The sequence below is a fragment of the Silene latifolia genome, chromosome 3, assembly GCF_048544455.1.
Source record: "Silene latifolia isolate original U9 population chromosome 3, ASM4854445v1, whole genome shotgun sequence".
Lineage (NCBI taxonomy): Eukaryota > Viridiplantae > Streptophyta > Magnoliopsida > Caryophyllales > Caryophyllaceae > Silene > Silene latifolia.
Window position 1 is genome coordinate 31,678,493 of NC_133528.1, and position 71,608 is coordinate 31,750,100.

General features: G+C 38.0%; 5 protein-coding genes and 1 non-coding gene across 6 annotated transcripts in view; 3 read left to right on the forward strand and 3 right to left on the reverse strand.

Moving 5' to 3' along the window:
• LOC141647505 (cytochrome P450 CYP72A219-like) overlaps positions 1 to 2,086 on the forward strand; it is a 2,483-nt gene extending 397 nt beyond the window's left edge. Inside the window, exons 2-5 of the mRNA XM_074455718.1 lie at positions 75 to 292; positions 460 to 704; positions 845 to 1,232; positions 1,337 to 2,086. Coding sequence (XP_074311819.1) covers positions 75 to 292; positions 460 to 704; positions 845 to 1,232; positions 1,337 to 1,762 — 1,277 coding nt within the window. The 3' untranslated portion in view covers positions 1,763 to 2,086. The remainder of the gene's footprint in view (positions 1 to 74; positions 293 to 459; positions 705 to 844; positions 1,233 to 1,336) is intronic.
• A 406-nt stretch (positions 2,087 to 2,492) lies between these two features.
• On the reverse strand, positions 2,493 to 7,758 carry LOC141647504 (peptidyl-prolyl cis-trans isomerase CYP18-2). The gene is made up of 6 exons (XM_074455717.1): positions 7,527 to 7,758; positions 7,203 to 7,298; positions 7,054 to 7,115; positions 5,207 to 5,340; positions 4,528 to 4,612; positions 2,493 to 2,844 (listed from the first exon to the last, which is right to left on the reverse strand). Exons 1-6 carry the CDS (start codon positions 7,596 to 7,598, stop codon positions 2,799 to 2,801), a joined length of 495 nt encoding a protein of 164 aa, XP_074311818.1. The 5' UTR covers positions 7,599 to 7,758; the 3' UTR covers positions 2,493 to 2,798.
• A 3,930-nt stretch (positions 7,759 to 11,688) lies between these two features.
• On the forward strand, positions 11,689 to 13,908 carry LOC141648907 (uncharacterized). Its single transcript, XM_074457615.1, has 3 exons — positions 11,689 to 12,623; positions 12,972 to 13,213; positions 13,655 to 13,908. The coding sequence occupies exons 1-3, from the start codon at positions 11,689 to 11,691 to the stop codon at positions 13,906 to 13,908; spliced, it is 1,431 nt and encodes a 476-aa protein (XP_074313716.1).
• LOC141650098 (small nucleolar RNA R71) lies at positions 11,722 to 11,828 on the reverse strand. The gene has a single exon (XR_012546158.1). It is a non-coding gene; the product is annotated as a small nucleolar RNA R71 (small nucleolar RNA).
• Positions 13,909 to 26,046: 12,138 nt separating the features above from the next.
• On the forward strand, positions 26,047 to 32,506 carry LOC141647507 (mRNA-decapping enzyme-like protein). Its single transcript, XM_074455720.1, has 8 exons — positions 26,047 to 26,490; positions 26,581 to 26,621; positions 26,837 to 26,886; positions 29,177 to 29,321; positions 29,625 to 29,678; positions 30,169 to 30,292; positions 30,603 to 31,070; positions 32,001 to 32,506. Exons 1-8 carry the CDS (start codon positions 26,332 to 26,334, stop codon positions 32,046 to 32,048), a joined length of 1,089 nt encoding a protein of 362 aa, XP_074311821.1. The 5' UTR covers positions 26,047 to 26,331; the 3' UTR covers positions 32,049 to 32,506.
• Positions 32,507 to 32,557: 51 nt separating this feature from the next.
• LOC141647506 (protein trichome birefringence-like 8) lies at positions 32,558 to 35,212 on the reverse strand. Its single transcript, XM_074455719.1, has 4 exons — positions 34,715 to 35,212; positions 33,546 to 33,935; positions 33,271 to 33,429; positions 32,558 to 33,172 (listed from the first exon to the last, which is right to left on the reverse strand). The coding sequence occupies exons 1-4, from the start codon at positions 35,086 to 35,088 to the stop codon at positions 32,845 to 32,847; spliced, it is 1,251 nt and encodes a 416-aa protein (XP_074311820.1). The 5' UTR covers positions 35,089 to 35,212; the 3' UTR covers positions 32,558 to 32,844.
• Positions 35,213 to 71,608: the final 36,396 nt, after the last annotated feature.

The following is a 71,608-nucleotide window of genomic DNA, read 5'->3' on the forward strand; positions in this document are numbered from 1 at the left end:
TTCTTTATAATCACCTATAGTCCAAATTTTGTGAACCGCCACTGTTTAATTTTGTACTTTCATATGGAATGCAGGTAAGGCGTCTTTTGTGTGGTTTGGGCCGGTACCGTGCATCAATATCATGGATCCTCAAATGATTAAGGAAGTACTAATGAAGTATGAAGAGTTTCAGAAGCCCCATACAAATCCTCTGACCAAAATACTTGTGAGAGGGCTTGTTGCATATGAGGGTGAGAAATGGGCTAAACATAGAAAGATCATCAACCCTGCTTTTCATATGGAGAAGCTCAAGGTAACAACAAAACTAACTCTTCATTCTATGTATTTACTTAACTCTACTGTAGACTGTACATAATGGCAAATCTCAGAAGTTACAAAGTAGTACGAAAGCAAAGGAACTAGAGAAAACGCATAAGAGATATACTTAACCTTACGCAAGTATTTTTCAACTGAATTCAGGGTCTCCTGGGGGAATTCCAAGTGAGCTGTAATGAGATGATTAACAAATGGGAGGAAATGATGTCACCTGACGGAACCTGTGAGCTAGATGTGTGGCCGCACCTTGATAGCTTATCTGGCGATATCATCTCAAGGGGAGCTTTTGGTAGCAACTATGAAGAAGGTAAGAAGATATTCAAGCTCCAAAGAGAGCAAAGCGCTATGACCATAAAGTTGCTTCAGCAAGTCTACATTCCCGGAATGAGGTAATCTTCCGCCTAATGTGATTTCTATTTACACTATACTGTCTTGTTTGACTTTACACCTAACAAAACGGTAGAAAGAAAAGGGGAAGGCTTATGGATCTGGGAGTGTCTACAAGAAGATTAATTATACACTTGTGCAGGTTTTGGCCAACCAAGACAAACAAGAGGATGAAGGAAATCTACAGAGAAATGAGAGTTTTGATGGATAGCCTCATCACGAAAAGAGAGAATCAAATGGCAATGGGAGAAGACAGTAAAGACGATCTATTGGGGATTTTGTTGGAGTCGAGTTTGAGGGAAATTCAAGAAAACGGGAACAAGAAGAATGCAGGACTGACAATTGAGGAGGTAGTCGAGGAATGCAAACTGTTCTATCTGGCTGGGAGAGATACAAGTGCTGTTTTGCTTCTGTGGTTCATGGTTCTCTTGGGCAAACATTTGGATTGGCAAGCTCGCGCCAGGGAGGAGGTTTTAAGCATTTTTGGCCAGGACAAGCCGGATTACAGCGGTTTGAACAACTTGAAAGTTGTAAGTTGTCTTTCTACCCAAAATGATCTGAACATAATGATAGAAATATTAATGGAATGATAACAATTGAAAGATATGAACTGAATGAATTTACCTAACTACAGATGCCCATGATAATCAACGAGGTCCTGAGATTATACCCACCAGTTATTCTCATGTATAGGATGGTACACAAACCCATCAAAGTTGGGAACATTGTTCTTCCAGCAGGAGTACAAATATCAATACCAACCATGATGGTTCAACATGACACAGAAATATGGGGTGAAGATGCCAATGAGTTCAACCCTCAAAGGTTCGCAGCAGGCATAGCCGCGGCGACAAAGGGACAAGTCTGTTACACTCCATTTGGATGGGGTCCAAGAATATGTGTAGGCCAGAATTTTGCCATGCTTGAAGTCAAGATGGCACTCTCGATGATCCTACAACGCTACTCCTTTGAGATTTCTCCCTCTTACTCTCACGCCCCGTTCCTCGCTCCCAGCCTACAACCCCAACATGGTGCCCCTATCATCTTGCGTAAACTATAGATATACATCACCACATGGATAAAGTCTTCTCCATAATATGATTTAATAATATGTGTGCCCTCCTCATAAGTTGATAATAAATGCTTAGAAAGTCCTGAACAAGACGGTTTCACAAATAAGGCCAAACAGAATCCTTATATTCCTCGCTCGGTTATAGGGTAGGGTTGGTCTCACATGTATAGCAGTCTCATGACAGGAGTAATATTTTGTGATAAATGTGTAACATATCTTGTGTGGTTGTGTGATTAATTAATGCAGAGGTTTGTAATCTTTTCGCAAATTGTGTTGTCAAATTATATCAATTAATCATCTCAGGTCCACCAATCTCTTTTTATGTTTAAGAGAAACGTTTTAAAGTTTTTTATTGTTTTATCGTTAATACTCCACACTCCTTCACATGGTTTATCCCAAAGCTCATGGTATGACCATAGTTATAGTCACATTCTATTGTACAACTACATGTTTATATAGAAAATAATACTCCGTAATATGTATCACCTAGTTAACTTTTAAAAGCCTGCAACGGTACTACCAACAAAAATATATTGTAGCTTAGCTTGGCTACAAGAATTTGTGACACCGTCTTACCCGACCTTTTTTTGGCGGTTTTCAATTGTCTTGGACTCTTTAGTAGAACAGTAGATTTTACATGGGGAATATAGTAATGGTAGTCTTATTTTTCCTAGAGGAAGTTGCTTTCTTGGAGAAAAACAAAGAGGGAGAACTTAAATAAACAGAAACTAAATCCAACTTCTTCAAAGAAAACAGGCAAGTGCATACCAGTATAAAGTACTTTCACCGTCACCAAGCAGTTTACACATTCATGATAGATACACATAGCTAAATCGGAGCATAGGGAGAGGGACAGAGCAAAGAGGTTTTATGTAGATATCAATACAATGTTGCATAGCCAGGACGATCAGGACATAACAGTAATCCAGAGTCGGGTTCAGTAATGATCATAAGCTAAAAGACTAAAGAACCTTCTGAGTTCTGACCTCAATGTGCAATGATAAGCCTCGGAGTTATTCCTCTATCAATCCTTGACTGTTGCCCGGAGTATCTTGACGTCGTGAATAGGTCTATCAAGAAGAAAGAGCAAAGTGATCCGTCAACATATTATAGAACAAATAGATTCTCATCAATAATGCAACTAATAGGGAGTATTTCTCTATGCCAGACAAAACAGAATAATGTGATAGAAGCAAAAATGATGATTAGTTACAACTATGCAGTACACATCAAAAACATAGTATCCAGGATGAAATGTCTGAAGAGTCGCGGAGTTTAAGAAATGGAGTGTAACAGACTTGTCCCTTTGTGATAGAACTAATAGGGAGTATTTCTCTATGCCAGACAAAACAGAATAATGTGATAGAACCAAAAAGTGGCTAATGAGATTTTTAGTTCTTTTCTTTTTGGTGGCACAGGGTAACAAAAACCACTACTAACTAGAGAGTCGCGGAGTTTAAGAAATCATACAACAGCTAATTCCCTCAGACCAAAATGATATCAACATATGTTCAACAGCTATATTATCCCTAGTTAAATAACATAACAGCTAACTTCTTATATTATCCCTAGCCAAATAACATAATAGCTAGAGTAAAGGGGTAAACAATGATATTTTATCACAAATCTTATGTATGATCTATGGTCAAATGGGGACAATATAAATGTGAGAGTCTAATAAAAAAAATGTGATTAAGCCTCTTGTAAAACAGTTCTATAATAATCTAGTGTAACATCGTATCAAAATTAAGGCTAAAAGGGTCACATATATGGTTAAACGATCACAAATAATATACAAGTATTGCTAACAGATACGAATAAGTGAATAACTATCAATGGTAAAAGGGTCACTAATAATAGAGGGAAAAGATCACTAGCTAAGATGGTCATTGGCGATTTGGTGGTACTTAAAGGGTTACCAGAAATATAGAAGGGCCACTTTATTTATTTTTAAGGTAAAGTGGTTTTAAAACAAAGTTAATGTAGAACAGCCTTACCACTTTGTGAATAAATCAGATGGATAATGTACACTGATACAACCTACTGTCCTTTCCTTATTCCTTTTTTTGGAGTTTCATTTGTTATTCCTACATTTCGTATTCGTTATTTACCCTCAGACGTGGGTGGAGTGGGTTAGGCTGGGCTGGGGAGGATAGATGATGGTATGGCCTATGGGGTTATTGTGGAAGGGTCGGAGGTAAGTCGAGGTAGCTGGAGTTCTTACATTGGTACTGGGCAGAGAGGTCTAGGGTGGTGCAGAGGAGTGTGGGTAGGCTAGTTTGGAACAAAAACAGTAGCAGTGACTGTAAAGAAGAGGGAAGTTGTGAACGCAAATAATCTGGATTGAGAGGTCGTGTGGCTAAAGTATGTTGGGAATTTTGTGAATAGCTTGAGGGTAGAAAGAAATGTGTTTTAATATTACTCATTTCTCGATATTTGTAGCCAAAAGATATGGAAATTGTGGAACAAAAAGAAATGTGTTTTAATATTTACTCATTTCTCGATATTTGCGTCCAAAAGATATGGAAATTGTGGAACAAAAAGAAATGTGTTTTAATATTTACTCATTTCTCGATATTTGCGTCCAAAAGATATGGAAATTGTGGAACAAAGGGGCATTACTTAAGACTGCTAAGCACTGCATGCATCATGGAATGCATGAAATGACGAAAGCCTTAATTATCTATCACTATTAGTAGAGCTTAAATGGCATAAGGTACAAAAAAAAATTCAAACGCTAAGAGAAGGCAAACCTGTCAGTGTTGTCAGTCTGGACACTACCAAGCCTCTTGACAATTTCCATTCCCCTGCAGACCCTTCCAAATATTGTATGCTTTCCTGAAAAAATCAAAATAAGTCGTCTTAAGGGTCTAGTTGTCGTTTGTTTATTTGACATGAAGTCCAGAATGTACAAAAAATACTGATTCCACACTGTGATATGTCCTAAACCACATAAAGATTGTCTTTCACTTTTACTTTTGCATTTGTGTGTGTCGAACCGGAATTAGCTCAATCACATTGATGCCACATACATGCAAAATTATGCAATGAAGAACTTTTTAGAACGAATTTCAAAGTTATTTTCTGACAAAAAGGAAAACCTTTATTATTGTTGAAATATGACAAATGAACCCATGACCATCCTACATACGAGAGTATCCTTGCTGAACTTAACAAGAGCATCGTATGGAAACTAGGGAAAAAGGTTATGTGCATAGAAAATCATAGTTTACAACTGTTTAATAACCCTTGCAAAATTCATTCAATTACTAAGAAACCAAGATCAATATGATGCAGAAAAAATTCCTCTCCATTAAATTCAAGCCCTTTGAATGAAATTAACTAAGCTGACCTCAATTATACAAAAGGGATATCATCATAGGCCTCTACCAGAACAAATTAATTTGAGAATGAATCAGGCAATGTAATTACCGTCAAGGGATGGAGCGGGAGATAGAGTAATAAAAAACTGGCTTCCATTGGTATTAGGACCTGCATTTGCCATAGATAAAATTCCCGCACCAGTGTGCTTCAGCTTTGGATCTATCTCATCGTCAAATCGCTTGCTGTAGAACAAAAGAAGAAACTAGATAATGAGATCTTATGATGAGATGATAGTTGTTACAGACTTGCAATAAGCCAACACAGTGATTAACAGAATACAACTAATTTGAAAAATAGAAATCAGAGTCAAACTCAAACCCATCATGTACTGTCCTTCTCTGGGACAATCTTCAAACATTTAAGGCACAAAAAAGAGAATTTGTGACATAAATCAACCAATAGCTGATTTCCATCAAGAAATTAATGATTGCTCAACAGTCAACACAAACGTTTTCCAACTCGCACATTATTGGTTCTAGCTTCTCATCAATCCTTCTAATTCTGAGTTTGTGGATTTCTAGACACAAAGTACCACATATAGGCCATGTTGGGTATGATTATGAATCTACATTGCTACATTACAAACAAGATAATAACAGGACTCCCAATAACATACTCCAATAGTCTAGTGGTTACTAAGAATTTCTAGACACCCACAGCTTTCGAAGCACACCCATTACAGAAAGGCAACTAGGCAGAAATAGTGCAATAGTCAACAACAACAACAACATTACCCAATGCCTCAAGGCTACCACAACAACTCGAATGTTTGTAGTCTTATCCTCTTGAAGAAGGGCGGTCAGTTTGGTGATCAATTTCGCTTTAATGTTTAGTCCATCATAATCTAAAACTAAAGTTTAAGACTCTTTAGTTCCATTGGATAGCCATGTCGAAAAAAAAGAATCCAAAAATGTATTCACGGACAAATGAGCAGAAAAAGCACAACCAGAACTTAGAAAGCACCAGTTAATTGTGGTCTTGTACTCTTGCCAACACCGGGAATCCAGATTATGTTCCCAAACTTTAAGCAACTCAAACCATTCTGCATGAATTTGACTTCCATGCATAACCACATTCAATGAGCTTATATAGATAGCTAATGAATTATTTTGACCCATCCCAATGAGTTTTGAGTGGTCCACAACTACACGAGTGTTAAAGAGGTTCGACAACCTTGCAGTTGCAACTGGCTAGAATATGATTGATAAAAAACAACATCTATGTTCCTGTCTCGAAATAAAGAGCCACACTGGCTTCTTTATCTCACTCCTTATAAAAAACAAATCGAATTTCTTCAGTCACTGAATAAATTACCAACCAAAGGTTGCTTAACAATTGAGTTCTGACTTCTGAGTAACATGAAAACGTGAGTTTCGGGTCTATTTAGGAGGATTCTGACCCGAAACTAGTAGATAATAAACAACTTTGTTCTCAAAAATGAAGACTTGTAGTAAATCCTTGGTTGGCTTTGAGCCAACCTAGACGTTCATGTTAAAGAACAGCTGAAGTATTGAAAGCTTTTTTATTAAGCCTCATTCGAACATCAAAATCGCTTGCTTATACTATTAAAACCATTATGATATGATTTGAAGGTGTTAGTCTGTGTTTCAAAAGCTAGTAAATTTACAGGTATTGGTCGGATGTACTCAGTCTTAACTCTTTGTTAGTGCACAAAGAGACGGTTTGGAATGACCCAAGATGAAAATTAAACAAAAACTACTTAATCTAAATTTCTAAACAAATTTTCAAGCAATTAGGTCGTCATGAAAGCATGAAAAAAAGAATAAAAACACATTATTTATTCATAAAGACAATCCAGTAAAAACCTTAAACAGCATGAACCCATAAAACCCCAAATTCAAAACTGAAATCACAACTACAAAAAGAAGCATTACCCATAAATTGATTCGCCCCCTCTTCCGGACCCAGTTGGATCACCACCTTGAATTATAAAATCCTGCTCAAATAATAATCCCAGTTTTATTAACAATCATGCCACCAACAAACATATAACAATAAGACCAAGTAAAGACTGAAACTTTACTTTGATAATGCGATGGAATTTGACATTGTCATATTTCCCTCGTCGAGCAAGTTCCAGAAAATTGGTGCACGTTCTTGGCGCATGCTTGTAGTACAGCTAAATTAAAATAATAACAAAAGAAAAATCGCAAGTTTAGAAACAAATAAACAGCAACAACATTACCCGAATGCGTCGAGGAGTCAAGGGCTCCTGCAAATTGCTGGGTAAAGGGATGTACCCGGCCTTACCCCTTGTGCTAGCAACACAAAAAGGCTGTTTCCGAATTATCCAAAACGAATATTAACAAAAAAGAGTTAAAGTAACTGAAGAGGGAGAGAGGAAGACCTCAATGGTGATTGGACCCATGGAAGTTTCAAGGGTGACCTCAGGTGGTCCGCCATCTGCGCTTGCCCTCATTGCTCTTTTGCCCTCTTTACCTGCTGAACTGATGAAAGATTTGGGGGAGAGTGTAAATTTTGGTGCGTGGAATTTGATTTTGTTTAATGGGTTTTCCCAACAAGATTTGGGGCTAAACACCTTTGGGTGGGTCAATGGTCAATACTGTTCTTGTTAAGTTGTGGTGAGCCAATGTAGATCGTCCAGGTTTATGGGCGAATTAGAGGTGGCAATTCGGTCAGTCGGATTGGAGTTGGGTTGGGTTAACGTGGGATGGGTTATATTGCGAAACGTCGTCGACGTTTTATAACGAATCGACGCTTTTCATAAAAAAGATGTAACATACCCTTGTATCTTTCTCCCTCTCTCTTACTCTTTTTTTCACTCTTACCATTCAACCACCACCAACCCGGTTGGCACACCACCGCCACCCGCACCACCACTGCCCACCGCACAACCCTGAACCACCACCGCACCACCCTGCACCACCACCACCTCTCTTTCCCCTTTGCTCTCTTTCCTTGTTATCACAATTTCAAAAATCCCTTACCACCGCACCACTACCACCCTGCAATACCACCACCACCACACATCGTACCACGAACAGCCACCACTAGTCCGTGCCATAAATGCCCCTTAATTTTTTATTTTATTGCTTCTTGTTCGATTCCAATTGGTTATTTCGAATTATGCGAAAAGGTATGCTTTGTTTGTGACGATCTTACTGAGGTCGTTTGGGGGGTCAAACGATAATAAAAATCGGATTTCATAGATGTTTTGGAATCGTGAGACTGCAAATTTTGTGAATATGGGAAGATTTGGGGTCAAAGATGATCCTAAGTGGTGCTAAAATGGACGAGAAAGTTGCTGGTCAGAAACTCTGCTTTTTCGAAAACAGGGGTTGGTTTGGACTTTGAATGTTCAACGTCGACCTTGGCTTGAACGTTGGTATTAAATGTTTGTACATGGATGAAACGTTGTTGTTCAACGTCTACCATGGCTGGGAACGTTGATGTTCAACGTCGTTGTTGATGGTGGACGCTTTTTTTTTTTTTCAATTCTTGGGACGTTGATACTCAACGTTTGATGGCGGATGGAACGTTGATGTTCAACGTTTGATGGCGGGTAGGACGTTGAAGGTGGACGTTGGTGGTGGTTAGTGACGTTGAAGTTGGACGTTGATGGTGGTTAGTGACGTTGAAGTGTGACGTTGACGGTGGTTCGTGCAGTGGTGCGGTAATCTGCCAAACAATGCTCCTTCCTTATTTCTCTCTCAATTTTTGCTTTTTTTCTTAAAATACTTCTCACCATTTTTATATCACACAATGGCACAGCCATATATTATTCAACAAGATTCATACACTAATTATGACATTAAATCTCACTTAGTCATTGACACTTTCAACATCTACCAAAAGTCTCATAATTTTATTCATCTTGCATTCATCTTAATTGTATTTAACAACATTAATATTCATTCTCCTTTAATTGATTGGTACTTAATTTTTAGAGAAAGAGGAAAAGAGAGTAAGGGGAAAAGGTGCGGTGGTGATGCAGTGGTGCGGGTCATAGTGGTGGTGCGGTGGTGCTGAGGCGGAGAGGTGTTGGGTTGTGCGTGGTGCTGTTGGCAGCGGTGGTTGGGGTGGTGGTAGCTGTGGTGGGGGTAATTTTGAGCAATTGGGTAAAAAAGAAAGAGGAAGAGAGAAGAAGATAAGGGTAATGTTGTTTTTTTTTATGAAAAATGTCGATGATTTGTTATAAAACGTCAACGACATTTCGCAAACCCCTATTGGATTCGTGTCTTATCAGGTTAGGAGCGCGAGTTGGGTGGATGATGAGTCCCCATTTTGTATCTACTTCACCTTTCTTTTCTTTGCATATTTCTCGATCACATGCGGGTTTTGACCCTTTTTAGCCCCATTTTGTAGTTTTAGCCCGTACTATGAAATTTGTATGCCTCACTGCAGATTTTGCATAAGGAAGAGGGCTAAGGGAGCTAGATATTGAACTCTCAAGAGATGCTTAGAAGAGAAGAGTGAAGTGAAGAAGAGAAGAGTGAATCGAAGAGAGGAAGGACTCCCCGGTCAGTCGGGCAATGGATCCACCCGGTGAGAGTCTGCTAGGCTTCCATAGACAATCGAAGACCTGAAGAAGGAATTCAGCCGGCCAAAGCCGGAATGGCCAGTCGGCCGGTCAAGACACACCCGGAGCCGGTCAACAAATGGTGGCCGGTCCACCGCTTGCCATACCGATGATTTAATTGGAACTCAAAAGTTCCAGAGGGTTTTGTGCCGGTCAAATGACCGGCGGCCGATCCACCGGCTCAGACTCCCTTCTCCGCATTTTGAACTCTTTTGTAATTTTCGACCTAAACAATTGTAAGCTATAAATACCCCCTCCTTAATTCATTTTCGACACACAACCCTAGATCTGAAAACTTTCCTTATTAATTGTAATCCTCTCTTAATCAAGCACTAATCTTTCCTTAATCTTTCCTTAATATTTAGTAAAACTAGCAATTATTAGTTAGAATCAATAGTTTACTCTTGTTCTTTGAAGATTGTATTGGGGGATTTTGAAGGTTTTTCTTCATATTATTCAATCAAGCAATCTCCTTTACTTTTATTGGTATAATTTCCTCTCTTATTTACTTATTAATCATTTGTTTACAATTGTTTTGCCTTTCATAATTGCTATAATAATCATCATGTTTTCTCTTTATGTTATTTGTTCTTCTTCTCTTATTAGCATGATTATATTTAGTATGAGTGAGTAGACTTCCTTCTAGGGTTTAGGGGGAGTCTATATGGTTTTTATGGGCATGATTGTATGATTATTTGGGTCTTTGATGGATTGTTTATCTTTCTTGTTCATGCACACAAGGTGTTTGATTAATTGCACGAGTGAAAGTTTGTGCCTTTTTTTCATTATTGCTTAATTCCCCCATTGAATGAAAGTTTGTGGATGTCTTGTTGTATGTTTAAGAGAAGTGTGATGCTTAATGAGAGTTAGTTGTCACCCTTAGGTTACTCTCTTATCATTGACCCCTTGATTCATCATGTTTGCCCTTAAACCATTTAGATGACCCCGAAAGCCCTAGTTTTTAATTAATCATATTCATTTTCATCAACTTGTTTGTTCAATTGCTTTAGTGATTAAAACCAAAACCCCTACTTTTAGTATTGATTGAACTTGACTCTAAGTTGAACCTAGTAGCAACCCCCGCCGTCCTTGTGTTCGACCCCGACTTAATACTACGCTTTTTCGGGTTTTACAAATAGTTTTGATAGAGGGAAACCGCGACAAAATCTCTTAGCTATCAAATGGCGCCGTTGCCGGGGAGGGCGTTAGGTTATGCTTAGTTTTATTTAGAGTCTTTGCTTTAATCTTGTCTCAATTGCTAGTTTGCTTTAGTAGTTGATTGTTGTTTGTAGAGTGTGTGTGATTTTTGCCTTTCCCTAGTGTGTAAAAACACTAGGAGACTTACGATTTGTCAAGTGTATGCCTAGAAGGAATCACCAAGCTCTTCTATTCAACTCCGACCCCGAAAGGCTTTTTAGAACTTTGAGGACTAGGACTCTTGAAAGAGTAAGGAATAATTCCATACAAGCAAACATTGATCAACCAAACTCACACATCCCACAAAATTTTGATACAACAACTACGATTCAACCAAATACCACAATTGAGACTTTAGTAGAGAACCCCTTTTCATAACTTCCTTAATTATAATAGCCCACCTCAAACACCACCACATCAAGAACCAAACCCACCACCACAAATGGCTCTTAGAGATCATAACCGGCCTAACCATAATGATTCATGTAACCCTATCAATTTCGGCACCTTGGCCCCAAACAACTTTGAAATGCATCCCTCCCAAGTCGGGTTAATTGAGAAGGACTTGTTCGGGGGTCATATTGAAGAGGATGCCCATGCTCATCTCCGGAAGTTTAAGAGGAAAGTTTCACTAATGAAGAAGAATGGGGTGTCCGAAGACACCTTGAGAATGATGTTGTTCCCGTTTTCATTGACGGACAAAGCGGACCGATGGTTGAACATCCACCCACCGGATACTTTCACTACTTGGGACGACTTAGCCAAAGCATTTATGGCCAAGTACTACCCTTCCTCCAAGACCGCGATGCTCCGCAATGAGATCCATACGTTCCAACAAGAGGATGGGGAGTCCTTGGGTGAGGCTTGGGACCGATATCAAGACTTGATAGCAAGTTGCCCCCACCATGGAATACCGGAATGGTACATTACTCAAACATTCTTCCAAACTTTACTACCAAGAACTAAGGAGATGGTAAATGCCTCCGCGGGGGGAGGTTTTGACCACTTGAGTGATGAAGAGGGCACGGCATTGATCAAGAAAATGGTAGACTCGGAGGCAAACTATGGTTCTAGAGGGAACATGTTACGAAGGAATGGGAAATTTCCTAAGGAAAACACCTCCAACTCCGAGACAAATGCCAAGCTCGACTTGCTCACAAAACAATTTGAGAAGTTTTCAAAGAATCAAGTGAACCAAGCCGCAACCTCATATGGGCCGCCCATGGAAGAAGTGGCTCAAGTCTCAAGTTGTGAACTTTGTGGAGGAAGTGGTCATACTTATGACTTGTGTGGCAACAATTACAATGGTGCCTATGAAGAGAATGCTCAAGAGGTGAACGCTTTTCAAAGCTACAACAACAATCCTAGACCACCAAGGCCTCCTTACAACAACCCAAACACCTACAATCCAAATACCAATTTCTACCACCCCGGGTTAAAGAACCACCCCAACTTTAGTTACAAAAGCACCAATGTTCAAAACCCCCAACATCTCCAATCACAAACCCAAAACAATCCACCCGGTTTTGCTCAACCAAGGGGAATTCTCCCCAACCCAAGAAATAATTTCGGAAATCAAAACCAATGGTCAAGCAACAATCAACCCCAAAACTATGGCAACCAACAACAAGGGTACCAAGAGTTTGGTGGAAATCAAAGCAACCAAGGGAATCAAGTAAATCAAGCAAATCAAGGATTTGGGCAAGGGTATGTTCAAGGGTCTCAAGAACAAGGTCAAGGATCAAACTTCAACAACTATGGTCCTAGAGCTAACTTCCAAGGGGGGCAAAACAACAACCAAGGTCCCAATGCTAGATATGACTATGGGTTCCCTTTACCCATAGCCAACCAACCTCATCAAGAACCCCAAGGTGAGCTCTCTCAAGTTGAGCTATTGAAGATGATAAAAAACATGCAACTTCAACATAGCCAAGAGATAGCTAATTTTACAAAAGCTACTCAACAAGAACAAGCAAACTTGAGGGCTACATTTCTTAAGGACATGAGGGAAATGGAATTTAGGATGGCTTCTCATGCTATGGCTAACCCTCAAAGGCCGCCCGATGGTTTGTTGGCTCAAGGACAAAGCTCCAAAGATGCCTCAAATAGCCACCATGCTCATGCGGTAGTGCTAAGGAGTGGTTTAGAGCTTGAGGACCCTTACAAAGACCTTGAGTTGGAAGTTGATGAAGATCCCAAGGGGAATGGGTTAGAAATGGATGATGAAGAGGAAAGCTCACCCATTGAGGTTTCGGGTAAAGCTAATGAAGACAAGAAAGGAAAGAAAGCTTGTGAAGGTTTGACTAGAAGAGGAATTCAAGTGGACAAGGATGTTGATGGATATGTGGAAGACCTCCCTTATGAGGAGGAAGCTATTGAAGAAGTACCTTTGCAACATTCTAAAAAGGTAACAAAAAGTTCGGCTCCTCCAAAGGTATCTTCCAATTCCCAACTTGTTTCTAAAATTCCTTACCCTTCAAGAGCCATAAAGAGTAGGGAAAACCTCAAGTATGCCAAATTTTGTGATATGCTTGAGAAACTTGAGGTTACCCTACCCTTTACGGAGGTGATAATGAACATGCCAACCTACTCAAAATTTTTAAAAGATATTTTGACAAGGAAAAGAGTCTTGGGTGACCAAGAAATAGTGGCTATGGAAGAAGCATGTAGTGCTCATATCCTTAACAAATTGCCCACTAAACTTGGTGACCCGGGAAGCTTTTCCATTCCTTGTGTAGTTGGCGGTGTTCCTATATCAAGAGCTCTTTGTGACTTGGGAGCAAGTGTTAGTGTTATTCCTTTGAAAGTTGCAAAAAGGATTGGCATTCAAAACTTGGCTCCCACTACCATGACTCTCCAATTGGCGGATAGGTCCGTCAAACGCCCTATGGGGGTGCTTGAGGACGTGCCCGTCAAGGTTGGAAAGTTTTTGATTCCCACCGATTTTGTTGTCCTTGATATTGGGAGGATAGCCATACTCCCATCATCCTAGGTAGGCCATTTTTGGCTACCGGAGGAGTACTCATTGATGTGAAGAATGGGCGGCTAACCTTCCAAATTGAGGGCAACAAAATCGAATTTAACTTGCCAAATTTGATGAAAGGTCCAAGTGTAGAAAGATTGAGCACAATTGAGGTAATTGATGAAGTAGTGCACGAAGTAGCCCGTGAAGAGGCGGAGATGGAAGAGGTTTTTCAAATCTCTTTGCATGATGAGGCAATGAAAGAGGATCATGAAGTTGATGAGGAACTATTGAAGAAAGTGGAGGGCTTTCTCCCTCCAAAGGTACAACTCAAACCCTTGCCTCCCTCACTCAAGTATGCTTTCCTTGATGAGGGAGAGGCCTACCCGGTGATCGTTAATGCTAACCTAAGTGAGCCCCAAGAAAAGAAGCTTTTGGAAATTTTGAAAACTCATAGGGGGGCACTTGGGTATAGCATTGATGACATCAAGGGCTTAAGTCCGAGTTTGTGCATGCATAGAATAGTTTTGGAAGAGGGGAGTAAACCCAAGGTTGACGGTCTTAGGAGGATTAACCCAAAGATGGCCGAGGTTGTGAAAAATGAAGTGTTGAAACTTCTAGAGGCCGGTATTATATACCAAATTACCGATAGCAAATGGGTTAGTCCGGTCCACGTGGTACCAAAGAAAGGGGGTACAAATGGTTGAACAAAAGGATGGCACCACCCTTCCCACTAGGCCCGTGACCGGGTGGCGAATGTGTATTGACTACCGCAAGCTCAATGCCGCCACCCTCAAAGACCACTTCCCAATTCCCTTCATTGACCAAATGCTAGAAAGGCTCGCGGGCCATGCATATTATTGCTTCTTAGACGGTTATTCCGGGTTTTTCCAAATTCCCATCCACCCGGATGACCAAGAGAAGACGACCTTCACTTGTCCAATAGGGGTCTATGCCTACCGTAGGATGCCATTCGGGCTTTGTAATGCGCCCGGCACCTTTCAAAGGTGCATGATGGCAATATTTTCCGATTTCCTTGAAAAAAGCATGGAAGTCTTCATGGACGACTTTAGTGTCCATGGAGACTCGTTTGAGCTTGGTCTTGAGAACTTGGCTTGTGTGTTGAAACGGTGTGAGGAGCATAACCTCGTCCTTAATTGGGAAAAGTGCCATTTCATGGTTGAGGAAGGGGTTGTCCTCGGTCACATCGTTTCAAGTAGGGGTATTGAGGTCGATGGGGCCAAAGTTGCGGTCATAGAGAACTTGTCACCTCCCTCCAATGTTAAGGGAGTGAGAAGTTTTCTATGCCATGCCGGGTTTTATCGGCGTTTTATCAAGGATTTTTCAAAAATAGCAAAGTCCTTAACCTCATTACTCCTTAAGGATTTCCCCTTTGTGTTTGATGATTCTTGTCTTGAAGCTTTTAATAGGTTGAAGAGAGCATTGGTCACGGCACCGATAATCCGGTCTCCGGATTGGAATCTTCCCTTTGAGATAATGTGTGATGCTTCGGACTTCGCGGTTGGTGCGGTACTTGGGCAAGTTGTGGATAAGAAGCATCATGTGATATATTACACAAGCAAGACTCTTGATCAAACACAATGTGGATATGCTACAACCGAAAAGGAAATGTTGGCAATTGTTAATGCCGTGGAGAAATTCCGACAATAGCTTGTTGGGTCCAAGGTGGTGGTTTACTCCGATCACACCGCCTTGAGACAATTGATGGTGAAGAAAGATGCAAAGCCCCGACTCTTGAGATGGGTCCTTCTCCTTCAAGAATTTGATTTAGAGATTAAAGATAAGGCCGGGTCGGAAAATGTTGTAGCCGACCACTTATCTAGATTGACCGTTGAAGACCATGGGATACAAGACAAGAGTGGACCCATCAATGAGTGGTTGCGGGATGATGGACTCATGGAAGTTACCGTCAAAACCCCTTGGTTTGCGGATCTTGCCAACTACATTGTGAGTGGTTTCTTATCGGATGAAATGGAACCAAGAGAAAAGCGGAAGTTGAGAAATGATGCTAGGAGATACTTTTGGAATGACCCACATTTGTTTCGCAAGTGTGGGGATGGAATGTTCCGGAGATGTGTTTTAAGAGAGGAGGGCTTAGAGATTGTTGACCGGGTTCACAATTCCGCCTATGGGGGACACTTGGCCACCTCTAGAACAATTGCCAAGATCCTCCAAGGTGGGTTTTATTGGCCCTCCATGTTCAAAGACATTCACTACTTGGTTAAATCTTGTGATGCTTGCCAAAGGGTTGGGAACATTGGGAAAAGAAGTGAGTTGCCCTTGACTAACATATTGGAGATTGAGCTTTTTGATTGTTGGGGCATAGACTTCATGGGACCCTTTCCCAACTCTTGTGGAAATGAATACATCTTGGTTGCGGTGGACTATGTATCCAAATGGATTGAAGCGGTTGCCTCCCCCACCAATGATAGCAAGGTTGTGATGAAACTTTTCAAAGGCACGATTTTCCCAAGGTTCGGAACACCAAGAGTAGTCATAAGTGATGGCGGATCTCATTTCCGCAAGAGTACCTTCAAAGCTCTACTTGAATCACATGGTGTGCGACACAAAACCGCACTTGCCTACCACCCTCAAACTAGTGGGCAAGTGGAGGTTTCTAACCGCCAAATTAAAGCCATTTTGGAGAAAGTCACCAACAAGAGCCGGAAAGATTGGTCCCAAAAGCTCCCGGATGTCTTATGGGCATTGAGAACCGCCTTCAAGACACCCCTTGGCACCACCCCGTATAAGCTTGTGTACGGGAAAGCTTGCCATTTGCCGGTGGAGTTGGAGCACAAAGCTTGGTGGGCTCTTAAAGAGATGAATTTTGACTTTGATGCCGCCGGAGAGGTGCGCTTTCTCCAAATGAATGAGTTTGAGGAATTGAGATTGGAGGCTTATGAGAGCTCCAAAATCTACAAAGACCAAACGAAGAAATGGCATGATGCCAAGATCATGAAGAAAGAGGTAAGTGTTGGAGACCTTGTTCTCCTTTTTAACTCCAAAATCAAGGTGTTTAAGGCAAGCTCAAATCACGATGGTCCGGACCCTTTAAAGTGATGAAAGTATTTCCTTATGGTGCTTTCGAGCTTTGGAGTGAAGAAGGGGGAACTTTTAGGGTCAATGGTCAAAGAATCAAGCGATACTATGACGGTGATAACAAAGGTCCTATTGAAGTGCTCTATCTCGGGGAACCCCTCCCCGAGGAGAGGGAAAGTTGAAATTCTCGAAAGTGATTTGGTTTGGTGGAGTTCCTCAAGAACCACCACTTGTACATAGCATGCATTTTAGTTAGCATATGAGAAAATTGGAAGGGATCGTACTTGGAAAGATGGAGTTGGTGAGGTTTGGAGAGAGCCTACCCGACTCTTGGGAAAGGTTCAAGCTTGCAAAGTGAGGAACGAGAGAAAAAGGGTTCTGGCGGTCGGCCGGCCCGGTCATCTGACCGGCACAGAACCAACTGTAACTTTTGGGTCGCAATTTTGAGAAGGGACTCCCAACCGGTCGGCCGGCAGCCGGCTCACCGGCTGAGAGTCATAGTGACGTGGATTTTTGGGGGAAATGACGAAGAAAGGACTCCCAGCCGGTCGGCCGGCAGCCGGCCCACCGGCTGAGAGTCACTTGTATACTTAGAAATTTTTCGAAAAAATGGAATAGGACTCCTGGCCGGTCGACCGGCCGCCGGTCATTTGACCGGCGCAAAACCAACTGGAAACTTTTGGAACCCCAGCCGGTCCACCGGCCGCCGGTCCCCAGACCGGCCCAGATCCCACCCGTGCCCCTTTATACCTTCTCAACCACTCATTTCTTCCTCACTTTACCAAAAACAGACTCTCTCTCTTCAACCTAAAACACACCATCTTCATCTTCCCTTCACCTACCCAACCTCAAATCATCAAAATCATCATCCAATCCTCCATTTTATGAAGTAAAACTTCCTTTTAACCCTATATTATCACTCCAAACTCCATTTTTCATCTTCAAAACACCAAAAAACTCAAAAAATCGTCACTTCCAAGGCTAGGTTTTGAGAAATCCGAAAATTCAACATCACTTTTTTGGGTAAGTTCTTCACTTTAGCTTCATTTATCTAAGGTTTAATTATCCTTTTAAGCCTTTTTGGTGGAGAAATAGGAGTTTTTATTGTTGGTTAGTAAGGGTAGTTGCATTTTGGGAATTAATGGCTCCAAGCAAGAGAGCTAGGGTGGCGGTTAGTGGAGCGGACATAGCCCGCGACCCAACTTTCCCGGAGGTTCAATTTATTTCCGAGGAACACAAGGTAAGATTTTCTCATTTAAAATCTAGTGAAATTATCCCTACTAGATTTATTTGCCGGAATACCTTGAGAAAGCTAGGTTGGGACACCGATTGCGAAAAGTTGTTTAATGGGGTCGGGATGGGCGCTATGTTCAACCTCTATCGCCAAACCTTTGCTAGGATCACACTTGAGTTTTTATCCTCCCTCGAGGTACAAAAGAATAAGAATACAAGCAAAATAACCGGTATCTCCTTCCGGTTAATGAACAAAACCATTCAAGTGACCCTTGAGAGAATTGGAAGAATTTTTGGGTTGCCTTGTACGGGGAGCCACCTTCCCCCGTCTAGGTATGATCAACAAGAATTGTGGAAAACGATTTCCGGTGAGAATATTAAGGATGAGCCTAAGATGAAGGAACACCATATTCATAGCCCTATTATCCGGACTTGGCACCGTTCTATGGGTTGGACGATATTTGGGAGGCATGAGCCTCACAATATGCGTTCGGACGAGCTCTTCATACTCGGGAGCTACCTTAGGCAACGCCCAACGGCGTATCAAATCAATATTGCTCATCACTTGATACTTCATTTGCAAAAGCTTGGCAACAACATCCGTAACAATTCACCAATCGTGGTAGGGGGTTTGATAACCCAAATTGCTAAAGAGACCGTGGGGTTTGTGGAATCGCGGCATCAACCGATACATGGGGTTACCATAATGGATAGTAATCATTTGAGCTCCCTTTTCTTCACTAAGTATGACTTCAATGACAAGAAGACTTACCTATTGATTAGGCAAAGCTTGACCTCTATTGCTCTCCCCAATGCCGACTTGGTCGCTCTTGAACCGGACAACGAGAGGTATCTCCTTCCTATTGCAAGCAACACCGATCCTTCCACGCGGGATTGGGACCGTACCACCCTCTCTTACGGGAGAAATGCACAAGGGCCTACTCAATCTTCTTACAATTATGATGCCCCACCCGAAACCGGCACCTCTTCCTCCGCCCAAACCTCCCAATACCAACCCATTGATCCAAAAATTTGGGAGCTCATGGAGGGCATGAACCTTGGGATTGGAAAGGTGCAATCCTCCTTGGAAGACTTCCGCACCCACGTCGACAAACGCTTTGAACAAGTCGACGACTCCTTAGGCCGAGCACACCAAAAAATTGATCGGATCTACGTGGATCAAGCTCTCGGCAACTACCCTCTCTATGAAGACTACGCCTCCCGGCGTATGGTCCCACCGGACGGTCCTTTTCCCTCCTACTTCAACCTACCTAATGGAGGGTACACTCAACCGGGGATTCATGGAGGTCTCAACTTAAACCCCGACTACTATAGCGCCCCTTCCTTCCAAACTAGTGGAGGATATGACTTCAACCAAGGGAGTGGCTACGGTGGTTTTGGGGGAGGCTATGATAGCCAAGGGGGATCGGGAGGCTACCACACCAACATCACTATGGATGCTCCTTTCAACCCTCAAGTCAACCTAGGAGGGTTTGTTGGTAGTGGTAGTGGCCAAGGAGGTAGTGGAAGTGGACAAGGGATGGATACTAGCATTTATGATGATATTAGTTTTGATGTGGGAAATGTTGAGTATGGCGGGAGCGGATTTAATGCTCCTAGAAGTGATTTTGATGCTAGTGGAAGCGGTTTTGGAGACTATGGTTATCAATGCGGCTTTGTTGATCAAAGTCGTGATAAAGGAAAGTGTGTGGTTACCATTGATGACGATGATGATGATGTCAATGACAATGATTATGATGATGGAGACGATGATGTTGATGATGAGACCCCTCGTGCCGAGCTAGTGGACTATGGCTCGGATCTTGAATGAGCCCCTATCTTTGCTCCCACCTTGAAAAATCCAAAGCCAAGTATGATTTTCCCCCTAAATCCAAATTTTCTCATTCATATTTCAATTTTGTATGCATTTAGTTAGAAATTCACTTAGTTGCATTCATATAGGATTGCATTAGATTTCAAATTTGTACTATATTGTTGCATTTAGTTATTGCATTCATCTAGTATAGCTTGCATTGTATTTCAATTTTGCATATAGATTAGATCATGCATTGCATACTTATTTGAAAATCACTAAAAATTTGAAAAATCAAAATCAACAAAAACATGTAATTTCTTTTAATTCTCCCACTTGCCCTCCCATGTAAATGAATAAGTGTGGGGAGGGCCTAAAAAAAACCAAAAACATGCATTTTAATTTCCAAAAATCAAAAATACCAAAAATATGTTATTTTTATTTTCAAAAATTCAAAAACCACCAAAAATATGTTGTTTATTTTTCCTATTCTCTCCCTATACTTTGCTCCATTGAGGACAATGTAAATTTCAAGTGTGGGGAGGGAAATATCCACTTTGTGAATATTTGTTTGCACCTTTAAATTTGATAAAAATTCAAAAAAATGCCTAAAAATTGAAAAATTTCAAAAATTCCAAAAATATTGCATTGTATATATATGTTTGTCTAACAAGTGGCGCAGGCACATACGGGACATTTGAGGCATTAGGAGACTAGAAGACCGCTCGGTTTAATCTTTCCTATCTCTTTCTCCTTTACTATTCTTTTCCTTTATATTGTTGGATATATGGAGGAGGATGGGCTATGTTGATGAGGATGTTCCATTTTGGAACTTGGTGTGTGTTGCTTACGTGCTGCTAGGTTTAGATAATTGTTGCATGTTTATTTATGTTGCTAGTACTTAGAAATGCATTTCGTATCTTGTGAATATGTGTTTGTTGCTTTATTTACATTTTGCATCGAGTTTGTATATAAATTTTTGAACAAAATTTGGTCTAGGAAGGGAGTATGATACCCTCTATGATGATATTGTCTAAGCTGTGTCTTTCCCCTCTTAGTGGCTTGCACCTAGTGACCTCCTTGTTAGGGTGTTTGCTTGCAAATACCCGGGAAATGAGGCTAGACCGGAAATTTTTGACCACCATGTGAGACCAAGACCGTAGACTAGGCCTAGATTTCGACATAGCTACTTACATGTGAGATTTAGAGCCTCCTTGAGACCGGTACATCCATACCCGGTCCCCCTTTAGGTGTGAGTAGGCTCCTCGCGTGGCATGTCACATCACGACGCACAAGCATGGCGTCCTTTCCTTTTAGACCATGAGATGTTCATTTATATGCATATTTTGAAACAACAAGTTGCATTTCATTTTTTTTTTTTGAGCCTCACATTGCCAAATAAGCCTAATTCTTCGACCCTTTAGACTAGGACCGATTTTGTTTATCCCTTTTGAGCCTTGACCTTTCATTTGATACCTACGATACTAACTACAACCCAAAAACAACCGACCTTGATCAAGAAAGTTGTCTATGAGTTTTGGTAGTTTGAAGCAAGGGGATTTGAACCTTGGTTTAGTGGATGTGCACAATCCATTTGAGTCGGAATGATGGTTTAGTTTGGTTTGCTTTGAATAAAGAGGTTTTGAAAAAGAAAAGAAAAAGAAAATAGAAAAGGAGAAAAATGTAACGAAAAAGAAAAAAATTTGCACAATTACTTTCTTTGATGAGAAAAAGCCAAGCAACACTCCTTCATCAATGGAGTAGAAAAAGGCGTTGCAAGAATAAAAGGGGACTTGATGTTTTTCCTAAGTGAGTCGGGTTTACACATTTTTTGCTCGATTTTGGCAAGCCAATTTCTTGTTAGGGTGTAGACGTTGCTCATTGGTTGCAATAAGGTGACGATTTTTGTATTTTTCCAAAGAGAGTCGGGTTTGCACAATGTTTGCATTAATTCGGGAAACCGATTCTTGTTAGGGTGTAGACGTTACTCTTTTGTTGTAATAAAAGTGGAAGAAGCGGAATTTTGACAACAACTTGATTTTAAACTCCAAATGATCCATAACGATGCTTGCACCAATCCCGTTTCGACCCATCACCTAGCCCCGTTACAACCCTTGTTTTTTTTATGCATATTTTCCTTTTTTGCATCTCATTAATGGTCTTGTAGGAGAAGATTCCATGTTAGATTGCGGGCATGTCTCACGAGTCGAGTAGATGAGTGATTTTGGTTACTTTTTGCACAAAAATCACCCGTTCCAAAAACAAAATGAGAGATTAGTGAAAACCGTGAGGAAGTCGGTAGTCTTGGTCCCCTTAGTCATGGGTCAATTAGGTTGAATCTTGAGCGTGTCATGTGATTCTCGAAGGTTAGGCTTTGTTTCCCCCTTTCCCGCCTTTGAATTTGTTTCCTAGGCATTTGGTTGTCAAATTTCGGTTGCTTGAGCCACCATTAGGGCATTGACACCCCGCCGAGACTATGAGAGACGGTATCTCCGACCAAAACCTTTAATCGTTCAAAGTAAAACGGCCGCTTAGATGAGGAAAGCGGTTTGATTTTTGTGATGCATCATATATGTTGACTTGTGCTTAATTGAATGATTGCATCAAAAATTTTGTAGCAAGACCCAACTTGCCTTCCAATAGGGCACTCTTCCCTCATGAGTGTCAAATTGCGAGTTGAAGGGGCGTTGAGTGCGCTAATACTCAATCGGCTTAGGTAGTATTCTAGTTGAGTGATGCTTATATTGTGCACCCACTCTCCATATCTATTATAGTAGTGACTTTTGCATTGATTTAGGACTTACTCGAGGACGAGTAAGAGTTAAGTGTGGGGAGGTTGATGAGTCCCCATTTTGTATCTACTTCACCTTTCTTTTCTTTGCATATTTCCCGATCACATGCGGGTTTTGACCCTTTTTAGCCCCATTTTGTAGCTTTAGCCCGTACTATGAAATTTGTATGCCTCACTGCAGATTTTGCATAAGGAAGAGGGCTAAGGGAGCTAGATATTGAACTCTCAAGAGATGCTTAGAAGAGAAGAGTGAAGTGAAGAAGAGAAGAGTGAATCGAAGAGAGGAAGGACTCCCGGCCGGTCGGCCGGCAGCCGGTCCACCGGCTGAGAGTCCTGCTAGGCTTCCATAGACAACTGAAGACCTGAAGAAGGAATCCCAGCCGGTCGGCCATTTACAAGACACGGAGCGGTCAACAGCCGGCGGTCGGTCCACCGGCTTGCCATACCGATGATTTAATTGGAACTCAAAAGTTCCAGAGGGTTTTGTCTTAGGTCAAATGACCCGGGCCGTCCACCGGCTCAGACTCCCTTCTCCGCATTTTGAACTCTTTTGTAATTTTCGACCTAAACAATTGTAAGCTATAAATACCCCCTCCTTAATTCATTTTCGACACACAACCCTAGATCTGAAAACTTTCCTTATTAATTGTAATCCTCTCTTAATCAAGCACTAATCTTTCCTTAATCTTTCCTTAATATTTAGTAAAACTAGCAATTATTAGTTAGAATCAATAGTTTACTCTTGTTCTTTGAAGATTGTATTGGGGGATTTTGAAGGTTTTTCTTCATATTATTCAATCAAGCAATCTCCTTTACTTTTATTGGTATAATTTCCTCTCTTATTTACTTATTAATCATTTGTTTACAATTGTTTTGCCTTTCATAATTGCTATAATAATCATCATGTTTTCTCTTTATGTTATTTGTTCTTCTTCTCTTATTAGCATGATTATATTTAGTATGAGTGAGTAGACTTCCTTCTAGGGTTTAGGGGGAGTCTATATGGTTTTTATGGGCATGATTGTATGATTATTTGGGTCTTTGATGGATTGTTTATCTTTCTTGTTCATGCACACAAGGTGTTTGATTAATTGCACGAGTGAAAGTTTGTGCCTTTTTTTCATTATTGCTTAATTCCCCCATTGAATGAAAGTTTGTGGAGGTCTTGTTGTATGTTTAAGAGAAGTGTGATGCTTAATGAGAGTTAGTTGTCACCCTTAGGTTACTCTCTTATCATTGACCCCTTGATTCATCATGTTTGCCCTTAAACCATTTAGATGACCCCGAAAGCCCTAGTTTTTAATTAATCATATTCATTTTCATCAACTTGTTTGTTCAATTGCTTTAGTGATTAAAACCAAAACCCCTACTTTTAGTATTGATTGAACTTGACTCTAAGTTGAACCTAGTAGCAACCCCCGCCGTCCTTGTGTTCGACCCCGACTTAATACTACGCTTTTTCGGGTTTTACAAATAGTTTTGATAGAGGGAAACCGCGACAAAATCTCTTAGCTATCAGTGGATCGGGTCATTAACAAGTTGGGTCATTTTGAATTAATTGATGTATCAGGTTAGGTGGGGTGGGGTTTGAGACTTTGAGTCATTATCTGGTTTGGTTGCTTTATCATACTAGTCATTTGTTTACCATTAATCTAATCGGGTTAATATCATATCAGACTCATATCGGTTTAGGTCGGGTTAGGGTTCGAGTCATTGATCATTGGGCCAATATTGGGTGTCGCATCATAAACGGGTCAGATAAGGTTGTTTTTGGGTTGGTAATTTTTCGGGTTATGTCGGAACTCGTCAGGTCAAGTTTGTCAGCTCTAAATGTTGACAACAACATAAGGCTTTGATATGTGAGATTAGAATATATGTTATATTTTGTTATTGACACTTGTCAGCTCTAAAGCCTCGATGATATTTGGGAATTGTTGGCTTTGTATATGTAGTGGACGATAACGCTTGTGCCTAATTTTCCGTACTCCACCAACTTGCTTGTGATACCCGACGTTATTTTCTTGTGATAGCGTTAGTTTTTAATTTACATGGTCTGTAATTCTGTTAATTAATGAACTAGTATAGATCCCATGCAAATGTATGATTTTTGTTAGATTGTATATCATATAGAGAACTCCAATTAAGTTAATAGTGTTTAACTGCATTTTAAATGTAACTTTAAAATCAATACATCTTAATTTGTAGTATTAAGAGGTAAACTAGAGAAGATTTGACCTTTTTAACCTGAATAATATGTTCAATTTAATTGGAACTATTTTTATTAATTTTTTTTTAATAAAAAATAAGATTGTAGTTAAACTTAAACAACTTGTGAAATTTTTTTTATCCATAAAAGTCTTCTAATGAATTACTAACTATCATTGTAATTTCGGTTACAATATATATATAAAGTAACAAATATAAAGGTAAAAATTGAAAAATTATCCAATAATTTAATATATGAGTAAAATTTATAAGTATCTTACATGTAATATTTAAAATATTTAAAATAATAATACGAGTACAAATTATTAGGCTCAACTATTGGAGATCTAGTGCTCGGAAAAATATTGTAATACATAAAAGTCATATGTTAGGACCAACATGTATATACAATAACCCAAAAAAAGTTGTTTTTCAATTAGGGTTTTTCCCCCAATTCTGAATTTTTTCAATCATGAGTTAAGGGATAGGTCGTGGCGGGAGGATGATAGTTGCAGAGGACATACGCGGTCGTGCGGTGATGGTGGACGGTGGTGGGTCAATCATGGTGGCCGTGCAGAGATCAGGTGAAGGGAGGACGTGGCGGTGATGGGTGAGTCTTGGCAGGTGTGGTAGGGGTGGCTTTGGGCAGCGGTCGCGCAGGAGGGTCTGTTGGGATACAGGTGATGGCTGAGTTGTGGGTTGGTGGCGGCAAGGGTGGTTACTGGTTAGAGACTTAGGGATGGAGGGAGTAAGTAAAAATTGAATGCATGTGTGTTGAAGTGAGAAGGGTAAATTGATTATTTACGTCTATGAAAGACTAAAACCCGTTCATGAATGAGCACCATGAGGTTGGTTCAAGTCATTTTGAATCTGTTCGATTCATGTCCAGTGATCTTAGGTTGAGTTTTTTTTCCGTAAGCTGAGGCTCAAGCTTGGGCAAATGTCCAATCAGATCAATTTAAATACTGTATTCATATACCGGAACATTTATATTAAATCGGATCATTCAAATCAGATCGAGTCATTCAAATCAAGTCACCAAAGCCTACTTCGTAGATTTTGCTACTCAAGCACCTTTCCCAAATTTCCATTTAAAAAAATCACCCCCAAATCTAGGAACATTGCATCATAGGCGAAAACTGCAAAAATCACAAATTAAAAACAAAATCTGCATAAATAAATCCAATTCTTAATTTTGGCGAACCGCATAGAAACAACCGTCTTCATCGCGATCGTCATCTTTCCCCAGATCTCGCCTTCTATCTATCTCATCTTTCCCTCTTTTCTTCCATGCTAGGGTTCATACTCTACAATACTCTGACCTTTCTTCCATTCCAATATTCAATCAAAAATGTCACACACCGGAAAATTAATGCCTAATTTGGATCAACAAGGCACCAAAACCCTAAATCTCACCGTTCTTCAGCGTATTGATCCTTGTATTCTTGATATTCTTCTTACTGCTGCTCATGTTTCTCTTTACGAATTCAACATCGACCTTAATCAATGGGTAATTTAATTTAATTTTGTTTATTTATGTTTTTGTTTCCGAAAATAGCTATTGATTTGAGAGGTAAATGTTTGATTCTTATGATTGTAGAGTCGCAAGGATGTCGAAGGATCGCTCTTCATCGTACGAAGGTATAATTAACATCAATTGGTATCCTACTCCCTCCGTCCCAATTATTTGTCAACTATTTTATTCTTTGTGAGGGGGATTTTAATCAGCGGTAAACAAATGATTGAGACGGAGGAAGTAATGATCTGATTCATGTTTAATGTAGATGTACAGTGGTTGTAGTTGTTACTTTGATTGAACTTCATTGCTGAAGTCTATGATATTGCAAATATTGTAGGAATGCCGAACCTTGGTATCAGTTCATCGTAATGAATCGGAGAAACACAGGTTAGCTTTCGACTCAATTTATTTTTTGAGTTTTTTGGATGGAGAATGATTTGTACTTTTGGTTTTTGTACCCCACAATTGAGTAATGCTGTTTTTGCCTGCAAATGATTGAGTGAACTTCAGGTGTAGTGACTAATGAATTATTGTCGGATGGAGTAGCGATTATGGTACTGGTCTGGCTTTCTAATTTGGTGATGTAATTGCTTTTATTAAACCTTGACATGGAGAATAACGTGATTTATGGTGCATGACTGCATGGTTTGCTAGAGAAAGGTGAATGTGATTTATCCTGAACTTTGTGGAAGCTTATGAGTTATGACTTATGAGACAAGAGTTACAGTTAGTTAGGAAACCTTTATTGAATTGATATAGGTTCTGAATGATGTTGAGATAATTAATATGAGTTCTACATGTGATTGTCAAAGTCATTAGGTCTTGTTTAAGTTAGGTTAGCAGGTTAGCACGCAATGAATTAGATGCTTAACTTTCAGATGTTTGAAACAATGACTCGAATCTAATGTATAAGCGAACCTCTTGTTGTTAAAGTTCAAATGTCGGAGGAGAATTAATTTATTAAATACCTCCCTTTGATAGTTTGGAAGTTCAACAACTTTAGATATTTGACCCTCTCGTTGATTTCAAGATCTTGTTTCACATTCATTTCTCTTTTGAGGAAGTAATAAATTAAAAAAGATTACGTTAATGCTTGGTTTTTATTTGTTTTCCTAGGTTTTGGCTATAAACTATTCTGTACTTTATAATCTTTCCCAAACTCAAATCGCCAGAGTTCCAAATAGGAGTTAGAATCTGATATTTTGATGTTGGTGTTAGTTGGCCTTTAAATGATAAACCTGGAGCTTTTGCATTCCAAATTTCCAACCATATATCTGAAGATATCGTGGACAACAGTGTCCTTCATAGATGACATGGTAACGAGAGAAATTAAAAATGACATTTGAGTTGTCGATCTTGGACAACAAAAAAGTATAGAATGGTGTTGATTTCAACCTTCAAATGGTGATGGTTAGACAGTGGCGCATAAAATGTGGAGAAGCGCAATGTATAAGAATATTGAAGGTAGGTTAAATGTATTGTCGAAGTTGCCCGTGCCCATGAGGTATTGAACCTTGATGTGGAGGTTGAGGCGAGGCCAGGTGAGGGTGAGGTGGTGTTATTCAAGATTGGAGGTGAGGGAGTAAATGAAGATGGACCATTGACCTAGGTATATGGAATTTGGAGAGGAGCAAGAAGTGGTGGGTGCAGTGGTAAAGAATGACGAGATGACTACCGTGAGTTCTGGGAATGAAAGAAGGATTTGATTCTTTTGTGTCAACCAAACATATGGGATACTTGAGGAGGTCTGAATTTCTTTTTCCCCCTTCCCTTTTTATTTACAGTTAAAAGCCCTCTGATTTCTGTTTTGAATGAATGATAAAACTTTGTAATCCCGCAACGAGGAAACTATCAAACAGTAAAAAACTCCTTGCACACCACTCCCCCCCTTTCTCTAATTGTTCTAAAACCTTAAGCTCATCATCAATTACATGTTAACAATAATCAATATTGGTGGTGGTAAGGCCCAAATTTATTTACATGATTAAATCTCAATGTTCGTGGTGCATTTATTAAAAATAATTTTTGTATCTCTTTGTACAAGAGCTCTTTTCTCATCGATTATGAGATTTAAAATTTCCATGAGAGTTCCAGGTTCTCTTCAGAGTAATGGAGGTTATCCGTAAGCGTCGTTTCTTAGTTTAGTAACCTTTGTTGTAAGGAGAGTTAGATTTTTTTCAATTGTTCTTGATATGTGTTTAGTCAAATAGTGAATTTCTCTCTCTTTAAAAACAAATGTTTCAAAAGTTCTGGTCATGAATGCTGACAGGGAGAATGACCTTTCTACCAGACTTGTATTGGTCTTTAGAAAATTGAACTCATCAATATTATATTTTGATGAATGTTGGGTTCTTACAACATACAAAATGAAGTCATATTGCACTCCTTAGTTCCATAATTTTTGTCATTTCATTATAGAAAGCATTAGAAGCATCATTTTACTTGGACAAAGAAACATGGTGTTTCTGAAGGTGTTCCTGCCTTTTAAGTTCTTATTGATGCTATATGTTTTTTTAGTTCCAATTTTAAGCCTTTTCCGAGTATCTTGTGTTTTGTTAAATTATAGTACTACCTTTGTCTCATCGTTCAATGAGTGTCCTTTTTTTTTATATAGTTTCTGTCTAATGCCACTAATTTGCTCGAGTAATTATGAACTTCATGTCGTGTTTCCTTGCAGAAAATCTTGTTGAGAACCTCTTGGGAGACTTTGAGTACGAAATTCAGAAACCATATCTCTTGTACAAAAATGCAGCCCAGGAAGTTAATGGAATATGGTTTTACAATACGCGTGAATGTGAGGAAGTTGCTAATCTTATCGACAGGTGAAACATTTTAGTCCCATCTCTCAGATAAATGTACACGAGCTTGAAAAACAAGTCAGCTCATTGTTAGTGTTTCTTAGTTGCAACTCAAATTCTTTTCTTCTGTTTTTTCTTCTAGCTCTTATAAATACTTGTTGTATTGTGCATATAGGTTTTTTTGTGCTTGGGTATGAAATTGAATGGAACTGCGTATCCTCCGTTGAAGTTTTATTTTATTTATATTTTAGCTAGCTTAGCAGAGTTGACAACAAGTATTATATGGTGCATGACTTCTGATCATATTCACACGTCTATCTTTTGCAGGATAATTGACTCATATCCAAGGATTACGTCTAAGCCACAACTATCTAATCAGAGGTATTAAGTCAGTAAAGCTTTTCCCCAAGGTCAATGACTGTCATTTATCATCCACTGTTGTGTTTCCATCAGAAGCTGCTGCTCGGATATGCACTGCAGAGTTAATCTCTCTCTTCAAAAAAATGAAAAGTACAAAATTAATGTTATGAATATTTATCAAAATCGCTACCGTCTCATGTCCTGTTTAGATTGCTAAGTCAGCATAACTTGTGATTATGATAAGAAAATGTTAATTTTCCTTCCAAAAAAATGAAATTACGGGTTATGTAATAATCAGATCTTGGATGGTATATTGTTTCCTTTTATGCTATTCCCGATGCATTCGTTTTTTTCTTTCTTTCTTTTTTTTTTCTTTTTTCTTTTTTTATTACGGGTCATCTGGAAACAATCTCTCTTGTTGAATTGACATGCGTATATCTAATCCTCTTACCCCTTATAGCTGGGAACCTTTGAGGCAACCTGGTAATATTAATTTTGATATATTGTGCAGCGATTTCAAGGAACTGGAACCAACCCCTTCTATGGCAGTGATGGAGGGACCTCTGGAGCCACCACCAGTTTCCGCTAATGCAGCTGAAGTCAATGAGATCGCTTCTTCCTTTACGAACTTTTATGTGAGTACCATGTAGGCTTTGTAAGTTCTATCATAAATGAAATTACTAATGATAGTTTAACTTAATGTCGTGTTTTTTCTCTTTGTTTAGTTTGGTCAAAAGCTACAAACTATCATTAGATTTTGATTAGTTTGTGAATGCCGGTTTTTCCAGAATTTATCTAGTGCATTTTCCCACGGGTTCAATTTGATGCATTAAAGTCCTGTAAATAATAGCAAGCGGTTATCTTTATTTAGTCATCCAGTCGTATTTTTGTCATCACACTTCACAGGCAAAGTTTTTGATGTTGTGGCTTCTTTTGTATCTCCAGACAGCAACAAACGTTGTCAACAATGGCTCATATTCCGGAAGGCCAGTGCAAACTTACCATCCATCCAATCATTCAACGTCAATTGGCTTGTCTAATCTGGCAGCCGCTCCTACGGGACCATTTGAAGTACCGTCTACAACCACATCAACCCCTTCTGTTCCTCCAGCCCACCATCAAAATGCTACCGATCCAATCAACAAAAACATAGCAAATCTTTTTAAGCCGCCTTCATTTTACATTCCACACACTTCACCCGTAGTTTCAGTTCCCCCTGTGTCGTCCTCTTTGCCATCAGTTGCATCGCAGCCTTCCTTGACACTACAACGGCCATATGGTGCTCCACTGCTTCAACCTTTCCCCCCGCCAAACCCATCACCATCTCTTACTCCACATACTGCCTCTACCCCAACAAATGGACCTGTTATAGATAGAGACAAAGTTCGTGAAGCGCTTATGACTCTTGTCCAGGTTAATGATCTTCACTTTCTTTGTTTTTTCTAACTCATTTTATTTAGTTGTCGTATCCACATATGACTTCAGTTTTGTAATAAGCATGTCCTGATATTTTTTTGGCAATGTAACATCTGTGTAACAAGTCCCTTCAGATTTGAGAGTTATAGAATCAAATTCACATTTAACTTAATTAACTATTTAAGAGATCATAGTCCGAGGGAGTTAAATGCCATTGTCTTCTTGGTCAAAGTATTTTTTTACGCACAATAGTTAGTTTGATTTTATGTGTAAGGATAGTTCACTTGTTTTTATTTCCAAGGCCTAAATCTATTTCCAACTTTTTATCCATTTATGGTTGGTTCTCTTTTTCATCAGATTTTTGTAAGATTATTCTTTTTAGAGAAAAAGGAACATACATCGGATGTACTACATCCAAATTTTTAGTTTTTGAGCATATATGTATATTTTTTGAGCTTATTATCTTGAACTTAATTTGTTTTTGAGCATATTTACTAAATTTATATGTAATGTTTTTGAGTTTATTGTAATTTTTTAGTACTTAATGTTTAAGTGAATAAACTCAGAAATTTTATAATAAAACTCATAATTTTCAAAACAAAACTCAAAATTTTATTATAATGCTCAAAAACTATAGAACTGGTGGTAATACATTAGATGTATAATCCACCTACTGTTCTTTTTATAGTTGTGTTTTATGTATAGGAGTTTTCTGGAATGTAAATTTGTCATATCAGTAGACATCTTTTTTTCTTTTTAAATGAAGGATAGAATTGAGGTCTGCATCCTGTATGCTAAATCAGCACCAAAGATCCCCACGATAAAGTGGCTAGTATAGTTGCTTGCAGAATGTGTCAAAATAATTGGTTCATAATTATTCGTGTGAAGAGGTTATATACTAATAGTGTACTATTGGGATCCTTGCAGGACAATCAGTTCATTGATATGATATGCAGAGCTCTACAACAAGTATAGCTATCTTCGATATAATGGAGTGTTCAGTGTCGTGTTATCTTTTATGACATGGTTGGGTAAATCTTAATTGAGTTTCCTTTTGGAGCCACATAATTGTTGAAACAGAACTCAACAAGGGCCTGTTGGCTGGGTGGTGGTTTGATTCCGGTCCATAATGTGTTATCTGGATCCTTTTCTTTGGCAAAAGAGGTTGTTAACTATTGTTACTACACTCGCTGATTAAAATGTCAATATTCTCGGGTCTCTTCATATTGGTTATATCTGTAATCTGTGAGTAATACTGTAATAATGTACTCCGCAGTGAAGCTTTTCTGTCTTTGTAATCCTTCCCTTCCCCATACCTTTTCGTTTGTAACAGCCTTTCATGTTGGTACATGGTTTGGACTCTGCTTCCGTTTGTATTGGATGATAACATGAGATCAAGTATAATTAGCAAAATTGTGTATTTTTCTCCCTTATTATTTCATTGTTTGGATTCAGATTCTGCAAGTGATGGCTATACATTCCAGTTCGACGATTGAATTGAAAATTACATGTTATCTTTGAGATTCGACTTGCAAGATTTTACTTCGAAACATCGTATGACCTATGAAAACTTGAGGCATAGAATGCGTGCCTTTTGTCCTACACTTGAATGGATGCACGCCATCTGGTGACATTCGAGAGCTACTGGTGAATCAGTTTTCTGCCTTTTGTCCTACACTTGTGCTGTTGGTTGGTTTGTACAAGCAGCTCGTCTGCTAGCTGTGATATCAGGCTTGTGGAGAACGATGAGGAATTAGCTGAACGGTTAATCCTAATTAATTCTGAAGTCTTGCATTAGTAAATTAGCATAAAGCATTTCATTCCATGTGTCTGGGATTCCAGGAAGACACCAATGGCTACAATCTTCTACAACAGGCTGTGAAGGGATCGGCTCCCGATTAATGGATGGATGACCATCTGATCTGAACTCCGATAGATATGTGATGTTCAAAAACTTGACCTTCCTTTTGTCGCCTTCCATTTCTCTGATTACTTCTGAAATATAATCGTTGAAAGGCGGATCTGCCTGCAGCTTCGTTTTGTTCTTCTCAGGAGACAGGCTTTCTCTACAAGTACCACCGGTAAACCACGTTCCATTCCTGCATTTTTTTTTCGTGTTCATAATACATGTAAGCGATACACTTATTATCAGCATTATGCTCTATCAATAGCACCAACCAGTTTAAAAATATCATGCCTGAAATGTGTTGGAGAATAGCTTCGGAAAAAAATGTGACTTCTTTGCGGATCCAACTTCTCTTCCGCCCATGTCTTCCATGTCCTTATTGACCTTCGGAATGCCTCCATATAATGCATTGTCACGTTTACCGTCCCCCCTTCTTCAAAGTAAATGCCCCTATAACAAGCAACCTTTATTTTTACCAAACTAATAAGGTAGGTGTTAAGACCAACCGAAATATTCTTGGTGAACAAAAACAAGGTAAATGGTGAGAAACGAAAAGAGGTGCTTACGCTCCGATAGTTTTCTCCTCATTCCACCAATGCCCGTCATTGAAGACAATAACATGTGCTCCTGACCATTTCTCTGAGTACCAATGGAGTTTGTCAAGCTTAATGGAGCTTCTAACTTGTTCGGGAGACTTGGGTGGTGCACGACCGACACGTACTAAGAAGGGAACGCGATAGTACTCTACGCTTAAGTTGAAGTCTTGAAAGACCATAGAGAAGTAGCCCTTGTGCCTAGTTATGGGGATTCCATTTGCTTCATATATTGATGACTGATTTGAAACCCCTTTAGACAACATGCAAAGTAGTGATTCCCATTGGTTTCTACCTATCGAATCTCCGGCAAACACTATTCTTCCGTTTCTGCTCCTTTCCAGAAACTCACTTGCATTGAATCTAAACAGAATTATAATAACAAATGTCAGCTAACTCTGTTGGCATGAACAGAGTTGGATTGTTGGAGACTTGGGAGTAGTAGTACATTATCATTGTTATTAACTTAATTATGGTTCTCTTTGAATAAGAAAGTGCAATGGAAATGTTACATGTTTCTCATCTTGTCGGGTTTATGTTGCAGGTGTCAGCTAGTTTAGCTGGTAAAGTCATGAGAGGTGGTACTTATGACCTGCCTGTCAGCATCATATTCGCTTGTGGCTCTCTTTATACCAAAAAAAAGTGTCGGGTTCATGTCTGTGTCACATATCGTTCATCATGCACATTATTGGAAGGTGAAAACAACAAATGTTAACTGACTTAGCTTGGTTGTCTTGAGTCTTGACATCATGACTCTCGAGTGGGTGTATGATATTGTCAGGGGCGTCTAAGACCCCGAGCAACTACGGGTGCAAGAACCGGGCCTCCAATTTTGGTCAGCGAATTTACAAGCTTTATTAATAAAATTCAATAGAAACCTCGAAATATATTACACTTGGGGCCTCCATTTGCTTTAAGACGCTCCTGGATATTGTGGTTCTTAGTTTACCTCATTTTTATTGTGGTTCTCTTAGAATCATGAAGTATATTATGGAAGGGTTGTATGTTTGAACGTGACCGTTTCAAGTCTACATCATGCACGGCAAATGTTAATTTATGTGTTGACTTTACCATAATTGTTTCTCAAGACAATTTCAAGACACACGAACATTTCAAAAGGCTAATTGTGTTGTTACATGTACCTCGGAAGATCACAACCGTGGGGTTTCCATCGCCAATGACGAAAGCTCTGATCGGCACGTCCATTTTGGTGGCACCGGAAGCCGAGATCAAGAAATTGACAACTTTCGTCGTAACCACTAATAGGGTTGCTTTCATCCCATACCCATTCTCCATTGGAATAGTCACAAGCTTCCTTTCCTTTTCGGTTAGGGGAAAAGTTTATGGCGAAACGAGATTGAGTATCAAAAGGGTTTAGAATTGTAAAAAGAGTTATGGAGATGAGAATGAAAAGAAAGATTGAAAATATGTAAACATGTTGTTTTCTGATATTAGTAATAGGAATGAAGGGTGAAAAGAAGTTTAATTTTTGTTGTGTTGGGGTTTGGAGATCCATAAGAAGAGGAGGAAGCAAACTAAATATTCGGTTATAGAAAGGGAGATAAATGAGGAAGTTAATACTCTTAACGTTGTAATAATAGTTTTTTCACCAAAGAGACAAAAAAAGTCTTTTTGTAATCTTTCCTAATTTTGACAACATATGCAAATGTTGGGTTCCTTATGATTGATGATAACATGCTCATTTGATATGTGCTATCTTCAGTGGTGGAGCTAGGGGGGGGCTAGCAGAGGCGGTCGCCCCCCCTGGCGGATGAAAATTTCGAAGTTTTTAGTTAAATTTCCGAATTTTTTTCGAATGTACCTTATGAAATTAGTCGTTCGCCCCCCCTGAGTTCAAATCCTGACTCCGCCACTGGCTATCTTAGTTTACCTTTTCAGGATTTATGATTAAATCAAGCTTGGACTAAGAAGTGTTGAAGTTGTTGATCATCCCATTGTATCGAGTCTCAAGTGTCATCTAATGTACAAGTGAGAAAGTAGAGTATCTTAGAGTAATAGAAACAGTCAAGACGACTGTTACTTTCACAAGTAACAGCTGCCTGGACTGTTGCCTCAATTCGTAACACTTGAAGCTTTTTTATCTTTCGAAAATCTTTTACGTGTCTCTTATTTTTTAAAGATAAACTTCAGATTTTTATTAGGATTTGGCCTTCAATAAAGAGTGGTTTGAATAATTATTATTTTCAAAATGTTTCCTCTTTATGCAAATTTGACCCTTTGGTCCTTTAGAAAACAAGAAATGCTTTTTGCCATATTTGTGTAAACTTGTCATCATGTGACTTGTTTTCCCCTCTTTGTTTTCTGAATTTGCATGAGCTTTTATGGATAGTTTTCAAACACTCTTTCCTTTCTTTTGCCTTTGCATAAGAACCTTCTTTGGTGCAAGTATTGGGTGGTTGTTGAGGCTCATCACATGTGTGGTCTTTGACCCTTCAAAACCCTAGCAACTCCCTTACTCATCCTCTCTATAAAAGGCGTGCCATCCTCTCATAAAAATCCCAAGACTTTTTCTGAAATTCATTTTCAAAGTTTGCAAATTGTTTTCAAAGCTTAAAACCGTGTCTATTTTGCAAAACTTCTAAGAGTCTTCAAGTTGTTACAATCTTGGCTACTGTTACTTTAACATACTAAACTCTCTTGCTTATGAATTGTTGATCTTGTAAAAGTTGTCCACCTCAATTCTTTGTTAAGAATAAGTTAGTGGAAACTTGATCCTTATAACATTCTAAGTGTGTTAGTAGAGTTTAGGACGGAGTAGTCTTCAACTCTTGGCAACCGGAGTAGGTTGCGAGTTGGCTTGTCATAAGAACGGAGTAGTTCTTGGACTCGCTTTACAACCGGAGTAGGTTGGTGTTTTTATTGTACGGGTCTTTTAGTAGTCGGAGTAGATCACTAAAAGAAATCAATAAAAAGGTATATTGGACGTAGGCACTTGAGTATTTGCCGAACCAATTCAAAATCTCGTGTTTGATCTTTTTTTATTTTATTTCGCACGCAATTCTATTGTGTTTGTTTTGCTTTGCTTAACCTTAGAAGTGATTCATCATCTTTGTCACATTTGGTCCGCAGTCCGTATTTTATAAAGCGAGACAAATAGCTACGATCGAGCAGTTGTTACTTTCATACTTCAGCAAACATTCTTCTTAATACTTGTTTAGTCTCTCAATACTATTCGAAGTATTTACTCATTTCTTTTGTTCTTATAACTCACTTTAAATCAATAAAGTTGAAGTTAAATTTTAAAATAGTACCTAATTCACCCCCTCCCCCTCTTAGGTACTTGAATCCATAAACTCTACAATTGGTATCAGAGCCTCGTGCTCTTGATCGAGGCTAATCGCCTTAGAGTTTGATTCGTGGGTAATGGATTCCGAGAAACACTCCAAGATCCCGGTCTTTACCGGTTCGAATTTTGGATGGTGGAAACTCAAAATGGAACATTACATCAAAAGTATCGATTATCAATGTTGGAACATCATCCAAAATGGACCTCTTGCCATTGAGGAAACCGATATCTTAAACGGTTTCACCAAGACAAAAGAGGAAAGAAATTACAATGAAAACGACTTCAAACTTGCCGAAAAGAATTCCAAAGCAATGTCGATTCTTCAACGTTGTGTTGGTGAGGGGGAAGTTAGTCGTATTTCCGGATGTCCAACGGCAAAATCTATTTGGGATTCCCTTGTACTTGCCTATGAAGGACGTCCCAAGTAAGAAAACACCGTATTGACCTTCTCATGCAACAATATGAGATGTTTAGAATGTCAAAGGACGAGTCCATAAATAGTTTCTCTTCACGTTTTTCTTGTATTGTTAATGAGCTTAAAAGTCTAGGAAGGAATTTCGAGTCCGAGGACATCATTCGAAAAATCCTTCGTAGTCTAACCTCTAAGTGGCAACCCAAAGTCACCGCCATAGAGGAAGCTAAAGACTTGTCAACCCTATCTCTTCATGAACTAATGAGATCACTAATGGCTCACGAGTTTAATCTTGATAAGCATTCTAGTGAGTCCTCAAAGGGAAAGAGTCTCGCCCTCACATCCTCTCCAAGTGATGGAGAAGATGAGGAGGAAGATGAGTTTGCTATGTTCACAAGGAATCTAGTAGGGGTTGTCAATGGTCATGGAAGCAAGAGGTTCACTAATAACTACTCAAAAAAACGCTTTCCTAAGAAACGACCTAACTCCACCGTGGGATGCTTTAAATGTGGTGATAAAACTCACCAAATTAAAGAATGTCCCAAGTGGGATGAAATCAAATCAAAGGAAAGAAGAGAAAAGGTTAAAAAGAACTATAAACATAGAGTCATGAGTGCTATTTGGGGAATGTCCGACTCCGAGGAAGATGAGGAACTAATCGAGGAGGAACTAGAGGCTAAAATGTGTCTTACAAATCATTCTAAAGAAAAAGTCTCAAAAACCTCAAAACTTGAACACTTAAGATGCCTCATGGCTAATCCCGACGATTCCGACTCCGATTCCGACAACGAGGTAAATCATCTAAAGGCCAAGGCTAGAACTTACTCCAAAGAGAAAGTATGTAAGCTTCTTGACCAACTTCTTGATAAGTGTCGGTTTCAAAATGATAAGCTTGAGGTAATGCAAAATGAAATTGAGGAAATTGCTCAAGAGAACTTTAATCTTAAAAATGAACTAAAAGCAACAGACAGCGTCACTGTCACCTCTGAGGCTTATGATGAAGTTAAAAGAGTCAACAAGTTAAACAAACATTTGACTAAAGAACTAGAGCGTCTTAGGTTGACCCCCACGGACGTCTCTGACCTTGAAAATGTCAACACTACCTTGGTGATGCAAGTTTCCTCACTAACCAAGGAACGTGATGATCTTTTGAAGGACAAAGATGCTCTTGAGAATGAGATCTATGACTTTGTAGTTGAAGTTGTAGATCTAAGAGAAACAGTGTCTAAGACTGTTGCTTCTGACAAAGATTTAGACAAGTCAAATGAAAAGATTAAATGTTTGGAAAATGAAAACAAATGTCTAAAAGGTGAGGTTGTTTGTCTAAAGAATGAAATAGAAGTCCTTCATGATAGGCTTACTTTTTTCAAAAAGGTATGCCCGAATGTAGCACTTCTAGGTCTTCTCCTCATCATAGATCCGATGAAATCATTGATCTAAACAAAAGTCTTGATGAGATGACGTCTAAGTATGAAGAGTCCAAAGAACGAATCATGTATCTCGTGTCTAAACTCAACAACCACACCCATGACTTCATAGTTGAGAAAAGGTTGTCTATTGAAAGTGTTAACAATGATGAACTCAAGAGAGAAAAAGAAAAGAATTTGCATCTTCTTTCACGTGTCAATGACTTGACCAATGAACTTGTTAGTGCTAAAAATATCACTGAAAAATGGGAAGGAAGTCAAACCGTGTTAAACTTCCTCACGAATCAAACCGAGAGATGTAACAAAACTGCTGGTTTAGGGTTCAAATGGAACAGTCAGACAGACTGTTACATCCAGAAGCCTGAAAACGATTTTAGAAGGAGAAAGTATGTTGGTCTTCCCGAATACATTATTTGCAATTATTGTGGTAAGAATGGCCATGTCCTCAACACTTGTGAAAAAAGGTTTCATGACATTAACAAGAACATCAAAATAATTAAGCAAATAAGGATTAGGAAAGATACCATAAGATATGTTGATCACAAAAGGGGACCCAAGTTTGTTTGGGTTCCTAAACTCAACGTCTAATCTTGTGTAGGGCTTGGTGAGAGGCGGCCGCAATTGGTACTTGGATAGTGGATGCTCTCGTCACATGACGGGTGATAGAAGCCAATTCCTCTCACTTAAAGCATACAATGGTGGCACGGTAAGGTTTGGTGACAACAAGAAAGGTGAAGTAATTGGCATTGGAAAAGTTAGTAACTCACCATTACTTTGTATCGACAACGTGCGGCTTGTCAAATGTTTGAAACATAATCTCCTTAGCATTTCTCAACTTTGTGATAAGGGTAATATTGTAGAATTTAGTGCTAATATGTGTCGAATATTTGATGCCACTACTAATGAACTAATACTTGAAGGAAGACGTGTCAAAGACGTATACTTAACTAATTTGAACACTCTATCCGGTCACACCATGTCTTGCATGAGTGTAATGAACAATGATCCTTGGTTATGGCATAAAAGGTTTGGTCATGTTAGTACAAAAACTCTTAATACCCTTAAAAGACTTGACTTAGTTAAAGGTATTCCCAACATGAAGTTTGATTTTGATAAAGTTTGTGATGAATGTGCTAGAGGCAAACATGTTAAAAGTTCCTTTAAATCCAAAAGAATTATGAGTACATCTCAACCTTTGCAACTTTTACATATCGACTTATGTGGACCAATGAGAACTAGAAGTAGAGGTGGTAGTCGTTATGTGTGTGTCATTGTTGATGATTACTCTAGGTTCGTTTGGGCACTCTTCCTAGGCTCTAAGGATGAGACATTTGATGAGTTTCTAATTTGGTTAAGAAAGATTCAAAATAAACTTGATTTAAGACTTGTTTCAATGAGAACCGATCACGGAACCGAATTCGAAAACTCATCATTTGGTGCTTATTGTGATGACAATGGTGTAGACCATAACTTCTCGGCTCCTAGAACACCACAACAAAATGGTGTGGTTGAAAGGATGAATATAACTCTTGAAGGAATGGCTAGAACAATGTTATTATCTAGTAAGTTGCCTAAGAACTTTTGGGCCGAAGCGGTAAATACCGCTTGCTACATTCATAATCGTGTCATGATAAGGAGTATATTGAATAAAACTCCCTATGAATCGCTACGTGGAAGAAAACCCAACATTTCATATTTTAGATGTTTTTGAAGCAAATGTTTTGTTCATAACAATGGTAAAAATAACTTGGGTAAGTTCGATCCACGTAGTGATGAAGGAGTATTTATTGGGTACTCCAATCATAGCAAGGCCTATAAAGTTTACAATAAACGAACCTTGTTAATTGAAGAAAGCATCCATGTCATTTTTGATGAATCTAGTGTGCTTGGACAGGTACAAAACGTGAATGATGATGATGATAATGATGACGATGAGTTTGAGATTGGTCTTGTTCGAAAGGACTTCGTGTTCGAGGATGAAGAAGCTCCCAGCACTGACTTGCAACAGATACAGGGACTGTCACCTTCAAAGGAAATCAGCAACTCAGGAGGAACACGTAGCACATCTGCTACTGTTTCTTCTCTGGAAGCAACAGACCCAACGACTGTTGCCTCCACCTCCAGAACTGAAACAACCCAAAACAGTGAGGATGAAGATCCCTCCAGGCCAAAAGAAACAGTCACTGTGACTGATGCTGTTGAGGGGGAACAAGAAACCATTGTTCCAAAGAAGTGGAAACATCAAAGCTCTCATCCACTCACTAATCTCACAAGTGATCTCAACTCGGGAATTCGAACAAGATCATCCCTCAACAATCTCGCTCATCTCAATGAATTTTGTGCCCACAATGCCTTCCTTTCTCAAATTGAACCTTCAAATGTAACAGTCGCCTTGACTGATGCAGACTGGTTGCTTGCTATGCAAGAAGAACTCAATCAATTCAAAAGAAACAAGGTATGACACTTAGTCCCTAGACCGTCTAATCGTACCGTTATTGGTACTAGGTGGGTCTTTCGCAATAAGCTTGATGACTCGGGAGAAATTGTAAGGAACAAGGCTAGGCTAGTGGTGCAAGGTTATAACCAACAAGAGGGTATTGATTACGATGAAACCTATGCACCGGTAGCTAGACTTGAGGCCATACGATTGCTTATAGCTTTTGCGGCTCACAAAGGCATTAAACTCTTCCAAATGGATGTCAAAACCGCTTTCTTAAATGGATATTTAGAAGAAGATGTCTTTGTAGAGCAACCACCGGGTTTTGAGAACAATAACTTGCCTAACCATGTTTTCAAATTAGACAAAGCTCTTTATGGTTTAAAACAAGCACCTAGGTGTTGGTATGATAGATTGTCAAAATTTCTTATTGAAAATGGTTTCAAAAGAGGCTCCGTTGACAAAACATTGTTCTTAAAGTCACAGTCAGACGAACTGTTGGTTGTACAAGTATATGTTGATGACATTATATTTGGTGCAACAAATGAACTCCTTTACTTATATTTTTCGGAACTAATGAAATCGGAGTTTGAAATGAGCATGATGGGTGAGCTAGGATTTTTCCTTGGGCTCCAAATTAAGCAATCAAAGGATGGAATCATGATCCATCAACAAAAGTATATTAAGGAAATGCTTAAGAAATTTGGGATGACTAATGGTAAGTCTCATGATACACCTATGGTAGCCGGGTCCAAATTGGACAAAGATGAACTCGGTAAGAATGTTAGCGATAAGGTGTATAGAGGTATGATAGGCTCTCTTCTCTACTTGACCGCAAGTCGTCCCGACATTCTCTTTAGCGTTTGTTTACGTGCTAGGTTCCAAGCAAATCCGAAAGAATCACATTTTAAAGCCGTTAAATGAATTCTTCGGTATTTGATTGGAACACAAAATCTTTACTTATGGTATCCCTTACATTGTCCTTTTGATCTCATAGGCTTTTCGGATGCGGACTATGCGGGGTGCACGGTTGATAGAAAGAGCACCTCCGGAATTGCAACATTCTTGGGTCCTTGTTTGATCTCTTGGGGCTCAAAGAAACAAAATACGGTAGCTCTTTCAACGGCCAAAAGTGAGTACGTTAGTGCCGCACATTGCTGTTCTCAATTACTTTGGGTAAGACAACAACTCTTGGATTTTGGTATTATTTTTGACTCCGTTCCCATAATGTGTAATAATACGAGTGCAATAAATATTTCCAAAAATCCTATTCAACACTCTAAAACCAAACATATTGATATTCGTCACTACTTTATTCGTGATCATGTGGAAAAAGGACATGTTAAACTTATCTTTTGCAAAACCGAAAATCAAATTGCCGATATTTTCACTAAGCCACTTGCAAGAGAACATTTTGAGAAATTTAGACTAGAAATTGGGTTAATTAATTGCTTGTGAATTTTAGTGTGAGTTTTACAAATTTCCTTAATTGATTAAATTAAAATTGGATATATGTTATTAACTATTCTAAGTGCATTGACATCACTCTTAGACCAAAAATTGACACCGTATTCGTGAGTCGGTAATCACTCAACCTCATATCTAAATTTACGTTTAAATTATATCACCTTGCGTTTTATTTCGAGGGATTGGAATTAATTGGTTGGGCCAACTAACTCACTTACCACATTTATTATTTGGGCCACTTTCTTCAATAACCCACCATCCAAACTCCCTCAACCCACCGAAATCCCACAATCCACTTATCCCTTCATCTCCCAAATCCCTCCTTTTTCACCTACCCTTTAACCCACCATGGTCAAAACATCATTCAATACACCTATACCCATCAAACCCACAAAAATGACATCTCCACTTGTCACATCTGACCCACCACCACCAACAACTCAAACCATGCCTTCACAAAAAATCTCCCATGCCTTTCCTCCACAAACCTCAACCACGACTCCTTCACCATCACCTAACCCAGAACCACCAAACCCTTATCCAACACCTCTCTCCACTGTTCCACCATCATCGGTCCCATCTGACGACATCCCCATCTCCACTATGGTCGGGCGCCGTACTCGAGGAGGTCGGAAGAAGAGTACTACTGTCCCAAGCTCTTCCTCTGAAACGGTTACTGTGAATGTTGATGATATTGAAGAAACTCCAATTGATTTGAATGAAAATCCAACTAAGTCTGCCGAGTCAGATCCGATTCCGGCAAAGAAAAACAACAAAAGAAAAGATAAAGCCTCTTCATCCCAATTACCCCCTATCTCTGAAAGTGTCGAGCAAAGTAACATTGAAAACCCCAATATCAATCCCCCTGTTGAAACACCCAGTGAACCACCCTTGAAAAAATCGAAACCATCAAAGAAGAAATTAGTGTACCTTTCACCCTCTGATTCGGTATCCCTAGTTTCTAAATGGGATTTAGCTCATGTTTGGGAACAACTCGAAAGTTTGGATCTTCCCAAATCCATCTACAAAAATTGTGAGAGGTTGATAAACCCCAAAGCCATCCATTCTCCTCGGGTTTACAATCAGTCCTGGTTTGAGTCTCCCACTTTTCACAGTGTCAGGGATATGATTTTGGCTCAAGGTTGGGAAAAATTGTTGGAATTGCGTGAACCGGTATTTGTAAGTGAAGTGATTCAATTCTTTGCATCCGTCCGAGTGGATAAATCGGGGGATTTCCTCACGGCTAAGGTGAATGGTAAGCCTCTGAAACTGACTCAATCTGATTTTGCTACCGCCCTTAATATCTCCACCGGAGGTTATGATAATCTCCCCTCCGAAACCTGGGTTGCCTTACCTTACGCCTCACCCCTCGGCGTTGCTCAAATTGTTTGTCCTAAACAGTCACTTGTGGTCCAGTTAGCAACACCCAAATACCCCCATCTCTCCGGATTATTTTTAACATGCTTTGTCGCTCCATTTACCCTTCGGGTGACCGGGGCAAACTATCCATAGCCCAACAATACCTAATTTACCACATTGCAACTCATAAAAAGGTGAATTTGATAGGGTTATTGTTTAAGCGCTTTCATCTCATTTCGACCAAACTCCGTAAACTCTCCTCTAGCATGCTACACTTACCCTATGGAATGTGGTTATCAATCGTGCTCAAGGCACATGGGGTATTAGTGAGTTCTAGCTTGGGTTCATTAGACATGTGTGACATCATGAGTGATGGTCAAATGGGGAAAATGCTTATCAAAGTGGATAATGATGAATTGATTTCTGTGAAGATTAAGTCTGACCCCGAGGTTGGGTTATCTGGTCAAGTGAATACGGGTAGTATGCGGGAAGTTCTTCAAGCTATGGCTGAGTTGAGTGCTTGGATTAAGCACGATGCTAGTCAAAAGGATTTGGCCATCTCGGCTCTTGCCTCCACCGTGGACCTCATTCGTGGTGAAGTGGACATTATATCTACTCTTGTCTTAACAAAGGAAAATGGTGATGATGATCCTTTGGGTAGTGACTCGGATGGTGACCAAGCTTCCTCTCCTTAGCCTATCCCATCTATTTCGGCCCCTTGACCTTGACCTTATCCTTGACTTTTCATTTTGTCCCACCGTGTTGTGCCCTTCTAAGACATTTCTTTTTACTCGTTGTTTTTATGCTTGGTGGTGTATGATAAACTTTATTTAGCCGTGGTGAACTATGGTTAGACTATGTTTAATCCGTATGTTTGTGTTGACTTTGTTACCTTGTCACGGTTATATGTGTCTTTTTGTGTTTTCTTGTGGTTATTTGCACTCTAATGCCTTTGACATCCCTATCCTTTTTGATGATGTCAAGAGGGGGAAAAGGTAAACTCATGCTCTTAATCTCTTTGCATATTGATTAACTAATGTCTAGGCCTAACCTTCTTAGCTTTTACTCTTGTTTTGGGGCAATGTAAAATTGTCATGGTTAGTTTGATTTAAGTTCTTGCTTTATATAAGGTAATATAGTCCCTTCTCTCATTTGATCTTGCTTGATTAAAATCTTGAATTAAGGTGTTTACATTGCTTATACATTCGTTTAGGGCTTGTCATCATCAAAGGGGGAATTTGTTGGGTTCCTTATGATTGATGATAACATGCCCATTTGATGTGTGCTATCTTAGTTTACCTTTTCAGGATTTATGATTAAATCAAGCTTGGATTAAGAAGTGTTTAAGTTGTTGATCATCCCATTGTATCGAGTCTCAAGTGTCATCTAATGTACAAGTGAGAAAGTAGAGTATCTTAGAGTAATAGAAACAGTCAAGACGACTGTTACTTTCACAAGTAACAGCTGCCTGGATTGTTGCCTCAATTCGTAACACTTGAAGCCTTTTTATCTTTCGAAAATCTTTTACGTGTCTCTTATTTTTCAAAGATAAATTTCAGATTTTTATTAGGATTTGGCCTTCAATAAAGAGTGGTTTGAATAATTATTATTTTCAAAATGTTTCCTCTTTATGCAAATTTGACCCTTTGGTCCTTTAGAAAACAAGAAATGCTTTTTGCCATATTTGTGTAAACTTGTCATCATGTGACTTGTTTTTCCCTCTTTGTTTTCTGAATTTGCATGAGCTTTTATGGATAGTTTTCAAACACTCTTTCCTTTCTTTTGCCTTTGCATAAGAACCTTCTTTGGTGCAAGTATTGGGTGGTTGTTGAGGCTCATCACATGTGTGGTCTTTGACCCTTCAAAACCCTAGCAACTCCCTTACTCATCCTCTCTATAAAAGGCGTGCCATCCCCTCATAAAAATCCCAAGACTTTTTCTGAAATTCATTTTCAAAGTTTGCAAATTGTTTTCAAAGCTTAAAACCGTGTCTATTTTGCAAAACTTCTAAGAGTCTTCAAGTTGTTACAATCTTGGCTACTGTTACTTTAACATACTAAACTCTCTTGCTTATGAATTGTTGATCTTGTAAAAGTTGTCCACCTCAATTCTTTGTTAAGAATAAGTTAGTGGAAACTTGATCCTTATAACATTCTAAGTGTGTTAGTAGAGTTTAGGACGGAGTAGTCTTCAACTCTTGGCAACCGGAGTAGGTTGCGAGTTGGCTTGTCATAAGAACGGAGTAGTTCTTGGACTCGCTTTACAACCGGAGTAGGTTGGTGTTTTTATTGTACGGGTCTTTTAGTAGTCGGAGTAGATCACTAAAAGAAATCAATAAAAAGGTATATTGGACGTAGGCACTTGAGTATTTGCCGAACCAATTCAAAATCTCGTGTTTGATCTTTCTTTTATTTCCGCTGCAATTCTATTGTGTTTGTTTTGCTTTGCTTAACCTTAGAAGTAACAGTTCATCATACTGTCACATTTGGTCTGCAGTCCGTATTCTATAAACTGAGACAAATAGCTACAGTCTGAACAGTTGTTACTTTCATACTTCAGCAAACATTCTTCTTAATACTTGTTTAGTCTCTCAATACTATTCGAAGTATTTACTCATTTCTTTTGTTCTTATAACTCACTTTAAATCAATAAAGTTGAAGTTAAATTTTAAAATAGTACCTAATTCACCCCCTCCCCCTCTTAGGTACTTGAATCCATAAACTCTACAATTGGTATCAAAGCCTCGTGCTCTTGATCGAGGCTAATCGCCTTAGAGTTTGATTCGTGGGTAATGGATTCCGAGAAACACTCCAAGATCCCGGTCTTTACCGGTTCGAATTTTGGATGGTGGAAACTCAAAATGGAACATTACATCAAAAGTATCGATTATCAATGTTGGAACATCATCCAAAATGGACCTCTTGCCATTGAGGAAACCGATATCTTAAACGGTTTCACCAAGACAAAAGAGGAAAGAAATTACAATGAAAACGACTTCAAACTTGCCGAAAAGAATTCCAAAGCAATGTCGATTCTTCAACGTTGTGTTGGTGAGGGGGAAGTTAGTCGTATTTCCGGATGTCCTACGGCAAAATCTATTTGGGATTCCCTTGTACTTGCCTATGAAGGACGTCCCAAGTAAGAAAACACCGTATTGACCTTCTCATGCAACAATATGAGATGTTTAGAATGTCAAAGGACGAGTCCATAAATAGTTTCTCTTCACGTTTTTCTTGTATTGTTAATGAGCTTAAAAGTCTAGGAAGGAATTTCGAGTCCGAGGACATCATTCGAAAAATCCTTCGTAGTCTAACCTCTAAGTGGCAACCCAAAGTCACCGCCATAGAGGAAGCTAAAGACTTGTCAACCCTATCTCTTCATGAACTAATGAGATCACTAATGGCTCACGAGTTTAATCTTGATAAGCATTCTAGTGAGTCCTCAAAGGGAAAGAGTCTCGCCCTCACATCCTCTCCAAGTGATGGAGAAGATGAGGAGGAAGACGAGTTTGCTATGTTCACAAGGAATCTAGCCGGGGTTGTCAATGGTCATGGAAGCAAGAGGTTCACTAATAACTACTCAAAAAAACGCTTTCCTAAGAAACGACCTAACTCCACCGTGGGATGCTTTAAATGTGGTGATAAAACTCACCAAATTAAAGAATGTCCCAAGTGGGATGAAATCAAATCAAAGGAAAGAAGAGAAAAGGTTAAAAAGAACTATAAACATAGAGTCATGAGTGCTATTTGGGGAATGTCCGACTCCGAGGAAGATGAGGAACTAATCGAGGAGGAACTAGAGGCTAAAATGTGTCTTACAAATCATTCTAAAGAAAAAGTCTCAAAAACCTCAAAACTTGAACACTTAAGATGCCTCATGGCTAATCCCGACGATTCCGACTCCGATTCCGACAACGAGGTAAATCATCTAAAGGCCAAGGCTAGAACTTACTCCAAAGAGAAAGTATGTAAGCTTCTTGACCAACTTCTTGATAAGTGTCGGTTTCAAAATGATAAGCTTGAGGTAATGCAAAATGAAATTGAGGAAATTGCTCAAGAGAACTTTAATCTTAAAAATGAACTAAAAGCAACAGACAGCGTCACTGTCACCTCTGAGGCTTATGATGAAGTTAAAAGAGTCAACAAGTTAAACAAACATTTGACTAAAGAACTAGAGCGTCTTAGGTTGACCCCCACGGACGTCTCTGACCTTGAAAATGTCAACACTACCTTGGTGATGCAAGTTTCCTCACTAACCAAGGAACGTGATGATCTTTTGAAGGACAAAGATGCTCTTGAGAATGAGATCTATGACTTTGTAGTTGAAGTTGTAGATCTAAGAGAAACAGTGTCTAAGACTGTTGCTTCTGACAAAGATTTAGACAAGTCAAATGAAAAGATTAAATGTTTGGAAAATGAAAACAAATGTCTAAAAGGTGAGGTTGTTTGTCTAAAGAATGAAATAGAAGTCCTTCATGATAGGCTTACTTTTTTCAAAAAAGGTATGCCCGAATGTAGCACTTCTAGGTCTTCTCCTCATCATAGATCCGATGAAATCATTGATCTAAACAAAAGTCTTGATGAGATGACGTCTAAGTATGAAGAGTCCAAAGAATGAATCATGTATCTCGTGTCTAAACTCAACAACCACACCCATGACTTCATAGTTGAGAAAAGGTTGTCTATTGAAAGTGTTAACAATGATGAACTCAAGAGAGAAAAAGAAAAGAATTTGCATCTTCTTTCACGTGTCAATGACTTGACCAATGAACTTGTTAGTGCTAAAAATATCATTGAAAAATGGGAAGGAAGTCAAACCGTGTTAAACTTCCTCACGAATCAAACCGAGAGATGTAACAAAACTGCTGGTTTAGGGTTCAAATGGAACAGTCAGACAGACTGTTACATCCAGAAGCCTGAAAACGATTTTAGAAGGAGAAAGTATGTTGGTCTTCCCGAATACATTATTTGCAATTATTGTGGTAAGAATGGCCATGTCCTCAACACTTGTGAAAAAAGGTTTCATGACATTAACAAGAACATCAAAATAATTAAGCAAATAAGGATTAGGAAAGATACCATAAGATATGTTGATCACAAAAGGGGACCCAAGTTTGTTTGGGTTCCTAAACTCAACGTCTAATCTTGTGTAGGGCTTGGTGAGAGGCGGCCGCAATTGGTACTTGGATAGTGGATGCTCTCGTCACATGACGGGTGATAGAAGCCAATTCCTCTCACTTAAAGCATACAATGGTGGCACGGTAAGGTTTGGTGACAACAAGAAAGGTGAAGTAATTGGCATTGGAAAAGTTAGTAACTCACCATTACTTTGTATCGACAACGTGCGGCTTGTCAAATGTTTGAAACATAATCTCCTTAGCATTTCTCAACTTTGTGATAAGGGTAATATTGTAGAATTTAGTGCTAATATGTGTCGAATATTTGATGCCACTACTAATGAACTAATACTTGAAGGAAGACGTGTCAAAGACGTATACTTAACTAATTTGAACACTCTATCCGGTCACACCATGTCTTGCATGAGTGTAATGAACAATGATCCTTGGTTATGGCATAAAAGGTTTGGTCATGTTAGTACAAAAACTCTTAATACCCTTAAAAGACTTGACTTAGTTGAAGGTATTCCCAACATGAAGTTTGATTTTGATAAAGTTTGTGATGAATGTGCTAGAGGCAAACATGTTAAAAGTTCCTTTAAATCCAAAAGAATTATGAGTACATCTCAACCTTTGCAACTTTTACATATCGACTTGTGTGGACCAATGAGAACTAGAAGTAGAGGTGGTAGTCATTATGTGTGTGTCATTGTTGATGATTACTCTAGGTTCGTTTGGGCACTCTTCCTAGGCTCTAAGGATGAGACATTTGATGAGTTTCTAATTTGGTTAAGAAAGATTCAAAATAAACTTGATTTAAGACTTGTTTCAATGAGAACCGATCACGGAACCGAATTCGAAAACTCATCATTTGGTGCTTATTGTGATGACAATGGTGTAGACCATAACTTCTCGGCTCCTAGAACACCACAACAAAATGGTGTGGTTGAAAGGATGAATATAACTCTTGAAGGAATGGCTAGAACAATGTTATTATCTAGTAAGTTGCCTAAGAACTTTTGGGCCGAAGCGGTAAATACCGCTTGCTACATTCATAATCGTGTCATGATAAGGAGTATATTGAATAAAACTCCCTATGAATCGCTACGTGGAAGAAAACCCAACATTTCATATTTTAGATGTTTTTGAAGCAAATGTTTTGTTCATAACAATGGTAAAAATAACTTGGGTAAGTTCGATCCACGTAGTGATGAAGGAGTATTTATTGGGTACTCCAATCATAGCAAGGCCTATAAAGTTTACAATAAACGAACCTTGTTAATTGAAGAAAGCATCCATGTCATTTTTGATGAATCTAGTGTGCTTGGACAGGTACAAAACGTGAATGATGATGATGATAATGATGACGATGAGTTTGAGATTGGTCTTGTTCGAAAGGACTTCGTGTTCGAGGATGAAGAAGCTCCCAAAGACCGACTTGCAACAGGATACTGTGGACTGTCACCTTCAAAGGAAATCAAGCAACTCGGGAGGAACACGTAGCACATGCACTCATGTTTCTTCTCTGGAAGCAACAGACCCAACGACCATTGTTGCCTCCACCTCCGTAATCGAAACAACCCAAAAAAAAAGTGAGGATGAAGATCCCTCCAGGCCAAAAGAAACAATCCTTTGTGGATCGATCTTTGTTGAGGGGGAACAAGAAACCATTGTTCCAAAGAAGTGGAAACATCAAAGCTCTCATCCACTCACTAATCTCACAAGTGATCTCAACTCGGGAATTCGAACAAGATCATCCCTCAACAATCTCGCTCATCTCAATGAATTTTGTGCCCACAATGCCTTCCTTTCTCAAATTGAACCTTCAAATGTAACAGTCGCCTTGACTGATGCAGACTGGTTGCTTGCTATGCAAGAAGAACTCAATCAATTCAAAAGAAACAAGGTATGACACTTAGTCCCTAGACCGTCTAATCGTACCGTTATTGGTACTAGGTGGGTCTTTCGCAATAAGCTTGATGACTCGGGAGAAATTGTAAGGAACAAGGCTAGGCTAGTGGTGCAAGGTTATAACCAACAAGAGGGTATTGATTACGATGAAACCTATGCACCGGTAGCTAGACTTGAGGCCATACGATTGCTTATAGCTTTTGCGGCTCACAAAGGCATTAAACTCTTCCAAATGGATGTCAAAACCGCTTTCTTAAATGGATATTTAGAAGAAGATGTCTTTGTAGAGCAACCACCGGGTTTTGAGAACAATAACTTGCCTAACCATGTTTTCAAATTAGACAAAGCTCTTTATGGTTTAAAACAAGCACCTAGGTGTTGGTATGATAGATTGTCAAAATTTCTTATTGAAAATGGTTTCAAAAGAGGCTCCGTTGACAAAACATTGTTCTTAAAGTCACAATGATCAGATTTAACTGTTGGTTGTACAAGTATATGTTGATGACATTATATTTGGTGCAACAAATGAACTCCTTTACTTATATTTTTCGGAACTAATGAAATCGGAGTTTGAAATGAGCATGATGGGTGAGCTAGGATTTTTCCTTGGGCTCCAAATTAAGCAATCAAAGGATGGAATCATGATCCATCAACAAAAGTATATTAAGGAAATGCTTAAGAAATTTGGGATGACTAATGGTAAGTCTCATGATACACCTATGGTAGCCGGGTCCAAATTGGACAAAGATGAACTCGGTAAGAATGTTAGCGATAAGGTGTATAGAGGTATGATAGGCTCTCTTCTCTACTTGACCGCAAGTCGTCCCGACATTCTCTTTAGCGTTTGTTTATGTGCTAGGTTCCAAGCAAATCCGAAAGAATCACATTTTAAAGCCGTTAAATGAATTCTTCGGTATTTGATTGGAACACAAAATCTTTACTTATGGTATCCCTTACATTGTCCTTTTGATCTCATAGGCTTTTCGGATGCGGACTATGCGGGGTGCACGGTTGATAGAAAGAGCACCTCCGGAATTGCAACATTCTTGGGTCCTTGTTTGATCTCTTGGGGCTCAAAGAAACAAAATACGGTAGCTCTTTCAACGGCCAAAAGTGAGTACGTTAGTGCCGCACATTGCTGTTCTCAATTACTTTGGGTAAGACAACAACTCTTGGATTTTGGTATTATTTTTGACTCCGTTCCCATAATGTGTAATAATACGAGTGCAATAAATATTTCCAAAAATCCTATTCAACACTCTAAAACCAAACATATTGATATTCGTCACTACTTTATTCGTGATCATGTGGAAAAAGGACATGTTAAACTTATCTTTTGCAAAACCGAAAATCAAATTGCCGATATTTTCACTAAGCCACTTGCAAGAGAACATTTTGAGAAATTTAGACTAGAAATTGGGTTAATTAATTGCTTGTGAATTTTAGTGTGAGTTTTACAAATTTCCTTAATTGATTAAATTAAAATTGGATATATGTTATTAACTATTCTAAGTGCATTGACATCACTCTTAGACCAAAAATTGACACCGTATTCGTGAGTCGGTAATCACTCAACCTCATATCTAAATTTACGTTTAAATTATATCACCTTGCGTTTTATTTCGAGGGATTGGAATTAATTGGTTGGGCCAACTAACTCACTTACCACATTTATTATTTGGGCCACTTTCTTCAATAACCCACCATCCAAACTCCCTCAACCCACCGAAATCCCACAATCCACTTATCCCTTCATCTCCCAAATCCCTCCTTTTTCACCTACCCTTTAACCCACCATGGTCAAAACATCATTCAATACACCTATACCCATCAAACCCACAAAAATGACATCTCCACCTGTCACATCTGACCCACCACCACCAACAACTCAAACCATGCCTTCACAAAAAATCTCCCATGCCTTTCCTCCACAAACCTCAACCACGACTCCTTCACCATCACCTAACCCAGAACCACCAAACCCTTATCCAACACCTCTCTCCTTTGTTCCACCATCATCGGTCCCATCCGACGACATCCCCATCTCCACCATGGTCGGGCGTCGTACTCGAGGAGGTCGGAAGAAGAGTACTACTGTCCCAAGCTCTTCCCCGAAACGAGTTCATTGTGAATGTTGATGATATTGAAGAAACTCCAATTGATTTGAATGAAAATCCAACTAAGTCTCGCGAGTCGATCCGATTAAGCAAAGAAAAACAACAAAAGAAAAGATAAAGCCTCTTCATCCCAATTACCCCTATCTCTGAAAGTGTCGAGCAAAGTAACATTGAAAACCCCAATATCAATCCCCCTGTTGAAACACCCAGTGAACCACCCTTGAAAAAATCGAAACCATCAAAGAAGAAATTAGTGTACCTTTCACCCTCTGATTCGGTATCCCTAGTTTCTAAATGGGATTTAGCTCATGTTTGGGAACAACTCGAAAGTTTGGATCTTCCCACATCCATCTACAAAAATTGTGAGAGGTTGATAAACCCCAAAGCCATCCATTCTCCTCGGGTTTACAATCAGTCCTGGTTCGAGTCTCCCACTTTTCACAGTGTCAGGGATATGATTTTGGCTCAAGGTTGGGAAAAATTGTTGGAATTGCGTGAACCGGTATTTGTAAGTGAAGTGATTCAATTCTTTGCATCCGTCCGAGTGGATAAATCGGGTGATTTCCTCACGGCTAAGGTGAATGGTAAGCCCTCAAACCGACTCAACTCGATTTTGCTACCGCCCTTAATATCTCCACCGGAGGTTATGATAATCTCCCCTCCGAAACCTGGGTTGCCTTACCTTACGCCTCACCCCTCGGCGTTGCTCAAATTGTTTGTCCTAAACAGTCACTTGTGGTCCAGTTAGCAACACCCAAATACCCCCATCTCTCCGGATTATTTTTAACATGCTTTGTCGCTCCATTTACCCTTCGGGTGACCGGGGCAAACTATCCATAGCCCAACAATACCTAATTTACCACATTGCAACTCATAAAAAGGTGAATTTGATAGGGTTATTGTTTAAGCGCTTTCATCTCATTTCGACCAAACTCCGTAAACTCTCCTCTAGCATGCTACACTTACCCTATGGAATGTGGTTATCAATCGTGCTCAAGGCACATGGGGTATTAGTGAGTTCTAGCTTGGGTTCATTAGACATGTGTGACATCATGAGTGATGGTCAAATGGGGAAAATGCTTATCAAAGTGGATAATGATGAATTGATTTCTGTGAAGATTAAGTCTGACCCCGAGGTTGGGTTATCTGGTCAAGTGAATACGGGTAGTATGCGGGAAGTTCTTCAAGCTATGGCTGAGTTGAGTGCTTGGATTAAGCACGATGCTAGTCAAAAGGATTTGGCCATCTCGGCTCTTGCCTCCACCGTGGACCTCATTCGTGGTGAAGTGGACATTATATCTACTCTTGTCTTAACAAAGGAAAATGGTGATGATGATCCTTTGGGTAGTGACTCGGATGGTGACCAAGCTTCCTCTCCTTAGCCTATCCCATCTATTTCGGCCCCTTGACCTTATCCTTGACTTTTCATTTTGTCCCACCGTGTTGTGCCCTTCTAAGACATTTCTTTTTACTCGTTGTTTTTATGCTTGGTGGTGTATGATAAACTTTATTTAGCCGTGGTGAACTATGGTTAGACTATGTTTAATCCGTATGTTTGTGTTGACTTTGTTACCTTGTCACGGTTATATGTGTCTTTTTGTGTTTTCTTGTGGTTATTTGCACTCTAATGCCTTTGACATCCCTATCCTTTTTGATGATGTCAAGAGGGGGAAAAGGTAAACTCATGCTCTTAATCTCTTTGCATATTGATTAACTAATGTCTAGGCCTAACCTTCTTAGCTTTTACTCTTGTTTTGGGGCAATGTAAAATTGTCATGGTTAGTTTGATTTAAGTTCTTGCTTTATATAAGGTAATATAGTCCCTTCTCTCATTTGATCTTGCTTGATTAAAATCTTGAATTAAGGTGTTTACATTGCTTATACATTCGTTTAGGGCTTGTCATCATCAAAGGGGGAATTTGTTGGGTTCCTTATGATTGATGATAACATGCCCATTTGATGTGTGCTATCTTAGTTTACCTTTTCAGGATTTATGATTAAATCAAGCTTGGATTAAGAAGTGTTTAAGTTGTTGATCATCCCATTGTATCGAGTCTCAAGTGTCATCTAATGTACAAGTGAGAAAGTAGAGTATCTTAGAGTAATAGAAACAGTCAAGACGACTGTTACTTTCACAAGTAACAGCTGCCTGGACTGTTGCCTCAATTCGTAACACTTGAAGCCTTTTTATCTTTCGAAAATCTTTTACGTGTCTCTTATTTTTCAAAGATAAATTTCAGATTTTTATTAGGATTTGGCCTTCAATAAAGAGTGGTTTGAATAATTATTATTTTCAAAATGTTTCCTCTTTATGCAAATTTGACCCTTTGGTCCTTTAGAAAACAAGAAATGCTTTTTGCCATATTTGTGTAAACTTGTCATCATGTGACTTGTTTTTCCCTCTTTGTTTTCTGAATTTGCATGAGCTTTTATGGATAGTTTTCAAATACTCTTTCCTTTCTTTTGCCTTTGCATAAGAACTTTCTTTGGTGCAAGTATTGGGTGGTTGTTGAGGCTCATCACATGTGTGGTCTTTGACCCTTCAAAACCCTAGCAACTCCCTTACTCATCCTCTCTATAAAAGGCGTGCCATCCCCTCATAAAAATCCCAAGACTTTTTCTGAAATTCATTTTCAAAGTTTGCAAATTGTTTTCAAAGCTTTAAACCGTGTCTATTTTGCAAAACTTCTAAGAGTCTTCAAGTTGTTACAATCTTGGCTACTGTTACTTTAACATACTAAACTCTCTTGCTTATGAATTGTTGATTTTGTAAAAGTTGTCCACCTCAATTCTTTGTTAAGAATAAGTTAGTGGAAACTTGATCCTTATAACATTCTAAGTGTGTTAGTAGAGTTTAGGACGGAGTAGTCTTCAACTCTTGGCAACCGGAGTAGGTTGCGAGTTGGCTTGTCATAAGAACGGAGTAGTTCTTGGACTCGCTTTACAACCGGAGTAGGTTGGTGTTTTTATTGTACGGGTCTTTTAGTAGTCAGAGTAGATCACTAAAAGAAATCAATAAAAAGGTAGATTGGACGTAGGCACTTGAGTATTTGCCGAACCAATTCAAAATCTCGTGTTTGATCTTTCTTTTATTTCCGCTGCAATTCTATTGTGTTTGTTTTGCTTTGCTTAAACCTTAGAAGTAACAGTTCATCATACTGTCACATTTGGTCTGCAGTCCGTATTCTATAAACTGAGACAAATAGCTATAGTTTGAACAGTTGTTACTTTCATACTTCAGCGAACATTCTTCTTAATACTTGTTTAGTCTCTCAATACTATTCGAAGTATTTACTCATTTCTTTTGTTCTTATAACTCACTTTAAATCAATAAAGTTGAAGTTAAATTTTAAAATAGTACCTAATTCACCCCCTCTCCCTCTTAGGTACTTGAATCCATAAACTCTACAGCAAACAAGACCATTTCTATGGTAGACCATCCGATTTAGTCCGAATTCGAGCTGGGTTAGATCATTAGGATAATAAAGCTCTCGCTCATGAGTTTTAATACTGCTGCATTTTCAGGGTTTAAATACGAAAGCTCTAGTTTAAGTTAGAGCAACACCTTATCAGTTGATTTAAGTGCTTATAGATATATGCAAACAAGACAATAATAAGATCAAATATAGATTATACATTAGAGTCCTACTTTCAATATAATTGTAACTTGTACGTAGTAGACTCGTGGGCGCCTATTTCATATCGACAATATTTTTAAAAAAATATTCTTGGGGTTTCAACTTCTCAAGTAGTTTTTATTTAGTTAGTTTTATTTTGGATTTGTTGTTCTATTGTATAAAAAACATGCTATTAATAATAAACATGCTACAACGCTTTCCCTAATTATGAAGAAAAAGGATTGTTTTTGTCACATGAAAAAAGAATTGTATAATAGGGATTACGACCGTTGGTATAATTGATGTTATTTTTTATTTTTTTTTATCTTTTTTAAAGTGATTAATTCCTCTTACAAATTATGTTCTTTTTGCAATGCAAAAGCTAGTTAGAAAAAAAAAACCCTAACTCAGCTTTATATTGTTCCGTTGCCTCCACCTTCCACACATTGCCCATTTCTTCCCCTAACCAATCGCTGGAGATGGGTTCATCCCAAGGCCTATCTCCGACGATTCGTCACATGTCGTTCCCTGTTTGTTCTTTTCTAATTTGATTTCACTCATTTTCTGATTTTCAATTGACGGACCACAATATTTCCTCGAATGTTAGTTTGGCTGTGACGGTGATTGCCTTGATGAACTACGTTGTTCCCGTCCCTCCGTTTCCTCGTCCTGTCTCTGAAGGCCTTGCATGCAACCCATGGGTGTCCCCCTTCCTTTTTCCCACCCCTGGTAAGGCTCCCATTTGTCCTTATTCTTGTCTGTCCTTGTCGATAAGCATAGCTCATCTTCTTGTGTCGCTGTTGTTCTATGTGGCCGTGGTTTGGGACTGATATGGTGTTCCCCTTCCCCACCTATTAGGCCCTTTCCTGTGTCATTAGTGTCTATCAGTGTCGTTCTCTTGGTTAATCTTGTTGCATGTAAAGCGGTGGTCTTGGGAGGTTTTGTTTGGTGAAATGGGTGTCCTTTGTTGGTTTACTTGGTGTCTGTTGGGCCAGCTACCACTTTTGTGATGTGTCTGTTGAGGCTGCCACTTTGTTCAGTTGGAGTGAGGTCATGATTAATCGGGTTTTCTTCTTTTGAGTTGTGCTTGATAAGGTGGAGTTGAGTTTTGGCAGTGATGTTGGTTGAGTCGGATATGGTGGTCTCCACCTCTATCTAATGTTTAATCTTCGTTTATTGTACTTTTAGTTATTCCAAATAATAACCTCTTATAGGTTTATCTTCATGGCTCCTTCATGGATATTTGGGGTGTAATACCATGGTTTCTAAGTCTGTTACTCGGCCGAATATGGCTTACTCGGCCGAGTAAAGGTGTCGTGTGTTTGTGGACAGTTTACTGCCCAGTAACACTCGACCGAGTATGAGTAATACTCGACCGAGTAGTCCTTTGGCGGAGGGTCATGTTTATTTTAAGCCGTAGGCTATGTGCTTACGTTTCTTTGCTTTTATCTGCTCAAAATGCCGCCAAAGAGGTCAGCAGCGTATATCCAAGCATCTGAGATGGCCATAGATGAGATAACCCGTATGATCGAGTAGCAAGAAGCACTCCTAGAGGCTCTTAAGAATATGGGTAAGGGGGATGAGAAACCGGTGGATGCAACCCATCTGAACACCATCATTGCCCGCTTCAACCCATCGACTTACGAGGGCACCAGAGAACCTAAGCTGCTTGATAATTGGCACCGCGAGATGGAGAGTCTCCTTGAGGTTGTGAAGTGTCCGCTGGAGTTGGCTGTCGAACAGGTGGTGTACTACCTGAGGGGTGAGGCTGTAGTATGGTGGCAGAACGTGAAAGAAGATGTCAGGGCATACTATAGGGATGAGGGGTTCGGTGTTATACCGTGGTCAGGTCTGAAGAGCGCTATGAGGGAGCATTTCGTGCCGGAACACATCCGTCACAAGTTGAGATCCGAGTTTGATTCTTTCACCATATCTGATGACATGACGGTTACAGAGTACTATCACCGGTTCCTTGAGTTGTCTTATCCTCTTATCCATGGATTATTTGCTTTAGTTGATTCGCGTTTAGTCCTAATAAATCTCAATAATGAGGCTTTAGTAGAAGAGTTGTTCCTGGTTTGGGTTGGATCTATCTTAAGATGGTGCTTTGCTGCAAAAATGAATAGAAGATTGGTCAAGGGGCATCCTTTGACATGGTTTGTGTACTTGTTGGATGTTTTGGTCCGTCGTCGATTATGTGAATGTAGAGTTCGATCACCCTGGTGTAGGAGTTCATTCTCCTTCGAAAGCAGGCTGCAATGGTCTGTAATCCACCTTTCTTTTCTATGCTCTTGTGGCGTAAGTAAACCTAGTTCTTGTCTTTCCGCAACTCACATGTATCAAAGGCTTTCAGAAGATGTTAGTTGTGTGCAAGATGTGAGCAAGGATGCTCGCGGCCTCTATTTCGTACTCCACCAACTTGATTTTTCTATCCGAGATCATCTTTCGCTAGTGTTAGATATTAGTTCCATTGTGATGTTAAATTACCAGTGTATTAAGGGCTTAGTATGCTCCAACATTATGTAATTGCATTTTCACACTGTTGATTTTACTATCTCACATGGTTGTATCTTTTGATCATGTTGGAGGGATGTACCAAGTAACAACAGGTACAAGTTCACTAAATGTATCATATGGTAAACATTTTCACACCGTTGATTTATCCAAGAGGACATGTATTTGTAACAAATTTCAAACATACAATATCCTTGTTCACATGTGTATGCCGTATATAAAAAAGCGGGCTTAAATGCATGCCAATTTGTGGACATCAACTACACTACAAGAGAAGACTTGGCTTCATATGCTTCTAAATTTCAACCTTTGAAAGATAAGGCTTATTAGGGCCCTTACAATAGGCTTAATGTGTGAAAAGTTCAAAGACGGGCAAAAGATAGACCGATTGGTAAAATATATTGTAATGAAATGGATGAGAAGTGTAAGACTAAGGTGTCATGTAGTTTGCGTCGTGGTATAGGCCACAATAAAAAAACTTGCACCATGAGAGTTAAAAATTCCTAGGGTATTCGACTACTTACAATATCTTTTACTTATTCTTTTTAATCAACATTTCTATTATCTATGCTAATGTAACAACTCTTTCATATGTGCAAGACTAATGGAGCAACATCTACAACCAGGCCTAACCCGGAAGTTCTCACACAACAAGAGTCTTACAGGAGCAAGTTAATATGGGAAGAGGGGTTTATGGTAAGTGATCGTGTACTAGATTTCGTTAGAGAGTCACAATTTTTATTTATTCATAGTGTGAATCTCCGCAGTTATATAATAAATTTTTTAAAGTAAACAAAATTGTTGCAGCGGAAAATGCGGGATTTTAAAAACTTTAAAGATAAAAACCACGGAGTCACTATATAAACCAAAAGTTGAGTTTAAAGCTTTTATACAAAATACAACTTAGCTAGATGTGCGGGATCTTAATCCCTAAATGAAACACAATTATAATACCAAGTACAACCCTAAACTATAACGACAAAGGTCATTCGTTATAAGTACAACACTCGCTAGTTCACTAGTCCAAATACTCCAAGGCAGAGACTTACTTAATAACGCGAATCGACGATGACACGGCGACGACCACGCACGCAACCTTCCTAAGCGAATCCCGTCTTTCCCATGGTGGAGGAGTAGGCTATATACATGAGAGTGTATGGAGGTAGAGAGAGAGTGGCAGGCTAGGGTTAGAGAAAGAGGAACTGTCGAGAAAATGAGGAATGAAATGAATCTCGCGAACTTGCGTTTTATATTAACACGTCAACAGCAGCCATACTCGGTCGAGTACTGGCGTACTCGGCCGAGTAGGCTCTACTCGGTCGAGTATAGATGACACTCGGCCGAGTAGCCTCTGCTAGGTCGAGTAACCAATCCTACAAAGTTCGTGTTCCAATCTTAGCCCCTCACCCATTCCTCCCTAAAGTCTTTCTTGGTCAACAGGGTCGGTCAACAGAGTCCTTAAATATCCTGGTATTACAGCGATTGTTATTGATTGTTGGTTATATTTAATTGTTTTAAACATGACCGCGATCTAGTTACTCCCGACTAATTGCCCCCCCCCCCCACCCCTCCCCCATTTTCTCAGGTTGTTGCTGATTTGGTGATGCTTGCGTGGGAAGTTTTGTGAGGCGAGACGAATAATTTATTTAGGAGTTTAATTTGATTTCAGTTGAGATACACTGAATAATCAATAATGTAGTCATTGATTAGTTTGGATTTAGTATCGATCCGGATTGGTCAGGTGTTTCAGCCACCTTAACCTTATTATTATTGTTAGGCTCTGATTATCCATATATATTTTCTTATCGTATTTATTAAACGAACAATCACAGAGCTGGGTTGTCGCTTTGTGGTTAAAAGTGCAATTTTTTATTTTATTTTACACTGACCCTACCACGTTCGCCATCTTCATTTAATTCCAATTCCAAAAAATCAAACTTTTATAAACGGAGTATACAACCATCAATCTGCCATATGAGTTTGATATGTGAATTGCTCATTAATTAAGTTTATTAAAATAATGACAATTAATTTTTAATGTTAATTTTATCATTATATAAAACTATTAACAAAATCAACAACTAAAAAACATCAAATTATAAATTCATTACGAGATTTTCTTTAAATTTGACAAACTACTGATCATTAATTTGCTTACAATAGGATGTAAACTGAAACTTCAATTGAACAAAATAAATGATTAACCAAATTAATTTATAAATACATACGGAGGTAGTATATATTACAACAATGGTTTAATTAATTGACATTTCTTATTTAATTATTAATAAAATATATGATTAACCAAATTATTTCCTTTTCTTAAAAGTAAAAAAATATGGTGTATTTGAGCATAAAAATATGAATACCCATAAAAAATGTTATATCTGGAGAATATTTTTTTTTAAAAAAACAACTAAAATTCTAACACAAAAATTAACAATTGAAAGAATGAAATATTTTTAAGATCATGTAACACTAAACGTATTAAGAAATTACCTAACGGTTAAAATTGAGTGAGAAGGGCAATGCAAATTATCATCCCATTCGATTTTTGGTATCGGAAATAATAATTGACCAAATAAAGCTGGTGAGGGTGAGAGGGTTAGAGCTTAGGAGGAGGACTTGAGGGTGATGCGGTGAAGAATGAGGGTAGGATTTTCATTATGAGAAGTATATTTATATGAGAGTGTTATTTATATGGGCTACTTAATTATATGGTCACTGTTATTTATATGAGCCAAATTAGAAAATCAAAATTGTATACCGTGTTAGTTAGTCTCTCTTAAGATGCAGTAAGTCTCTTTTGAGACGGATATATTAGTCTTAAAAATAAAACGAGTCAAGTAATATACCTAGAAAAAATATGTCAGTCTTGGGTAATCAGATGGTTTAATTAAGGGTATGGGTATTTTATATGTGTGTGTGTTGAAAAGAGGCGTGAGTTCGGGTTGGAGGGTGTGTGACCCGTTTACATGTGACATGAACCCGAATCCGACATGACCCGATTTGTTGTCAGATCTAACGGTAATGTTATGTTGGTTTTTTTTCTTATACAATTACTTCTTCATTTCATTAATTTGTTTATCTTTAGTTAAAATATCATTCATAAAAATCAAATAGATAAAAATATGATTAAAATAGAGGGAGTATAGATTTGATTGGACATAGTAATTTACAATTATTTTGACTATTTATAAGGTTAGATGAGGAAGAGTTCAAGTTGTATGAATTTTTTAAACTAAATGTGACATAAAATATTAAAGTTTCATACTTTAACCAAAATACATGTATCAGTAATCATATTAGTAATAAATAAATGAAATATTATCGTTATATTTATTTTAATGATTTAGTTAGCTTACATAATAATACTAAAGATTTTAAAGATGTATTACGGGTCACGGGTAAGGCCGCAAGGGTTATAAGTTGCAGGCTTGGGTACGGGTTAGATAAGATGGCCTCATATTTTATGAGTATTGTGCAAAAGTTATCCATTTTAACTAATACATGAATTGCACGGGATTAAGATTAATTTTATGTTGTTCCTATGATTTCAGGATTCCGGAAAACGTTATCATATTTTTTTTAGTGACATTATAAAAGCCAAATTTCGTGTAAGATATTTTTTTTTTTGCAAGAAGATATGCCTCTTTCTTATTCATCCACAAAGGGGAAAGAGGATAAAAACTTACAAACTCTATCCACTAAGGAAACCACATTCAGGCAAGCAAAAATATTAGTTATCAATACTTTAATAAATACATAAGTGCTTAGATAATAATAATTTAAAAAAGCAAACTCGTGCAATTTGCACGGATTATTGCACGGGTTTAAAATATTACTTATCAATCCATGTATTTCATTGTATATGAGTTTTTTTAAAACACTCTAACCAATTAACGGGCAAGCTTTAACATTGTGATGTTACACCATGCGGTAAGAATTTTTTTCTCATGTTCAAATTATTTTATACACGCTTATGTTGTGTAATTTTTATCGGATTATTCTTCAAATTAATTTATATAGCCCCAAAATGTATGTCTTCGTAAATTCATTGAGGTCATACAAGCATAATTAATTTTTAAGATAAATAATAACTGAACAATAATTTTGAATATGGCTTCACACAAAAAGTAACAATTATGGCATTATCTTTATATTTTTGTATCATAACAAAACTTGAAATAACAAACCCGTGCAATTTGCACGGGTTTAAGACTAGTCCTATTTATTAAAGGAACAACCACAGAACCTATGTGTCGCTCTGTGGTTAAAAGTCAAAAAGTCAAAAGTAGAATTTTCTTTGCTGAAAAATCGGGCCACGTTCTATGATAGAATTAATTACACATTTGATATTTGATACCTGCGAGAAGCAACATGCTAAACTTTACAAAAGTTTACAACAATTCACAGTTTACCTCAATACAAGTTTATAATTTATTAAAAACATTATTTACAATTTTTAATAATTAACAAATTATTAGTTATGAATCGATTATATAATTTTCAAAAAATAGATTTTATTGCATATATAGCATACTACAACAGTCTTATATTTTTTATATTGGGATTTAACAAAATTTGCATGAGTTTTGTATAACGGATTTAACAAAATTTGCACGGGTTTCGTATATTTTTTTTACAGTAAAAATAATAATAATTAATTATTATTAGTAGTAATTAATTTTTGAAAATAAATATAGCTAATAATTAACCAATCTACATAGTATAAAAGTTGGGTTTTTCTTTGGCTTCTGATTGGCCGATGGTTTTGAGAGAATTGGCTGCATATGGGACCCCCCATGATTTATACAACATTTAATTACTCTCTCTCCTCTCATCAAATCAATTTCTATTCTAATTAATCTTATCTATAAATATTATTAAAAGGCTAAACTTTAAAGGCCACATAGACAATGCCACCTCGCATTACTAAATGCCACATTGCATTACCAAAATTCCACGTCACCAATCCTCCATGTAGTGTGACGTGTTTAATTAAGAGGGTAATTCATGTTCGTATAATGATCCATTTAAAACAATACACAAATTAAAAATATTTACATAAAAAAAAATTACTATAAAAAACATTAAATTTTGGCATTTTTAATTTCTAGATAAATTAAAAAACAATTAAAAATCAAAATTCATACTAAATTTTAAATTTCTACGTTTATTCTTAGGATATTTTAAGTAACAAATAAATGTCACGTAATTCTAATTTTACGCCGTTTATGAAAGAATAAAGAATTTTTAAATATTAAGAGAAAATAATAACATACTTAACATTAAACATTGACATTTTAATTTTTAAAAGTATAATTGGTTAAACGAAAAATAAAAATTTACACCACTCTAATTTAAAATTATTTATATGTGCAACTCCTTCTTAAATATTATTGCAATAAACTTGATCAATTTCAATAAATTGAATACATATGTAAATCTATAAATATGATCTATATCTATATCTATATCTATACAATATAGTTAAAAGCCTACTTAAAACATTTAATTTTCAATCCACGTGTAATTTTTCTATTGGTTAATAATAATTCAATTATATTAATTACTTGGTTATCTAACTAAATCTCTAAATACCAAGTGTTACATACTTATAAAATACAAACAAAATAAAAAATATTAGTTGCAAACACAAAAACCAAATTAATACAAACTCTTTATTTTCCTCTCATAAATTTGTATCAATCTACCTATTAATTTAATTTTTATTTCTTTTATTTAATAGATGGTCTTTTGGTTTTCCCTCACAATTATTATACTTTGTATTTATTTCACCATAATTTTTTTTATCCCCCCCTTAATTTACAAAACATTCTTCTTCTCTCAAATAAATTTTTGAAATTAATTAGATAATTAATTATAAAATTTTTTTATATAAATATTACAACAATCCTCTTTTTTATTTTTATCCAAAAAATTGGTACGTAATGTATGCATATATAACCAATTGAATTATTTAAATTTTTTATTCTTATTATGTTTTGAATTAATTAAGAGTTAGAATCATATTTAATTATTATTTTTGTGTAATTTTTCTATTGGTTAATAATAATTCAATTATATTAGATATTTGATTATCTAACTAAAAGTAATCTCTAAATACCATGTGTTACATACTTATAAAATACAAACAAAATAAAAAATATTAGTTTCAAATACAAAAAATAAATTAATAAAAACTCTTTATTTTCCTCTCATAAATTTGGTATCAATCTACCTATTCATTTAATTTTTATTTCTTTTATTTAATAAATGGTCTTTTAGTTTTTCCTCACAATTATTATACTTTGTTTTTATTTCACCATAATTTTTTTTATCTCCCTCTTAGTTCACAAAACGTTCTTCTTCTCTCAAATAAATTCTTGAAATTAATTAGATAATTAAATACAAAAAATTTCTTATATAAATATTACAACAATCCTATTTTTCATTTTTATCCAAAAAGTTAGTAGGTAAAGTATGCATATATAACCAATTGAATTATTTAACTTTTTTTATTCTTATTATGTTTTGAACTAATTAAGAGTTAGAATTATATTTAATTATTATTGTTGTGTTTGTATTAAAATTGCAGGAGGATGACATATTCACATATCTAAAACATTGCATGAAATCTGGAAACAATGGTTATGGAACTTCTTTGCAATTATCTTTTGACTTGAATATATTTTTCATTTTTATTGAGTTTTCCTTTTTTTATTATTATGGTGTATGCGCAATATCAAATTTTTAGTATGAATCTCTAATTATTGGTGACATGTTACATTATAAATTCCAACCCTTGGAATATTAATTGACAAATTTTGTAAATTGTACTAAATTGTCTTACACCTTTTTGTGCACTTTATTAGTTTTCCGTGTACTCTTCAACTTGTATTTTGTGAATCAGGTTATAAATCAAATATTTTAGTCGACAAACAAGATTATAAATCAAATGTCTTAATGGAAATGTTGAAGTTATATGCTCCAAGGATATAAATTGGATCTTTTAATGCGGATCAAGGTAAATAATTTGCATGGTTTTTTATTGGAATCCGATAATCATTATCCAATCTATTGTTTGAACTTTGAATGCTTTCAAGCCCTTAAATCATTTTTGTTTTCCATCAAATATTTTCTTCTAACACTCCCAATATTTCTTCGAGAAATGTTTATTTTTTTTTGTAATGATTTGTATATATTTTTCTTTTCTCATAATCAATTGTTACGAATATTTTTTAATTACCACCCCACTTCTCTTTTTTTTTGTCTATTTTTATATTATCACTCTTTTTTCTTTAATTTCTACTTTGGGACGTGCTTTTTACCAAATGCCTCTTATAACTTTTTTAAAAATTACAAAATAAATGTCATCGTTTAAGGATAAAATTCTCACATTACTCCACCAATTGCAAACTTTTTCCTAATCTTAATTATTGCGCACAAGTAAATGAGGTGATAATTAAAAAAAAAATGGAAGTTTAATAATACAAATTGTGCATCCTTATTTCTTTGGAATTCATTGGAATAGGCGTTAAAGCTTCTCACATAAAAGTTCACCAACAATAAGAGATATAGAGATAACTCTAATTGACAAGAGATATAGAAATGAAACTAGAATGATGTCATTGTTGAACATATACATTTTCTCGTGTTTCCTCTAAAAAATTGCTCATAAAATTTATTTTAAAAATTATTGAATGCGTATTTATTCTAAAATTTTATTTGTATAAGTCACATGTCATCAACTCCTTCCTAATAATTTAAGTATATCACTTAGGTCTTTCGTTATACAAAAATCATTTCAATAATATTTTTCCCGATACTTTGGAAATCAATTGAATTTACAAGGATGATGTTGCAAGACTGACAAATCAACAAGAATTATAAATGTATTATTTGCTGAAATTTTTTAACAAACTCCTTTGCATTTAAGAAAATAAACTTGTAATTTTAGCCTAATTAGTAAGATAAACATAAGTTGTATTTTAACAGAATGCTTTCTACGCATTATTCATATCGTCTCTAATTGACTAAAGATAATATGTAAAATTCAGTTATATATTTTACATGTTTACTTTAATTTACATTTTTTTTCCACTAGAATACGTTAGGTAATAAGGAATAGAATTAGATGTTCAAGTGTCCAACCTTTGTTTTTTTGCCGGATAAAAATGGGACTAAGGTTCTTAGAACGCACCAAAACAACACTGAAAATAATAAATCGAGTACTAGCTAGAATACCAAAAGCCGTCAATGTTGAGTGAACTGAATAACCACCGTGATAAAGCCAAGCGCCCCCGAAATCCAGAGACAATCTAAACACCGTAAAAAAAAAAACCAGGGAACAAAAACAGAAAGAGGACTGACAGTGATTAACAAAATAAGACAACAATCAGTAAAAGGACAAAGACGACGAGGGCCGTAGCAAAATAAGAGTAGTTTGCAAACTTAATATTCTACTGTTTGAATGCAATTTTACATGTTTTCATAATTTGTGTTTACTTTTGCTTCTAGGCTTTGAGAATAAGTTGTTTAAAGTGATCTGATGAAACACAAGACAATACAATTTCTCAGTTAATTTATATGCAATACCAGCCTTCGAAATCAGAGAATGGACATTCGTATGTTCTTTAAAATGAGGGATTCATGGGTTTTGTTGTCATTGTTCAATAAAGAGTTTGTGATTTCCAACAAATTCCAACTATTCTAATATAATAAATTTCCAAACCTCCTTAGATATTATAATATACTTATCCTCAGGAACTCTGGCAGAACCCTCTTTATTGTCTTGCTTAGGTATCCTACCAACATATCTTCAAGATAATAAGCAAAAAGACAAACAAGCCGAATAACGCATTCATGAACGATACTGCAAAAATAAAAGAACAAAAACAATCAAACCCGTGATTTTCACGGGTCACAAAACTAGTTCATATATTCATATGTTAAAAATTTTATGATAAAAAAAATTAAATACATTCAATCTTACACTAAAGACATAATAAATGGAAAATTATACAGAAAATTAATATAAACTGGATAGTTCCTTTTCTTCAAAAGCTTTTACTTTCATTTTTCTCTAAAACAAATCTTCAATGAACATTATACGTAGTAGAAAATAATCAAGTTACTGTGGACAGCGGGGGGCCCACGGGGGCGCTTGGGAGGAAGAGAACAAGCGTTTGCATTTTTGTTGGAGTCGCCACCAATTTTTATGGGAAATTGGAACCGTTCGAATATCTCGTGTCATGTCAAGACACAAAGTAGAGACATGAACACTAAGCAATCGTTACCCTTAGCATTCTATGTCTAGAATGACTCTCGTGGATGCCAATGAACACGGATGTTCACAGAGATCTGGAGTAAGGGGTGAGGGTACGTATTAGGAAGCTCTTTTGATCGAACACCTAATCCCGCCCGCCTCGATAGCGGCCTCTACTAATGATTAGGGAAGTTATTCATACTCGATATATCGTCGATTATATGCATGCAATGCAACATCTAAGTTTTAATCCTAACATGTGAGAATTAGGCTAAGTCGGTTGACACGTAATTAGCAAACAATTGGGTCGAAGTAGGATTTAATGTTCAATTACATGTGAAAACATACAAATGATACAAAATTCAATGATAAATACAATAGGAAAATTACGATAATAAAAAAAATTACAATAATTACAATGGATTAGGCGATTTATGTCGAAAATACCTTTAAAACGGATAATTTGAGAAAAAGAATAAAAGAAAGAATTAACGAACAAGTCAGAAGGTGATAATACGATTAATAGTTAATTATACGTAAGCTAATTAAACTAGGTCAAGGCAACAACGGAGTTCATGGACAAAATTCAACCCGGAACAGGCGCAGCAGAGCTGCGTCCCTTGGAATAGGCACAGCAGTTGCTGCGTCTGTTCCTGACCTGAATTCTGGCTGTGAAGCCGGAATTGCGTGTTGTTAATACTCGTTGGTAAATTTAATGATTGATTAAATTATTTACTCGGATGAAAGTGATTAATAGGTTATTCACATGTGATTAATGGTCATAAAACAATAAAACACGGATAAGACGGATGCAAACGAATTAATTACATGAAAGAATGATTGATTAGTGACATGGGTGAATGAAATAAACTAAACATGATGGATTAACGACAAATTAATGATGAATATGACAATAGACAGATGAAAATTTATCAAAGGTCGAATTCCAGAAACTCAATATGAACAAATCGAATTTCTACAACCCGGATTGAATTTAATGACGAAAACCCGCAAATATGAGATTATAAGGGATTTAAGTCGAATTTATGATTAATTAAGCATGTTAATGATGAACAATATACATGAGATGATAAGCTATTATGTCAAAGAATTAACGAGAAACAAATGAAAACAAACAAAAGGAACGAATTACAGAGGACGAAGGAAGAAGAAAGGAAGCAGGAACTGCGGCAGCCTCACGAAGAGGCGCAACAGGTACTGCGCTCCTTCGAAGAGGCGCAGCAGTTGCTGCGTCCTTTCTCGACGGTTTGTCTTCTAGAAATCCGTAAAAAGGGTTTTAAATCACGGTTTTAGAAATCGGTTTTAATTGGTATTTTCGACATAAACCTTACAATTGATGATACAAAAAGGTAAATAACAATAATAAAAGAGAGATTTACACCTTCAGACTTACATGTTTGACGAAACGAGAAGGACTAAGATATCGATTAGCGATGCTCGACTCGAACTATAACGCAAATACGAAAGTGCCCTCGTAAGAGGAAAACGATTAAGTTAATTAAGTTGATTGATTGTGGAGTTGGTCAAATTGGTCGGTCATGCAAACGAGGCTGGTACTCAGAAGGATCCGAGCTTACGTGGTCGAATGTTCAAGCACGTAGACGCCAAAAAGTAAGAACAAAGGTCTAGAATGCAAATGGAGAAGAGAAGGGCGGACACTCGCGTGAGAAATATGAGGAGCGAAGGCTCCTATTTATACTAATCACACGACGGAAATATGGTTTCGGAGACTCTTTGGAAGTGAATCTCGGAAAGATATGAAAAAGATACGAGAAATTACGCAGAAAAGGACCTGGGAAGAGGCGCAGCAGCCACTGCGTCTCTTGGAAGAGGCGCAGCACCTGCTGCATATGTTCCCAAGTGGTTTCCTCCCGCGGAAGAAAGATTTCCGTGTTTAAGTTATGGTAGGACGGAATAATTTGGTTTTCCTTAATATTTTATGTGAATATTTCGGGAAATTGTTTATCAAAGGATGAAAATTATGAAATATGGAATAGAAATATCCGGAACATTCCAGAACATTCTGACTCGGGATTTAACGGTTATCAGAAAATGAAGACGGTTTCAGGCCCGGACTCCAAATGTACTCTAATTACTGTAAAAATGACCGTATCGGCACGCAGATGACAACTAAGAGGTAGACATTAATATTTGAGCAATCACTTGACGATAAACTTACGAACTGTCACAAATCGTTCCGCGTACCAAACATGCGGCCCAATCATCACCGGGTGGTTTGCGAGAGGTGCGAAATGAGGTATCTCTGAGCCCCACTTTGACCGAGGCTTGGACAAGGCGAAAGTCAAAGTATAGCCATCAGGTCAATCGAAGATTACAACCTGACGACTATGGCGACGCGAGGCGGCTCAAGGGGTCTGAGCCAAGGACCTGTCGTCGGGAACATTTTAGAGTCTGTCGACTATCGGGGAGGGTCGTTTAAAGTCTATTAGACTATGTAAGGAGGCTCGCCAGCCATAAGAAGAAACCATACCTGAGACTTCTTCTCGCGATGCTTCCGGAGGTGCATGGGAGCTATTGAGCGAAGATCAAGCGTAGGGGCTAAATAAGGTGAGCAGCAGGACACAGGTGGGAACTGCTGAGAGAAGACTGCTTGGGTAGTCTTCGAGAAATAATTGCGAAATAGCAGGACACAGGCGGGAACTGCTGAGAGAAGGCTGCTTGGGTAGTCTTCGAGAAATAATTGCGAGTAGCAGGACACAGGCGGGAACTGCTGAGAGGAAATAATGTTGATCTCCATGTCTTGAGAGGGAAAGTGTATCCGCTTACTCTCGTTGGGGAACATGATCGGGAATTAATCTCCATGTCGTGAGAGGGAAAGTATATCCGCTTACTCTCGTTATAACGAAGGCGTGTCGACACCTGTGAAGGAACAAATGCTCGTTGCGACGAGCAAAGGTCTCGAAAGAAATAAATAATATGCAACAGTCTGCTGCTGGCTTGGAAAATGCGGGCCGGAACGAAAGAAAATCGTCAAACGGACCAAAAGGATAAAATAGCATCGGGGAAGAGGCGCACCAAAGATGGGCCCACAAATAACGA

Excerpts from the sequence above, each read along its gene's own strand:
- LOC141647507 (XM_074455720.1), top strand. The coding sequence starts at position 26,332 with ATGTCACACACCGGAAAATTAATGCCTAATTTGGATCAACAAGGCACC. Across the intron at positions 26,622-26,836 it reads TCGCTCTTCATCGTACGAAG|GAATGCCGAACCTTGGTATC; the intron begins GTATAATTAACA and ends CAAATATTGTAG. Across the intron at positions 31,071-32,000 it reads CGCTTATGACTCTTGTCCAG|GACAATCAGTTCATTGATAT; the intron begins GTTAATGATCTT and ends GGATCCTTGCAG.
- LOC141648907 (XM_074457615.1), top strand. The coding sequence starts at position 11,689 with ATGGCCAAGTACTACCCTTCCTCCAAGACCGCGATGCTCCGCAATGAG. Across the intron at positions 12,624-12,971 it reads AATCAAGGATTTGGGCAAGG|GCCGCCCGATGGTTTGTTGG; the intron begins GTATGTTCAAGG and ends TAACCCTCAAAG. Across the intron at positions 13,214-13,654 it reads AGGAAAGAAAGCTTGTGAAG|TTGGCGGTGTTCCTATATCA; the intron begins GTTTGACTAGAA and ends TTCCTTGTGTAG.
- LOC141647504 (XM_074455717.1), bottom strand. The coding sequence starts at position 7,598 with ATGAGGGCAAGCGCAGATGGCGGACCACCTGAGGTCACCCTTGAAACT. Across the intron at positions 7,299-7,526 it reads TGGGTCCAATCACCATTGAG|CTGTACTACAAGCATGCGCC; the intron begins GTCTTCCTCTCT and ends ATTTTAATTTAG. Across the intron at positions 4,613-5,206 it reads TCCCGCTCCATCCCTTGACG|GAAAGCATACAATATTTGGA; the intron begins GTAATTACATTG and ends TGATTTTTTCAG.
- LOC141647506 (XM_074455719.1), bottom strand. The coding sequence starts at position 35,088 with ATGGATCTCCAAACCCCAACACAACAAAAATTAAACTTCTTTTCACCC. Across the intron at positions 33,936-34,714 it reads CACGGTTGTGATCTTCCGAG|ATTCAATGCAAGTGAGTTTC; the intron begins GTACATGTAACA and ends AATTCTGTTTAG. Across the intron at positions 33,173-33,270 it reads TATTCTCCAACACATTTCAG|GAATGGAACGTGGTTTACCG; the intron begins GCATGATATTTT and ends AAAAAAATGCAG.